The following is a 71,701-nucleotide window of genomic DNA, read 5'->3' as shown; positions in this document are numbered from 1 at the left end:
GACTATAGCTGGGCTAAGTTGACAAAAAAAAACTAACCAGGATGTTGGAAAATTTAAGTACTTGTCCCTTATAGCTCTCTTCTCCCCACCCAGATGTAGAACTTTCGTGCAAACAAGGCTGCTCGAACAAGGTTGTTTTCAAAACTTGCCTGTGCGCAGTGCAGGTGTGCCTTGACCCTAGGTGTGGGTGGTGCATGACTTCCTCCTATGCTTAGCCCATCCCCTGGCTTGGGTATATAAGCCCATTACTGTCTGTAATAAACGGTGGTGGCCACAGCTTCTTCTTCTCACGGTGGTCTGTTAAGTGTTTCAATCCCAACCCCCTCTGCCAATCTTGGTACTCTGGCCGTGGAGGCGCAGCACTAGGACAAGAGAGGAGGCAACCAGAGGATGGAATTTTGGCAAGACCTTGGAGTCAGAGGACACCTGTTGTACCCCAGCAAACTGGGAATGGTCTAGCTGTTTTAAAGATTTATTTATTGGGAGTGGGGGTGCTGGAGAAATGGTTCAGTGGTTAAAAGTACTTGTTCCTCTTGTAGAGGACCTAGGTTCAATTCCCAGTACCCACATGATAGCTCACAAGCATCATAACCCCAGTTCCAGGGGATCCAACAGGCACATGTGTACACATACACACATGTAGGCAAACATTCATGCACATAAAGTAAAATAACTATTATTTTATGTGTGTAAGTATTTGCCTGCTTATTTGTATGTGTACCACGCGTGTACCTGGTTTCTTCAAAGGTCAGAAAGGGTGACAGATCTGGAACTGGAGTCACAGATGACTGTGAGCCACCCTGAGGACACTGAGAAGCAAACCTAGATCCTCTGTAAGAGCAGCACATGCTTTTAACTGCTGAGCCATCCGTCCTGGCTAGCTTTTTAAAAATTATTTATTTATTTTTATTTTATGTGCATTGGTGTTTGTCTGCATGTATGTCTGTGTGTGTGTGTGTGTGTGTGTGAGGGTGTCAGATCTTGGAGTTACTGTGGTTGCTGGGAATTGAACCTAGGTCCTCTGGAAGAGCAGTCAGTGCTTTTATCTCTCCAGCCCCCATGATGACAGCCTCCATTCCTTTTTCTTTTCTTCTTTCTTCCTTCCTTCCTTCCTTTCTTCTTTCCTGTCTTCCCCCCCTCCCTTTTTTTTTTTTTTTTTTTTTTTTTTTTTTTTTTTTTTGATTTTTCAAGACAGGATTTCTTTGTGTAGCCTTAGTTGTCTTGGAACTAACTCTGTAGACAAGGCAGATTAAAGGTGTGCACCACCACCACCTGGCTGTCCTGGCTAGTTTTCTATCCACTTGACACAAGCTAGAGTCCTCAGAGAGAAGGGAGTATCCGTTGAGAAAATGCCCCATGAGATCCAGCTGTAAAGCATTTTTTTAATTAGTGATTGATGGGGAAGGGCCCAGCCCATGTGGGTGGTGTCATCCCTGGGCTGGAGTTCTATAACAAAGGAGGCAAAGCAAGGCATGGGAGCAAGCCAGTAAGCAGAAGCCCTCCAGGACCTCTGCATCAGCTCCTGCCTCCAGGTTCCTGCCCTGTTTGAGTTTCTGTCCTGAGTTCCTTCAATGATGGGCTAAGGTATGGAAGTGTAAGCCAAATAAACCCTTTCCTCCCCAAGTTGCTTTGGTAATGGTGTTTCATCACAGTAATAGAAACCCTAACTAAGTAAGTGGTGGCACAAGACTTTAATCCCAGCACTCAGGTTTTAGAGGCAGTCAAATCTCTGAATTCAAAGCCAGCCTGATCTACAGAGTGAGTTCCAGGACAGCCGGGCAAAGCTACACAGAGAACCCCTGCCTTTAGAAAACAAAACAAAACAAAACAAACACTAAGATACCATCCTACCAACCCCCAAGCCAGAGAAAGGTTTTTAACTACTGTTTGAATTTAAAAGGATTTGGGAAAATCTATAAAGCGGATATGTGCAATATACATATGTAGATTTCCTTTAAGACCATTGAGGAAGTGGTATCTGCAGAGTAACTAACTCGTTCAGGGAAAGAGTTCTGCATGAGTAATTGGAATGTCGATTGGACTTCTGCTTTCTGCAGGTTGAGTAACAGGAAGTAAATTTGCTACAGAGCTTTCTTTCTTTTCTTTTTTCTTTAAAGGAAGAAAAGGTTTCCAAAGAACAGTTTAAATGTTGTCTGTCTGTGGTCTTTGAAAGATGGCAAAAGCTGTGGTCTTGGCCTCCAGAGGGCTGGAATCACAGGTAGGTTGTCAACACCCAGCTGACTTCAGGCTGTGAGAGGACCCACTAAAAACAAGTGGGTAGACTTCAATAGATTTGCTTTAGTTCTGAAGATCTGAACTTTTTTCTGTAATGAGGAGTATTGTTTAATGGCACAGGAATCTTTGCAAATTGAGTTGCAGAAGAACAAAACCCAGTTCAAATGTGCTTCAGTAGAAAAGGTCATCCGAGGCGGGCGGTGGCTGTGCACATCCCTTTAGATCCCCAGGAAGACAGAAAGACTTCATGAAAACTTCCAGGCCTTTTCTTAGCAGCATAATTTAGCTTTTTTGTTTGTTTATTTGTTTGGTTTTGCTTTTTCCTCTATTTTTTCTTTTATTAAAAATAGATTTTTTTTCCAGCTGGGCATTGTATCTCATGCCTTTAATCCTAGCCCTCAGGAAGGCAGAGGCAGGGGGATCTCTGAGTTTAAGGACATCCTGGTCTAGAAAGCAAGTTCCAAGACAGCCAGAACTACAGAGAGACACCCTGTCTCCAAAAAGCAAAAACAAACAAAAAGAGACTTTTTTTCAGACAATATATTCTGAATATATTTCCCCTCCCCCAGTGCCTCCAAGATCCCCTACTTCTCCTCCCTTGGGAATCTACACCCTTTCTGTCTCTCCTTAGAAAACAAACAGACATCTAAAGATAAGAGAAAACAAAACAAACTGGAATAGGACAATACAAGCAGAAGGAAAAGAACCAAAGAAAAAAGCATGAGAAATATATATAGATGCTCTGATGGTTTGAGAGAAAATGGCCCCCCAAAGGGAGTGGCAATATTAGGAGGTGTGGCTTTGTTGGAGTAGGTGTGCTCTTGTTGGAGAAAGTGTGTCTCTGTGTAGGTGGGATTTGAGAGCTCATTTTTGCTCTAGCTATATATCCAGTGAGACTGTTTACTAACTGTGGCTTTCTGATAAAGATGTAGCCAGCACCATGTCTGCCTGAATGCTGCCATGCTTCCTACCATGATAATAATGGACCTCTGAACTGTAAGCAAGCCCCAACTAAATGGTTTTCTTTATAAGAGTTGCTGTGGTCATGGTGTCTCTTCACAGCAATGGAAGCCCTAACCAAGACAGAACACAGAGACACACATTCAAAGGCATAGGAACCCCATAAAAACACAAAACTGGAAGCCAGAATATATACACAAAGAAACTTCTAGGTTTGAACAGCCTGTGAGACTCTTATTTTCGAGTGTTTATCAACTGGAGATAGCTTCTGGGTTAAATAAAGATGTGTGCTTGTGTTCACTTCCCTTCTCAGCCCTGGAACCCCATCTGTGCAGACCCGTGCAGGGTCTGTGCATGCTGCCTCAGTCTCTGTGAGTTCATGTGTGCACCAGCCCTGCCGTGTCTGGAAGGCCGTGTTTCTTGGTGCCCTCCATCCCTTCTGGGTCTTATAATCTCTCTGCTATTTATTCCACTGAGTTCCCTGAGCCCTACTGGGAGGAATTAACAGAGACATCCTATGAGAACTGAGTGTTGCAAACTCTCTCACTCCCTGAACATTGTTCAGCAATGGGTCTCTGTATTTGTTCCCATCTACTGCAGCTTCTCTGATGATGACTGAGAAACACACTGATCTAGGAGTGTAGCAGAATTCCATTAGGTGTCTTTTAACGGCTTTGGCAGAACATTAGTTAGTATTTTGTTTTTCCCAGGGTTCCTGGCCTGTCTGGTCTCAGGTACTTGGTCACCCTGTTTTTGTTTGAGAAAGGGTCTTACTCCATGTAGCCTTAGTTGTTCTAGAAATCACTATGAACATGAGGCTGGCCTTAAACTCATAGAGAGCCACCTGCCTCTGCCTTTGCCTCCAAAGTGCTGGGACTAAAGTCATGGGCCACCACACTTGACAGCAGCACTCAATTTTAAGCCTGTTAGGATTGTGTTCTTATTTTTTTCAGACAGCTCTGACTAGCCTTGAACTCACAGAGATCTACCTACCTTTGCCACTTGAGTACTAGGATTAAAGGCATGCACCACCCTAGATGGATTGTATTGTTTTTTTTTTTTTTTTTGAGACAAGTTCTCTAGCCCAAGCTGTTTTCAAACTCCCTATGCAACTAAGTATGGCTTTGAACTGGTCCTCCGTCCCCTATCTCCCAAGCTCTGGGATTGCAAGCTCTCCACCATGCCTAGGTTCAACTACATGACCTTTTCAATAGTAACAGAACAAAAGAAAATCATAAATATATGTATTTACCAAACACATTAGTGGGGGCATGAGTTATACAGGTTACAGCAAAGAGGACAGAATTCTGTAGGTTTCAAGTGCCCTTGGATGACATTTTTAGCTTTAAGATCGGTGGGAACTACAGGTCAGCTAAGTACAATCCAAAGATTTTACTTGAGAGTCTAAAGCAGCATTTCTCAACCTGTGGGTCCAGACCCCTTTGGGGATGAATATCATGGGTCATGTATCAGATATCCTGCATGTCAAATATTTATATTATGATCATAACAGTTGCAAAATTACAATTATGGAGTGGCAACATAATAAGTTTATGGTTAGGGGTTATCACAACATGAGGAACTATTAAAGGGACACAGAGTTAGGAAATCTGAGAACCTTTCTAAAGGACATTAAGTCAGATACAGGGATGGTAGTGTTGAGCGCAAATTCTGAACCCCAAAATCACCAAGAGACCCATTCCAATGCAAAAGCAAAAGAGTCTTTTATTATTATTTAATGAGTTAACATTCTAACACCAGGACATTCTAACAACTGGAAACTTTTTCTTTCCAAAGTTACCTGATGTTTAGCTTTCCAGTTTCAAGACCAGTCTACCCAGACTGCAGAGGCTCAGGTCATTGTCCTGTGACAAGTCTGGTGGGTCAGATGTTTGTCATGTGGCAGGTCTTGCATTCCATCTCAAGCTCTGTCATTACCTTTGGTCTGCTTATGTCTGGCGCTCTCGGCCTCCACTTCCTTCCATACTGGCAGCTTTAGTCTGTCAATTGAGGGCCAGCTGCTCCATTGGATTAAGACTCCCAGTTTCCACTCTGGTTACAATGTTCCATTTTCCTAGCATTCTCACTGTCCTAACTCCTGTCTTATACTAACCTATGTAGGAAACATATTTGTGTTTTTGGTTTTGTTTTGTTTTTTGGAAACAAGGTTTCTCTGTTTTGCTTTGGAGCCTGTCCTGCCCATCTCATCTTTGTCAATGTTAATTCCACCAGTCGAGAATAGAACCACACCACTACCACAGTTTTAAGCTGAATTTGAAGCAAGCTTTAATTAAATACTGGCCAGGTCCATTTCAGAATTCCCAGGAATAGCCACTAGTCAAAATTTGTTGAGGCTTGTAAAGGTACACCCATAACGCTATGAATTTGTGATCAGCTCCAATCAGGGGCAAGCATGTATCCTGACATATTTCCTGCCCACCTACCTCCCGCCCACATGTGATCAAGCATATCCGGTGCAGATGGATCAAACAAACATAGGACAAACAGGAACTTACTCTTAACTGTCTTAACAGCTAACAGAACCCTCAACCTGCAAGGCATATTTTTCCTGTTTAGGTTTCCCATTACCTTGCAAGTAGTATTGTCCTTGTTCTTGTCCTTGTTTTAGTCTTACATCAGGTCTGAAAGAGACTCAGGACAAGGAGCTAACTGTGGTGCCTATTTAACATGCCAAAGTGCATTCTGGCCGCCTGGCTCTCTCAGTATTACAAGGACCTGTAACAGAGTCCTGGCTCCTCTCAGTGCTTCTCATGCCTGGCCTCTGCCTCCACACTAACCATCTCCATCTCCTGAGTTTGCTTCTCTTCCCCCAGCTTCTGATTCTCATAGAAACCCGCCATTTCAGCCATAAGTGGTCTTTGGGTCTTTGTCCTCTTGGTCCTCCACTCTAACTACCTCCTGGTCCCCTTTCTTTCTCCTTTCCTCTTCCTCTCACTTCCCCTCCCCTCTCTCCTCTCACGCCTCCGTCTCTTCTGCTGGCCATGTTCAGTCTGGACTCTTCCAGATGCCTCTTGCTGTTTTCTCTTTCATATCTACAATAAAAACCCTCTCCCTCGTGGGGGAAGGCAGAGGCAGTCGGATCTCTGTGAGTTTGAGACCAGCCTGATCTACAGAGTGAGTTCCAGGACAGGTTCTAAAGCTACACAGAGAAACCCTGCCTCAAGCAGTGAACTCTTTACAGCAAGAACCATCTCACTGGATTTTTTTTTTTTTTTTTGAAACAGGATCTCACTCACTATGTAGCTAGGCTGTCCTAAATTCACTCTGTGGACCAGGCTGGCCTCGACCTCACAGAAATCCATCTGCCTCTGCCTCCAGAGTGCTTAGATGAAAGGGAATGTGCCACCATCCCTGGCAGGCTCATTAGGTTCTTAATTTTTTCATTTTTTCATTTTTTTTTTTTTTGAGACAGGATTTCTCTGTGTAGTTTTGGAGTCTGTTCTGGAACTCACTCTGTAGACCAAGCTGTCCTTGAATGCACAGAGATCTGCCTGCCTCTGCCTCCGGAGTGCTGGGACTAAAGGCGTGCACCACCAACCCCTGACCCAATTTTTGTTTATTTTAACATTTAATTATTTGGGGAAGGGATCAAACTCAGGTTGTTAGGTGACAAGGGACAAGAGCCTTTAACTGCTGAGCCATCTCACTGGTCTCTCTTTAGGGTTTTGTTTTGTTTTGCTTTTGAGACAAGGTCTCAGTAAGTAGTTCTGGTTGACCTTAAAATTCACAAAGCTCTACCTGCATCTGTGTCTGCAGTGCTGAGATTAAAGACGTGTGCCACCACACTTAGCTAAAATGTTTTTGAGGCCCAAGTTACCTCAAATTCAGCAGTCCCCTGCCTTGGCCTCTTAAGTGCTGGGGTGTAAGCATGGACTGCCATGTCCAATCTGTGTTTTCTTTTAGGTTCACAGAGTTAGGAGTCCTATAGACCTTTGCAAGAAAAGCAGGATTAATGAACAACCCTGGTGTTCACTCATGTGAAACCTGCACCCTCTCCTTTTCCATAATTTGCATAGTATAGCTCAGCCTAGCATTTACAAAGCCCTGGGTTTGCTCTCTACTACCACAGAGAAACAACAAAGGAAGGCAATATGGCCAAAGGAAGCTGGGTATGATGGTGTGTGCCTGTCATCTTATCACCAGGAGATAAGACACTAGCCTAGTCTGTGAGTTAATCAAAAACAGGGATGCTTCCTCCTTAGGGACTTCCATTCAGATAAAGCCAGACCCTTAATCATGTTTCAGAAAACAATTCCTGGGTGAGTCTGAATGAAGCAAAATGAGTGTGAATTTACTAAGATAAGGGAGCCTACATGCTTTAGATTTCATTGGAGGCTTAAGAAAATGGAGAACACACAGCCTAAGTGCTCTGCAAGCAGGACAGTCACTGGGATGCATGGAGGGATGAATATATTACATATATACATATATTGTTTTGAATATAGTTTGAGGGGACCTTGGAAGAGTCCCATGGCAGATGAGGGACAAATATGCCATCATGCAGAACTTACATGGGAAGGAAGTTTTATTGGGGAAGGGGAGGGAGTACAGGAAGGGAGAGAGAAAGGGGAGAGAGAAGAAGGAGAGAGAGAAGAGACAGAGAAACGACAGAAACCAATCTTCCTCAGAGAAATGGCAGAAAGAGAGCAGAGGTGGGTGGAGCTTGTTTCTTAAAGGGACCTTTGAATGTTTGTACAGAGCCAGGGTGCTGCCTGCCCATGAGTGCAGGGGTGGGCACTCTGCCAAGTCCCCAATGGCCAGGTGTGCCTGGATTACAACATACATACATACATATATATAAAACACACACACACACACGTGTGTGTGTGTGTGTGTGTGTGTGTGTGTGTGTGTGTAGCTTGTGACTTTTTTTTGAGACAGGGTCTCATGTAGCCTAAGCTGGCCTCAAAGCCAAGGATGAACCTGGACTTCCTATCCTCTTACCCACTCCCCCATGTGCTGAGACAATAGGCATGCTACTAGAACTAGACTCAGGGCTATTTAGGTTACAATGTTCATAGGATATAATTTACAACAAAGTTTAAAGATTAAGCAAAGCTTCAAAATAAAAGTTTAATCATTAAGTAAAAACCTGGTTTACTTATTTTTTTTTTTTATCTTAAGGAAGTTGCTTTCGTAAATGAAATTGAAGTGTGGTTTTATGAGGTTTAGATTTAAGGATTGCGGAGGAAAGCTAAAATAGGAAAACTCAAGGTTACAAACAAGCTGGCCCTGACTAAGCATAGTTTGTTGTTGTTTTAAACAACCCTGTTTGAGAAGTCTTGGAAAACACACAGTATCTCTGCAGGTAATCTAGGCATTATCAGATGTGTCCAAGTTTCTTAACCTTTGGTCAGCAAGAAAGGTAAACAACTGGACCCCGTGATGAGTGTCTTTCTTGTCCTTTGTCTCCTTAGTTAGCTGTTCTTTTCTGGGGCTACATAGCTATATGTTGTCTGCAAAACCAAGCAAGCAATTAAACAACACCAAAACAGAATAAACAACAAAAAAGGAGGCATGTGGATCAAAAGGGGCAGTCATGGTGGTACACAAGTATAATCCCATACACAAAGGAAGCTGAGGCCCAGCCTTGGAAACATACTGAAATCCTGCCTCAAAAACTAACAGGGCCCAGCAAGATGGTTCAGCAGGTAAAGGTGCTTGCCTCTGAGCCTGAGGACCTGAGTTCCATCCCCAGGACCCAAATAAAGGAAAATAACTCTTGAAAATTGTCCTCTGAGCCCCACATGCTCACTCCCCACTCCTCACATCCCCACCCCGCAATAAATACAGAAACAAATAGATGTAGACATTTTTATTAAAAAAAAAAAAAAGATCAAGCAAGAGATAGAAGGAAGACTGGATACTTGATGCAAGAGGATCATAAAGCCAAAGGATGCAGAAGGCAGAGAAGGCAAGGTCCAGTATCTTTCGAAAGTCTCTAGAAGGATCCAGGTCTGCCAACCCCTGACTTGAACTGTGTGAGAAAGTTTATCAGGGGTAGATTTGAGCACCTCGTTTCCAATCATGGTCTGGTGAAATCTCTTACATAGCTGCTTCTGGCTACAAGTGTGAAGTCATGGCCAAGTTATGGTGGCTTTAATCCCAGTGCTTGGGAGGCAGAAGCAGGTGGGTCTCTGTGAGTTCCAGTATAGCCAGTACTGTTATATAGACAAACCTTGTCTTGGAAAACAAACAAAAAAGAATGAGACCATGAACAAAGAGATCTTGAGAATATCTGACCTGCCTCCTCTATCAACATTTAAATTTTTGTTTTGCTTTGTTTTTAGAGCTGGGTTTCTCTGTGCAGTAGCTCTGGCTGTCTTGGAACTCACTTTGTAGACCATGCTGGCCTTGACTCACAGAGATCCACTTGTCTCTGCCTCCTGGGTGCTGGGACTAAAGGCATGTGCCTCCACCACCTGGCTCTCTATAGACTTTTATGGTAGCTTCTAGACTTTGGGCACCACAAATTAGATGATTAGGCTCCTCAAGAATGACAAACTTTGAAAAAAGAACAAAAGAATGCACACCTTGACCACACCATATGTTCATTCCTGATCTCTATAAGTCTCATTGTCTTGGTAAATTCTGCACAGATTGGTTCATTTCCTTTGTAAGTTTTGAAGGCCTCCCATGCTGAAGGTTAGGGAAGATACCTGCTCTGTTAAATGTGACAGGGGACAGAAATAATCTGAATAACTTAGAATTCATCATATGCTGCCAGTGCACATCTAAAATGAGGACACACATGCTCCTAGTGACTCGCCTTTAGAAACTGCAAGGCTAAAGGAATTATGTAAACATTGAAGTCAAGGAAATGACTGACTAATCTGGTTGTGGAATCTGAGAGTAAATAAGTAATTCAATTCATTTGCAGAAATGAACAGCAGAAAGTCATGGGTGCTGATTCTAATCTTCCCAGAAGGCCATGACTAAATGCACCCTAGATGTGGTGAAGAGTGGGGATAAAGGGTAGAGACAAGAAGACCATTGAGCCAAGCATGGAGGCCATTATATTAGGGCCTAGGCTTTCTTTTCTTTCCCTCTCTCCCTTACTTTCTTCCCTCCCCCTCCTTTTCCTTCCACTTCCTCACTCCCCCCTCCCCCTTTCCTATTTGAAACAGGTCTTGCTGTGTAGCCTTTGGCTGCCTGGGACTTGGTAATAATAAATAGGCCAGGTGGCCCTTAAACTTGTGGCCACCCTCTTGCCTAGGCCTCCCAAAGGTATGTGCTACCACGCCTAGCTGCTAAGGTTTTCAGAGTTTTGCCTGAGTCCTCTGAAGACTTCTACTTACACACTGCCTTCAGCTGGGAGCCACCCTCACCCATGCAGATTCAGATGCCTCCTGATTTTGAGGAGAGAAAGGAAGAGCTTCCATCATACCACAGGGCAAGCCAGACCTCCAGACTTCTCTCTGCCTGAGGGAGCTGCGCTGGTGGGTAAAGGGGCAGCCTGTGGTACTCCACCAGGTTGAGAGCCTCAACCTGGGGCAGTAAACTTCCAGGCTCTTAGCTCAGAAATGAGAAGCTGCAGAGCAAAGTTTAGAGATCAAAATTTAGAAACTTCAGCTTGGTGTTCATTCTTGTGTGTGTGTGTGTGTGTGTGTGTGTGTGTGTGTGTGTGTGTGTTTGTGTGTGTGTGGATGTGGATGCCTGAGTGTGAAGTGATGAGAACAAAAAAATTTCAGGGAATAGTTCTCTCTTACCACCATGGGGGTCACAGGGATTGAACTCAGGTTATAAGATGTTACAGCAAATTTCCTTACCCACCAAACCTTTGCACTATTTTTTTTAAGATTTAATTTTTTTAATGTACATTATTGCTTTGCCATGGAACTGGAGTTACATACAGTTGTGAGCTGCTATGTGGGTGCTGGGAATCGAACCCGGGTCCCGTGGAAGAGCACTCAGTGCCCTTAACTGCTAAGCCATATCTCCAGTCCCCCATTGCACTATTTTTTATTTCATTAATTTAACGTGTGTGTATGTGTGTGTGTGTGCGTGCACACACACACACACACACACACACACACACACACACGAGCGCGTGCATGTACGTTCACCATGGGGCATATATGGAAGGAAGTCAGAGGACAGCTGTAGGAATTGGTACTTGTAGTCATAGAACCCTGCACTCAGGAGCAAAGGACCCCTTTAAAATAAAGACCCCGGCTGACTTACTCTCTTTTCCTGTCTCTTTCCCGCTCTCTTTCCTGCTGTTGCCCTGGGGAGGGCAGGACTTTTCCTTCCTCCCTCTCCTCTTCTGTTCTCTCTCTGTCTCTGTGACTCTTTATGTCCCCCCTTCTAATAAAACTTTTCTCTAAGCTCTGCCTGCCTGTCATGTTTGTCTCCCACCTCAGTCACCTGGATTGCCATGAAATCCGCCAAAGTTCCCTTTGCACTTTATCACAACAGTGGTGGCACATGCACTCCAGAGTTGGAAGCAGGAGGATCAGAATTTAAGACACCCTGGGCTATATAGAGAGTTTGAGGCCATTCTAGGCTGTCGGTGTAAGACAGAAATAGAAATTCCTTAATTGTGTGCCCAAGTTCACATGACTGGGCCCAGGAGTGAGCATTCAGAGGCAGAACAGGATGTCAGGTGTCTTTCTGTCACTCTCCACCATATTGCCTTGAGCCAGGGTCTCTTGATGAATGAACAGTTCAGCTGGGAATGGACGGCCATTAGGCAGACTAGCAGGACCAGTCTGTGTCCTAGTGCTGGTGTTATAGGAAAGTTCAGCCTTACCTGGGTATTTTATGTGGGTGCTAGGTGTTCCAGCTTGGGTCCTCATGCTTGTCAAACAAATGCTGTTATTCATCAAGCCATTCCCCAAATCCCTCCTTAATGTTTTTTTAATTATCTTTCTTTTTTTTTGTGTGTATGTGTACTTGTGTGTGCATGTGCTATGTGTGCCTAGCCTATGGAGGACAGAGGAGAATATTGGACCACAGATACTGGAGTTATAAGATATGGATGCTTTGGAAGAGCAGTGGTTTTAACCACTGATTCATCTTTCCAGATTTCTCCTTAACTTTTTAGATATTGTTGTTTTTTGGTTTTGTTTGTTTGTTTGTTTGTTTGTTTTTTGAGACAGGGTTCCTCTGTGTAGCTTTGGAGCCTGTCCTGGAAGTCATTCTGTAGACCAGCCTGGCCTTGAACTCACAGAGATCTGCCTGCTTCTCCTTCTCAAGTGTTGGGACTAAAGGTGTGCACTACCATGCCCAGCCTAATGTTTATAACTTTTTGAGAGTTGTTTGCTATCAGTTACTAATAATTATCTTTTTTTATTTACTTTTTTTTTTGAGATAGAGTCTCTATATAGCTCCAGCTGTCCTAGAATTCACTATATAGATCAGACTGGCCTTGAAGTTGGAAGAGACCCACCTGCCTCTGGCTCCCAGTACTGAGATTAAAGGTGTGTACCAAGCTCTACTGATAATCACAAAGCCTGGAACTAGCTCTGTAGACCAGGCTGTTTTTGAACTCACAGAGATCCACCTGCCTCTGCCTCCCAAGTGCTGGGACTAAAGATGTGCACCACCAACACCCTGCCAAGAACAAGTTCTTTGTGCATGTGAGTTTTCTATGGATTACACCTGCAGTAACCAACATATCTTTGCTGGTTATTTTAATTGTGCTACTTGTATTTTCAATCCCATCCTGTATGTTTTTCTGAAGTAGGGAATATAACACTTTGGCATTTAAGGATTATAGAGTCTCTGGGCCTCATGTAAAAGCTGACACTTAAAACTCTTGGGTAATGGCTGAGGCAGGGCCAGTGAGATGGCTCAGTTGGTAAAGGTGCTTACATGCAGACTGGCCTGACTACTGGAGTTCAAGACTTTGAATACATGGTAGAAGGAGAGGAACCGTTCTCAGAAGTTGTCCTCTGACCTCCACATGTAAACCGGTAGTAGCATGTGCACACATCACTCATATCACACACACACATGATGGGGGATGTCCTCTGTATGCTGTGAATATATGTTTCTCTTGCTGGTTGATTGTTGTTGCTATTTTTTGTCCCCCTAGGTCCTGCTGCTCTTCTTAGCCCCTAATAAACACACAAAGACTTATGTTAATTATTAAACTGTTGACTAATGGTTAGGGCTTCTTATTGGCTGGCTCTGTCTTAGTTACTAACCCATTTCTATTAATCTATGTATTTCTACATGGCCTTATCTTACCAGAGAATGCCTGGCACACCCTATCCTCCCAGTGACTACATGGCGTCCCTTGGTGGGCTCCTCTCTGTCTACCTTTCCCAGAATTCTCCTCATCTCCTAGTCCTGCCTATCTTCCTGCCTCTATTGGCCAAACAGTGTTTTATTCATCAACCAATAAGAGAAACATACATACAGAAGAACATCCCCCATCGGTTGAAATCCAAACAGGGATAGAGAAAGGTACTAGGTGGAGGGAGATGCCATGTGGCTGCTAAGGAAGCAAGAGATCTGGGCATCACCGGTAAGCCAAGAGCATGTGGAAATATACAGATTAATAGAAATGAGTTAATAATTAAGAGAGAGCTAGCCAATAAGAAGCCTGAGCCATAGGCCAACAGTTTATAATTAATATAAGCCTCTGTGTGTATATTTGGAACTAAATGGCTACGGGACCCAGCAGGACAGAAACTTCTGTCTATATACACATATTAATTAAATAAGAAATTTAAATAATCGAAGCATCTGAAGTGTTTTCATGACCCTTCTCAATCTTCATGCACATGGACAAACATGACTCTGCTATGAGTTGTACACAAATCCTGCTCATTAGTTGTAGCTCCGCTCATTACACCCAATCCGTTGTGTGCCTTGAGGAAGGAGAGAGACAATACTTATGGATTCCAAAGACTTTAATAAATTACCACATACGTGGGGTGTGGGGTCACTGTTGGTCAGGGCTGCAAGACAAGGACTCGGGAGCATTGTTTCTCCTGGAAGCATGGGGTTTATCAGCACAAAAATCACAAACATTTGTTGCCAAGTTATAGTGTTCCCTATGTAGCTTATGATAACCTTGAGATGCTGAGGTTCCCGCCTCTACCTGTTTGGGATTCCAGTGTTGTGTTTAAGACAGGTTTTCAAAAGGTAGCCCAGGCTATCCAAGAACTCACTATGTAGCCTAATGTGGCCTGTGACTCATGGCAATTCTCCTGCCTCAGCCTCCTAAGTACTGGGATTACAGATGTGAACCTCTACACATGCCTGACACTGGGCTTGGCTTGAACACATATGAGACTTCAAAGCCCACCCCCACAGTGACACACTTCCTCCTACAAGACCACACCTACTCCAACAAAGCCACACCTCCTAATAGTGCCACTCCCTTTGGGGTGCCATTTTCTTTCAAACCACCACCCATTAATTACATAAAGACAAATAAACAAGCAAACAACAAGCAGAAGAATGTGCACCTGCAATCCCAGGACTGCCAAGGCAGGGACAGTAGGATCACGGGTTCCATGGCCAACCAGCCTTCCTTGCCAATAGGTGAAGTACAGGTTCAGTGAGAGACCCCGTCTTTAGAGATGAGGAAGACAGTGAGAGAGGAAGATAATACCTGACTTCAACCACACACACACACACACACCACACACACACCTATGCAGACATGAATACACCCACTGCTTGAGCACACATTATTGAGCAGAGTCACCATGAAATATCCACATCTGCATTGTAAGATGACAACTGGTAGCATTGTGTAGGATAAGGGAGAGAGAGATGGAGCATAAGAAAATTAGGAGATATCTAGTACTGATGGTACACATCTATAATTCTAGCATTTAGGAAGCTGAGGCAGGAGGATCACCAATTTGAGTACAAACTGGGCTACACAGCGGGCCTGGAAAATCTTGGGAAAAGAATAATCTCGGCACTTGAAAGAATGATAATTATGAATGGCCAGGGATATGAATGGTGACTAATGTGGAAGTAGAGAAATGAGACCAAATTAAGAAATACTATACGACATGCTTTCCTCTCCTCCCCTCTCTTTCTCCTACTTCTCTCTCCATTCACTGCCCCCCCACTTCCCCTGCGCTCTGGGAGACTTGTCCCTTCCCCCTTCTGTGAGGGACTTTATATGACTCTCTTAGAATACACCTTGTATCCTAGTTCCTGTGGTGGTGTGAATTATAGGAAAGGTGACTAGGAAGATTGAGTCAGGGTAGGAATAGAAGACAGGAGAGAGAGAGAGAGAAAGAGAGAGAGAGAGAGAGAGAGAGAGAGAGAGAGAGAGAGAATATAAAAGAGGGAGCCATTATTGGTTTGAAGAGAACACTGAACCTAAAGAAAGGTCTAGAGACCTACAAGACTGCCGCCAACTAACAATTTGATCAGCAACTAACTTATCCACCATCATGGAGTCCTCATCTAGTATCTGTTGGAAACAGAAGCAAACACCCATACCTAAACACTGAGGAGTCGAACTAGAACCCAGATGCAGAGGGAGAGGACAAGACCAGGTTGCAGAAACACATAGAGACAGCTAACCTGAACAAGGAGGAGCTAAGGGGCCACCAGACTGATAGCTGGGAAGCCAGCATGGGACTGACTCAGGCCCCCCTGAATATGGGTCTCAGCCAGAAGGACTGAGCAGTCTAAGGAACCTCAGACAGTGGAACCAGGATGTATTCCTGATGCACAAAAGGATCTTGTGAACACATCCCCCATGGAGGGATACTGACTTAACCTAGAGACAGAAGAGAAGTCCTAGTCCCTACTTCATGACCCCATCTGGATGGCATTGCCCTACATGTGGAATTGGGGGGGGGAAGGAGAGGAGGGTGGTCAGGGTGCATGTGAGGGCAGAGAGGGTAAGAGGGAGGGAGGGAGAGGGAACTAGGACCCACATGTAAAATAATAAATTAAATTTTAAAAAAAAGAAATATTACAGGAGTAAAGAAAGAAAGGAAAAATGAAAGAAAGAAACAAAAAATAAAACCACCAGCAAACATAACAAAAATGTTCCATTGAAAACTTTGCCTCAGCCCCCCTCCTTTTTCTCCTAACCCTGCCCCTTCTTAGAAAGCCTGCCAAGTGTTGACTTCCACTCAGGAGTTGCTCAAGACCTTATCTACAGGGTATTTAAGCTCCAGTCCATAGACCTGCCATGTGATTTCTCCTCCTCCTCCCCCCAAGATCACCAGAAGTGCTTTGCTCAGATTAAACCTGGTCCTTTACCTTTTAATTTATTTGGCTTGATTTGGATTATTGCATTGAAGGAGAAACCCACTACCAGGGATTCAAAAATACTTATCAAAAAAAAAAAAAAAGTCAGATGTGGTAGCAGAATTTATAATCCTAGCACCTGGGGATGCAGAAACAGGAGGATCTCTGCAAGTTTGAGGCCAGTCTGGTTGTCACAGGTAGGCCAGCCAGAGCCACATGTCTCAGAAACTATAGAGTGAGGGCATGGCCAATCCAAAGAATGGCAGAGGGGGAGGTTTTGATTGTGCATGTGAGGGAGGGTAGAACCTGACCATCTGGAAGAGTCCAGAGCAGGGAGAGAAAATAGTAGATTGAACATGGCCAGCTGACTGGACCAGGCCATGAGCCAGGAAGAGGTGGGGAGAGAGAGACGGGAAGAGAGAGGGGGACCAAGAGAGCACATGGCCAGAATGGCAGGGTTATGTAGGAATGAGAAGCTGGGGGAAAGGAAGCCCATGAGCTGGAGAAACTTAGAGTAGGGGGCAAAGTGAGAAGAACTGAGAGGAGCCAGGATGCCAGCATGGACTGTGTTACAGGTACTTGCATCCTGAGAGGAGCCTGGATTCCAGCATGGACTGTGTTACAGGTACTTGCATCCTGAGAGAGCATGGGCTTTGGTGTGCTATAGGTACCACAGGTACCTATTTGTTTACAGTTTTTTAGGATCTGACATTCTAGACTTTTTGTTGATGACAAGGGGTGATGTGATCTCTCCTGTAACTGCTTCTTAGCTGAAATTAGGGTGTCATTGTCAGGGCCCATGAAGGCTGGGTGCTGTTAAGAGCTAGGAGTGAGGAGAGGATGGATATATATGTGTGGCCAGGGGATTGATACATGTACGTGGGTAGAAAGGGAGGTGGAAAAATGAATCAATTGTAGACTTAATGGTATTTGTTTGGATTTGAGGAATGAGGAAGATAAAGGGTTTGAATAGGACAGATCTCTGGCTTAAACATTTAAAGGTTCTGATGTTATTAAATGAACGGAGACATAAGGATTGTGAGTGTTCCTTTGTAGAAGTGACATGCAGTATGTTAGAATTTTTTCTTTTAAAGCGCTCTCTCTCTCTCTCTCTCTCTCTCTCTCTCTCTCTCTCTCTCTCTCTCTCTCTCTCTCTGTGTGTGTGTGTGTGTGTGCTAAAGAACAAAATGAAGTACCTTTCTACCTTGTGGATCAGTCCTGGGGACCTAACTCAGATCCTTGGGCTTAGCAGTAAGTACCTTTCCTTACTGCTAAGCCATCAAGAAATTATTTTCTTGTTTTGAAGTGCCTGTGGATACTGGTTTGGTGCTATGTAGCTGGACAGTTAGAGCAAGTCTGGGGGTTATTTCTTATCATAAAGGCAAGGAACACCCTTGTTATGAGAACAGCTCATTTTTATAGTGCTCAGTCATTAGCACCCCAAAGCTGAGGTAGTTATTACTTCCCTAGTAGTAAAAGCTTGATTATAGTCCCTGTCTGCTTACTGATCCTCAAACTTCCACAGACAATGTGGTATTAATGGTGATTAATCATCATGTAACTCAATACAAAGACAAACACTGTAGCTTCCTGAGGGTGCTTGCACAGTTTTTCTGGGCCCTCGGGGCCAGGGAACTGAAGGGCTCTCCTGGTGGCCCTGGAGCCTTCCCAAGCCTGAGTTAGCCTGCAGAACGGGGCTGCCATGGCTCAGGACTCTCCCTCCTACCTGGAGCAGAGCGTCCAGTGAGTGTCCTTTCTCCTCCAGGGACACCCCTAGCCCTCTGCCTTCCTGAAGGCAGGGGGCGGGGCTGGCGCCAGGCTCCGCCCTCCAGCCCCACCCGCGCGGCCAGCTCGTTCGTGGCCTCGCTTGTGCGTCTGCGCGAGTCCCGGACCCGAAGCAGCCATGATGGTGGGTGTTCACGGCGGCGCCGAACCCGGGGCGCGCGGTGGGGGCGGCGGGCGCGGGGACGGCGCGGGCCGGGCGCTAATGTCTCTCTTTGTGTCTCCCTTTCCCCTTCCGACCCGTCGGTGCGCCGGGCCCGCGGACTCAGCAGGAAGGCCTGGATGACGGCCCCGACTTCCTCTCGGAGGAAGACCGCGGAGTAAGTTGTGCTTTCTGTCGCGTAGGAGCCCGGTCCCTTCCTTCCCCGCCGTGGCCTGAGGAGAGGGACCCAGGCTGCGCTGTCGCCCTTGCGACCTCCGCGGCGCGCGCCCCGCCCTTCTGCAGCCCTTCTTCCCTGGGGTCGTGCACTGCTTCCCGGTTCCGCGGGAGCCGCGGCCGCTTGCTCGCCTTGGGCGGGCGATCCAACCCTGTGCCGAGCCTGCTCTTCCCAGGCCCCGCTCGCTGCAGGTGGGGTGGCCAAGGTGGAGGCCGGGTTGGAACGCCCCCATCCTCAGACTTTCCTGGTGGTACCGTCAGAATGTTTCTGTGGCTTTCTGGAATCTCCGTTCCCCTTTTCTTTGCTGAATAGTGTGGATTTAGTCTAAATAACCCTTCTGTAAAGATTTTTTTCTTTTCTTTTTTGCAATCAGCAAATCTCAGCTGTGCTCTAACAGATTTTGCAAAGAACCGGTAGCCCGCAGTATCTTTACTTTTTCTAGTATAACCCCCAGCCCTCATCCTTTTCGGAGTTCTCTGGATATTGTTTCCTTTCTCTAGCTGTATTTTATTGAGGCATGACTCACAAGATAATAATTTATATATTTAAAATGTACAGCGTGGTCTTTTGATGCACATAGAGGTTGTGAAGTGATTACCATTGTCAAGTTAATTAGCATAACTTCACCTTCAGTTTCTTTTTGGTGAGAACACTTGGTCTACTCTCAGCAAGTTTCAGATATACATTAGTACTAATCACTGTACTGTAGTTAAGTATCCAGAACCTGCATCTGAAAGTTTGTATCCTTTAAGCGTTCTCTTGCTCTTTCTCCATGCCTGCTGAAGTTTAAAGCTCTGGTTTCTCCCTCACACTCCCTCCCCACCATCGTGCCACTTGACTTTGAAGGGTAGCAGTGCCTTGTACAAGTGCAGTATTGAAGAATACTGATACTGATGTATGATTGCCACTACAGTTTTGTTGTCACCATTTTAATATTTAAGAGCTCGCACTTTATTTTTTAGCACTCCCAACCGAAAGGCTTTCTCTGTAGTCCTCTCTGTCTCTGTAGACCAATCTGGCTTCGAACTCAGAGATCCTCCTGCCTCTGCAGTGTTGTGATTACTTATGACTTTTTTTTTAGTCAAGTTTGGCCTGGAATTTAAGGCATTTTTCCTGCCTCTGCCTCCCAAGTGTGGATTATTACAGGTACATGATACCCAGCCTAGTTTTTACTTTTGTTTTCATTTTGCTTTTACATATCCATCCTGGATAATGTGAGAGATGTAGGTGTTGGTTGATGTTACAGATGATAAGACATTGCAGGATATTGTTAAGATTGCAAGGTATAGGTAAGAGGTTAGGTGTTGATAAGCTGATTGAGGTCGATCACACTTTTAAACCCCCCCCCACACACACACACTCAAGAAGGCAGAGGTGGGTGGCTTTCTGAATTAGAGTATAAGGCTAAGTTTACATAGCAAGTTCCAAATAAGCAAGGACTACCTAGTAAAACCCTGGGTAGAGAGGATTTATTTTAAATTCTGTGGGCAGGTGTATCTGGGTGCAAGTGCCTCTAGAGGCCTCAAGGGGTCAGGTCCCCCATGAAGTTCCTGTGGTTGTGAGCAGTCTGATGTGGATGCTGGGAGCAGAACTCGGCAGTATGCTCTGAACTACTGAAGTCATCTTACCAGCCTCTGAAGTAGAAATCTTTAACATTTATCATGGAGGGGCATATGTTATTCTGATTCCTTTTTTTCCTCCAAATAGTTCCTTTTCTGCTTTTGGGTCATATGTTCATTCTGTTGCAGAGAGTCAGCTCTCCCTTCCACCATTTACATGTATTCTGGGATTGAACTCAGGTTGTTAGGCTTGGACACCTAGCGCCTTACTTAGTGAGGCATCTTGTTGGCCCACGATGGGGTTTTACAAAGTCTCTATTAAATGAGACTTAAGCATGAGGGTTGAGAAAGAGCCACTCTCTCAGAAAGACAAACACACCCAAGAGCATGGAGCGTGGGTTCTAAGGAAGCTCCAAAGGCCTAATAGTGTGGTTGTAGACTCATCATGGGAGACTTGAGAGTAAGTAGCAACCAGATGCCTTTGTAAATGATAAATCAACTCCTTCCATTTACATACGAGCATCATATGATTTCTACTTTCTAAAACTTAACTTCTAGTTAACTATAAAACATTGTTTGTGTGAAATACATGTATGTGCAATTCTTGGGTAAGACAGTATTAGAATTTACTAATTGTATTTTGGGTTGTGTTTGATGTTTTGAGACAGGATCTTACTTTGTAATTCTGGCTGGCCTGGAACCTAACAGAAACCTCTTGCTTCTGTGTTCCCAGTACTAAGATTAAAGGTGTGTGCCACCACCTGGTGTATTTTGAATTTAAGGCAGGAAAGGGCCTGGGGTTGTTAAGTCAGTGGTGAGTGTGCTTGCCTGGCATGGGTACGATCTTGGCCTCAGTCCTTGGTACTGGAAAAGAAAAGAAAATAGGAGGAGCTAGCAGTTATTGATGAAATGCGATCAGTTTTAACTCCATTAACCTGGTTTCCCAAAAGCATGTAGCTTTGTTTAGATTAAAAGCTATCTTTCATGGTCTGCCATAGAAAGAAAATTGGATTTGTTCATTGAAAGTGTTAGCTTTTTAAAAATATTTTTTATATCAATGATATGAAAAGTGGAATGTTTCCTAATGCTTATTTCACGTTGGCTTTGTGCCTATGTAAGATTTGTTTACAGAGCTGAAAGTACTTAAGTGGTATGTCCGAGAACTTTTCATGTGTCACAAAATTAGAGGGAAGGGAAGCAAAGAGCACAGCTGACCGGGGGTATTGTGAGATGTTGTAAGTGGAAAAAAATTCTTTCAGTAGAGCAAATGTCGATTTATTAAGGAAAAGTGGAAAAGACTCCAAGGAGGAGTACCCTAGGTGAAAATTTTAGTATGAAAGTGGGAAAACAGCTGGGGGGGGTGTTAGTGCATGCCTTTAATCTTAGCACTTCGGAGGCAGAGGCAGGTGGAGCTCTGTGAGTTCCAGGACATCCAGGGCTGCTACACAGAGAAACCCTGCCTCAAAAAAAAAAAAAAGAGAAAGAGATTGGGAAACAAATGCACACACAGAACACAGGCTGGAGGTGTTCAGTGGTAAAGCTTGCCCATCATAGTGTGTGGCTGACTGACTGGGTTTGATCTCTCCTCTAAGAGGAAAGAAACCATCATGAATTAGAAATTTTGGACTGCAGGGTGGATCCATGGATTAAGGCACTCCAGGACTAAAGCTCTGAGCTCAATCCCTGGGTCCAGAAGATGGAGGAGAGAAAACCAGTTTTCACATATTGCATGCTTTTGATCTCCACATACATTCTGTGGCATATATGTCCCTGTCCTACTCTGCCATCACCCTGCAGGCAAAAAAGTAAACTGATTTTTTTTTTTTAAAAAAAAAAAAAAAAAAGAAGAAAGCCTAAATCTCTGAAAAGAAAAAAATGTTTTAGGATGTGGTGGTGGCTCTGTACACCCACTCGTCCAGTTCTTCCTTATTTTGTTGCTGTGGAACTGGTGAATCAGCAATTAACAACTGGGTACTTACTGTAAGTGCAGTGCAGACTGTTTGGTCTGAAGCCTTTTTTTCTCTCTTTACATGTTGTTATTTAGCGTCTGTATGGCTGAGTGGTGTTTTTGTCCCAGTACTACTCAGGAGGCAGAGGCAGGCAGATCTCTGTGACTTTGAGGCCAGCCTGGTATATACCGTGAGTCCAGGACAGCCAGGGCTGCACAGAGAAACCTTGTCTTGAAAAAAAAAAAAAAAAAAAGTAGAGCGAGTGAGCTATGGAGCTCAGAGGGTGAGGTGGCTCCTGAGATCTATCTCAGGTCATTAGACTTGGTGGCAAGCACCTTTACCTGCTGAGCCCTCACACCAGCTCCTCTGTGAAGCCTGTAGAGTTGAGAAATTTAAAACTTCTGAAGAACTTCCCTGGTTTGGGGTCACACAGCAGAGAGTAAAGTATTTTGTTGGTTTGGTTTGGTTTGGTTTGGTTTTCTAAGACAGGGTTTCTCTGTGTAACAGTGTGGCTATGCTAGAACTCACTTTGTAGACCAGGCTGGCCTCGAACTCACTGAGATCTGCTTGCCTCTGCCTCCTGAGTGCTGGGATTAAAGTTGTGTTCCACCACTGCCCAGCATGAGTAAGGTATTCTTGAAATACTTCTGGATCAGGTTAATTTTGGTAGTGTGTGCCTGCAATTCCAGCATTTGACAGGAGGATTGCCTTGATTTTTAGGATAGACTGTTAGCTAGAAAATGCTAGGACAGCCTAATCTACAAATCAAGCCATGTGTCAACCCCTGGCCAAGAAAAGGAAATACTTGCTTCAGAGTCACCTGGTATCCTAGGTGTAGTAATACATTCCTATGGCACTCCAGAAACTGATGCAGGAGGAGGACCAGTTCAAAGCCAGTCTGGCCTGCAAAACAAGACCTTATCTCAAAAAACAAAAAAATTGGGGTCCTTGCTCTGATTAATCTGGGGTCTTTTGGTTGTAGAAGACAGCTATTTTCAAAGTTTATTTTACCTGTTTATGTATGTGTGGGGAGTGGTAGGAACCAAATTTGGGTCTCCTGGAAGAGCAACAAGCTCTCTGAACCCTTCAGCCATCCCTCCAGCCCAGTTTTTTTTAACACATTTTTATTTTCGTTATATGTGCAGAAGTCTGAAGAGTTGGTTCTGGACTCTGGGTCATCAAGCAGAAATACAGTTAAGAAGTAGCTAATTTTATGGGTGGGGTCATCACAATATGAGGACCTGTATTAAAGGCTCACAGCGTTAGGAAGATTGAGAACCACTACTTTAGGTTATTTTGCTCAGCCTTTAAAAAAGGGAATCTCCTTTCACACTTTATTTTGTGTGTGGGATGCACGTGTAGGGACAAAGTACAGCCAATGGGAATTGGTTCTCTCCTTCCATCACGTGTGAACTCAGGTTGTCAGTTCCTTTACCCACTGACTCATTACACCAGCCTTTCTTCCTCCCCCTTGTCTCTTTCTATTTCCTCCTCCCACATACCTGTGAGCACCACCACATCCAGCTTTTGAAGAGGAGTCTTAGAGAAAAGTCTGAAGTGAACATGTCATCCATGTTGCAAAAAGAAACATCACAGATCCAGAAATAACACAGGCATAGAGAGCAACGCATAAGGAAAACTAAAGCCAGTATCTTAAATCTTTCAAAGCAGACATAGGTTTTCATCATCATGTTTTTATTTTATTTATTTATTTATCAAGATAGGGTTTTCCCAGCTGTCCAGGAACTCAGTTTAGATCAAACTGGGTTCTAATCACTGTCTCCCAAGTGCTGGGATTAAAGGCATAGGTATCCACTCCCAACTCATCATAGTATTTTTTATCAAAATAGGCTCTTAAGACATGAAGAAAATGTTTTGTGGCAACTAAAAAGAGTAAAATAATATTAGCTAGATATGGTGATACACATCTATAATCCATGCTCTTGGGGGAACTGAGGTAGGGGGATGGCCAATTTGAGGTAAGCCTGGGCCAGAGTGTGAGACCCTATCTCAGTGTTTCCCTATCCCCAGAAGGTTAAAAAAGGAAACAGAACTTGACAGTATTGGAAGCTATTGATTGAGCTTTGTTTACTTCAGCCTCTGCTTTAGAAGCCACATGCAGAGAAATGAACATAGTAATAAACAAATGAGCCCTTGAACTGGACACATTCTGTTTTAATGTGCAGTACATGTCAGATTGATGGCCTAATCTCTTAGCATGTGGTTTCAATTCTAAATGGTATGCTGCTTTTTAAAAAAACTGACTTTAGTTGGGGTGACTGCATCTTCTGGACTCCTAGCCCTGCTGCTCCTCTGCATTCCTTATCTTAGTGGATTCCTTTTCCAGTTGGGCAAGAACCTCTGAATCATACAGATATTTCATCCTCCTATCAGAACAGTCACTGAGGCCAGCTTAGTTTATCCTTGGGAATACTTGCTGTCTTTTAAAAATTTTTAAAACTTTTATTGTTACTGGAAGTGTGGAGGTCAGAGGACAACTTCGTGAAGTTATGTTTTTTTTTTTTTTTTTTTTTGTTTGTTTTGTTTTGTTTTTGTTTTTTCCATCTTTACATGGGCTCCAGGGATAGGTCATCAGGTTCATTGTTGAGTGATGTTCAAGTTTACTGTCTATTGTACCATCTTGGGGAGGAAAGGGTTTATTTGGCCTACAGGTTATATAATCGAGTGAGGGAAGCCAGGGCAGAAGCTCAAGGCAGGAACTGAAGCAGACACATGGAAGAGTGGAGCTTACTGGCTTGCTCAGCTACTTTACAGCCCAGTCTCACCTGGTGCCACCTACAGGGGGCAGCTCTGAGTCAGTACCTCAATTGAAGTTTGCTCTTGGCAGTGACTCTTAATTTGATTTAAGCTGACAGAACCCAGCACAAGTGGCAAGTACCTTCATCCACTGAGGCATCTCATTGCCCCTGCCCTATTTTCCTTTTTATTTCATGGCTTTGGTGTTTTTCTGGATTGCAGTAATACCCGGTATACCGGCTCATAATTAAAATTATTAAATCATTTCCCTTTCCAAGAGTACTTGCATCCCATTTCTTTTGGAGTAAGGCCCTAACATCCTAGTGCTGTACTGACCACTGTTGACAGCCCTTGGGGCTGGCTGGTCCATGCCATTCCCACCCCACACACCACATTTGTCTCTGAAGAAGCGCCTCCGCCCTTGGTCTGCTGTGTGTGTACATTTCAGTGCTTGTGGGCTGCTCCTCACACACGTTTTTATTTTTCGGACTGGGAATTGTACTTTGTTTTGTTTTTGAGACAAGATTTCTCTGTGTATCCCTGGCTGTCTAGAACTTGTTTTGTAGACTAGGCTGACCTCACACTCAGAGATCCATCTGCCTCTGCCTCCCAAGTACTGGGATTAAAGGCTTATGCTACCATGCCTGGCATGGAAATTGTGTTTTTAAAACTGGCACAAATATTTGTATTATCTTTTTGCTTGTACAGTATTTACACATTCACAGAGACTAAGAAAGATTAAGGAACTGGTTATGGTCATATACAGCTAGAAGGAGCTGTAGTCAGACATGAACTATTAAGCTCTAGAGTCTGGACTCTTAACCTCTTTGTTGTCACCAAAATGAGCTAACTCCTGAATATTGATCTGGAGTTTTGTAAACTCTGAGAGAAAGGGGAAGACTGCTGATAGAAAAGATAATCTGAGGGTACTTTGGTTCTCTTTGGAGTGCCTGATCTTACTGAGGCAGAGGTTGCCAGGGTAGGTATGACTAGAAGATTTAATATAAAGTCCATAATGACAAAAGCTGCAGGCCCTGGGGAGTGTGGGGGTCTAAGCTAGGAAATGCACGTGTTTAGACGCTAACAGTACTGTAGCTTAACTCTTAACTTGGAAAGTGGATGGATGCTTCCTTTCAGAAAAGCAAAGAAAGCATTAATAGGCAACTAGAGCATAGCAGCTGAGGTATAAGAAGGCAGAGCGAAGACTGTTGATTGAATCCTGGGATGGAGAAGCCAATGAGTGCCAGGCAAGATTTATTTTGGGTATTTTAGTTACACATTATATGTATGTCTTGGTGTATGTGTGCATGAGTTTAGAGGTTATAAGAGGACAGTAGATCCCCTGGAGCTGGAGACTGAGGCAGTTGCCAGACTCTTGACCTATGTGCTGAGAACTGGACTTGGGTCTTTTGCAGGAACAGTGAATGCTTTTAACAACTAAGATGTCTCTCCATATTTTATTTTTTTTTTAAAAAGCACTTTATTTTTGTAAGAGTTAAACATAACTAACGGAAATTAGCATATATTCTAGACTCTGTTCTATGCGTGTATTTGGCTGAAACTCAACTTAAAATAATTGTGATACTCACTTATACCAACAGATGTTGGCAATTTGATCTGGTTAGTAAAAATTAGAGACTTAGCTATGTGAATGTAATATACAGGGAAATTATGGTCAGATTGATGCACAAAAATACATGAAAATAAGTTTTTCATTAGCATATATAACAATAGGTTTCATTATGACTTTTTGTTTAGTTTTTTTTTCCAGGCAGGGTTTCTCTTTACAGTCCTGGCTGTCCTGGAACTCACTTTGTAGACCAGGCTGCTCTTGAACTCACAGAGATCCACCTGCCTCTGCCTCCCAAGTGCTGGCACCAGGCTTCATTGTGACATTGCACGTAGGCAAAACACCAATGCACATTAAATAAATAGTAAATAAGTAAAACGTTGTAAAAGGAAGTACAATTAAAACAATATATTTTTTTGTGTGTGTGTGTGAGTGTGAAACCCAGCAGTAGTGATGGTCGGAACAACTGGATTGAGTTGACCGTGTCCTTCCACTGGGTGCATGTGGGTTCCAGGGGGGTAGAGCTCGCGCCATCAGGCTTAGTGCCAAGTTTTGTATCCACTGAGCTATCTTGTGAGCCTAAGAAAGAAAATTTTAATTGTGGACCAGTCGACAACCTTGCTCATGAATTTGGCCCCCTTCCCTGCTTTTAACACCACCACCACCAAATCTTTGTTTTGAGACAGGGTCTCACTGTGTAGCTCTGGCTGGCTTGAAACTCAATATGTAGATCAGGCTACCTCTAACTCAGAAATCTGCCTGCCTCTGGGTTTAGAATGTTGAGATTAAAAGTGTGTCTACCAGGGTCATCTTAGTTTTATTTTATGGTACAGGTTCTTGTTGTGTAGTCCAGACTAGCCTCAAACTCACAGCAAATCTGCCTCAACCTCCTGAGAGCTGGGATTCTAGGTATGAGTCACCACACCAAACTTAAAGCAATGATTCCAATCTCTGGAGAGTTCCTGCAACACACACAGACAGCTGTACTTAGAATACAAAGCTTTGGCTTTCGTTATGCTAAGAATCCTGAAGTGACAGTTTGCTTGTGTGTTCTAGAGATGACTCGGAGATGACCCAGAGATGAGGCAGATTGCAGTGAGCCAGAGGCATAGTAGAGTATAGATTAGAGATGATGTCAGGGGAGATTTTAGAGCTCCTGGTGAGCTGCTGTAAGGACTTGGGCTTTTCTGAGTGGGAACCCTTTTGAACACAGGAATAATATCTAGAGTAATGAATGAGATTGTAGTGGTGGGTCTATAAGGAACAAGATTGCAGAAGGAAAAAAAAAGCAAGAAACCAGCAGGAGATTACAGTAGTTGGCTGTTTTTCTCCTTTCTCATGTATGCCTATACATTTGCTCATGCTTTTCTAGCAAAAGAAAGTGACTTAATTTTTTGTATTTAGTTATCTTGTGTGTGCACACAAGTGTATAACAACTTGCTGATGTCCTCTTTCCACTGTGGGTTTCAGGGGTCAGACTCAGGGCATGGGGCTGGACAGCAAGCACCTCTACTCACTGAGCCATCTCAGTAGCCTATGAATGTCTTTTTGTCTAACCCATTATAAGTGGAGAGTTAACCAGCCAGCAACTGGTCAGCATCTTGTTCTTTTCATTTTCTGGTGCCATGAGGCAGGGTCTTACATAGCACAGGCGGGCCTCAGCTTCCTATATAGATAAGAATTATCTTGAACTTGGGATCCTTGGGACTCCACCTCCCAGAGGCTGAGACTTGTGTGCACCATCATACCTGATTTAGAGTCTTTAAATGATTGTCATCATCAGTATTATAAGGTTTATTTGTGTGTGTGTGTGTGTGTGTGTGTGTGTACGCTTGAGGTACCCTTGGAAGCCAACTCAAGCTAGTTATCAGTGGTTGTCCCTATCATTTGGGTGCTGTAAATCAGATTCCTGTCCTCTGTCTTCTGGAAGAACAGCAGTTACTTTAAGTAGTTGAACCAGCCTAAGATCTTCACATTTTTATTTCTATGTACCTTTTGAGACAGGGCTTGCTATATAGACCAGGCTGGAATTCCCAGAGATCTGCGTGGCTCTACCTCCAGTGTTCAGATTAAAGGTGTGTGCCACCTACCTCCCTGGCCTTTAAATTATTTTTAGTGATACTATATTTTTTGCATAATACACATTTTGTCTTTCTTGAGAACAAAACAAATGTTTAACCTATTCAGTGTTTAACTAAAAGAAGTACAAAGTTTATTGGTCCAAATAAAGATTAAGCCAGTTAAAGTCTAATTAGAAAGCTCTTCATACTGAACTCACTAGTTTAAAAATTTAATTAAACGATGATCACTGGTTGTCTGCATTATTTCTTTTCCTTCATAAAACCTTCTACAGTTAATTTTTTTTTCCAGAATGAAAAGAGCCTACCTGGGAAATCTGTATAATTTATGTAATTAACATTAAATTTACAGTATAATGTTTTATTTTTTTCAATGTAATAAAAAAGAGAAAATATAGTTAAAATGTAGTTTTGCCATTGAAGTATCTATTTCTGTAAGTTAAAATGTAAAAATATGCACTGAACAATGGGGATGGGGTGGCTCACACCTTTCATCTCAGCACTCAGGAGGCAGGGGCAGGTAGATCTCTTGTGAGTTAGAGGCCAGCCTGGTCTACAGAGTGAGCTCCAGAATAGCCAGGGCTGTTACCGTATCTCAAAAACCAGAAAAAAATGCATTAAAGCAATTTAGCAAATTAACTGTCAGTTAAACTTTGTGCTGATGTGGAAGTGATTTTATTTCATAATACACTGCCAAGAAAGCAGGAGGAATTTCATTTTAGAAACTGGCTTTCCTGTTTTAGACCTTGGTTATTTCCCAGGACTGGGAAAAAGTGCAACTTCCTGTCTTATAAAACAATCCTTTATGTCTACCTGTCTACCTTTCTGTGTGCTCAAGAACTGGGAACTAATTATTGGGGTAAAGTGAACTTATAACTAACTATAGGAAGAATGAGAAGGAATATTTTGTATTAGTGATGAACTGTAAATGAAAGAAGGGGTCAGAGTGTTGCATTTGTGGCATGAAGAGCTGAGAAGAGTTTCAGCACTGGAGATTGGTTTGTACTCCCCTCTCCTTTGTTTTCTCCATCCAGGCTTTCTCTGTGTACCCCTGGACCAGGCTGGCCTTGAATTCAGAGATCCACCTGCCTCTATCCCCAAAGTACTGGGATTGAAGCTGTGTGCCACCACTACCAACTGGAACGTACTTTCTAAGATCAACTCTAAAACTAGGTTTTGTTTATGGAATGGGTGGTAAACTCCGCTTTTAAACCGAGTGAAAAAGACATGGTAGATTGAATAAATCACTATTAACATTTTAGTAAAATGTATAATATGCTTTAATAAGGTATGCAAAAGAGAAATAACAGAAAAGCTGGAAAGTTAGGAACTAGGGCTGGGGGATGACTCACTGGGTGAGGTGCTTGCTACACAAGCTTACAGATTTCAGTTCAGATCCCCGGAGCCTACTGAAAAAAACAAGTTGGTCATAGCAGTACATGTTTGTGACTCAGCACTGGCAGGGTGGACACAGACAGGCAGATCCCAGAAGGTGGTTGACCATTCAGGTTTGCTGAAACTGCCAGCTTCAGGTTTGGTGAGAGATGCTATCCCCGAAAATACGATGAGCTGGGCATGGTATCATACATACTCCTTTAATCCTAGCTCTGGGAGGGAGTGGCTAGCCTGATCTACACTGCAAGTTCCAGTGTAGCCAGGGCTATACATTGATACCTTATCCTGAGCAAAACAAAATGTAGTGGAGAGTGACAGAGGATGACACTTGACATTGACATTTGCCCTTCACAGCACAAGCATTTCCCTACATAATCATAGGCCACACACAAGAACTAAATGCAGAAAAGATAAGATTGTTAAAGGGATACAAAGTGACTCTGGAAATGATAAGAAATGTTCATTATCTCACTTAGACATTTTGCAGTGTGTGTTAAGACTTCAAATTTTAAGATTTGCATATTATATGTGAATTGTATCTAAAAATTTGAATCATGAACTAAATATTTCTCAACCTGTAGGTTGAGACCCCTTTGGGGGTTGAACAACCCTTTCACAGGGGTCACCTAAGTCTCTTGGAAAACACATTTACATTATGATTTATAATAGCAGCAAAATTACAGTCAAGAAGTACCAATGAGCTGGGCAGTGGTGGTGCACGCCTTTAGTCCCAGCACTTGGGAGACAGAGGCAGGTGGATCTCTGTGAGTTGGAGGCCAGCCTGGTCTACAAAGTGAGTTCAAAACAGCTAGGGCTATTACACAGAGAAAACCTATCTCAAAAAAGAGAGAAAAATAATTTTGTGGTTGCGGTCACATGTCAGCATGGGGCACTGTATTAGGAAGGTTGAGAATCACTGGGGTAAATGAGGGGTCGTTGTGTGACACAGGGATATTTATAGAGATAGAAGAATCAAAATGACAATTGTTAGCTGTCATGGTGGTGGGTGCCTATAATTCCATCATGCCCTTAGAGGCCAGCACTCAGGAGTCCTTGAATTCAAGGTCAGCCTGGGCTATTAGTGAAACCTTGTCTAAGAGAACAAATAAGGAAAAGTTAAGAATTGTGCCGTCGATAAAGGGGGAGGGCATTGTATTTGATATTGAAAGAAGGGGAAGTGAAAGAAAAAATGACTTTAATAAACTGGAGTAGTCTCTGTTTTCTGGGACAAGGTCCTGGCCCATTGCTTAGTATGTAATCTAAGTTGGCCCCCAACTCGCTCTTGTACCTTCCATCTGTTTGATTACAGGTGCGCAGCACCACACGTGTGTCAGGTTAATTCTCAGCAGTTGGGAAAGGTAATCTAGGCAGTGAAAACTGACAGATGAGGAAAAGTGAGCTGGGGATGTAGCGCAGTAGTAGAGCACTTCCTTACCATGTGCAAGGATCAATCCTGACACCCCACCCCACCCACCCCCAGCTTGTGCTTGCTTGTGTATGTGTGTGCATGAAAAAAAAATTGGAGAAATGTAAAGTTATTCCCAAAACTGTATGATTGATGTACTAGTTTGCTCTGGGTATTGCAACCAATTACTACAAGTGGGGTAAATCAACATCAATTTATTCTCATAATTTTGTAAGTTAGAAATCAGTATTAGGGGATGAGAAATGGATGGCTCAACAGTTAAGAGGAGTACTGGCTGCTCTTCCAGAGGTCCAGCGTTCAATTCGCAGCAACCACATGGTGGCCTACAACCATCTTAATAGGCCCTCTTCTGGCCCTGCAGTATACATGCAGAGCACTCATATATAAAACATATTTGTATTTCATATGCTTTGGTGTTTTGCCAGCATGTCTGTGTGAGGGTGTCGGGTCTCCTAGAACTGGAGTTACAGTTGTGAGCTGTGAGCTGCCACGTGGGTGCTGGGAATTGAACTCAGGTCCTCTAGAAGAGCAGCCAGTGCTCTTAACCACTGAGCCATTTCTCCAGCCCCATACATAAACTGTAAACAAATAAATAAATGAGCATTAACCCAGGTATCATCCCTCCAGAGTCCTGTCAGGTCTTTTCGTTTCTCTTTCAGCCTGGAAGCAGCAGTCAGCAGTCCTACTGGTGTCTGCAGTCTCCATCTTTGCAGACTGACTGGTGTCTGCAGTCTCTATCTTATAGACTGACTGGTGTCTGCAGTCTCCCATCTTTGCAGACTTACTGGTGTCTGCAGTCTCCATCTTTGCAGACTTACTGGTGTCTGCAGTCTCCATCTTTGCAGACTGACTGGTGTCTGCAGTCTCCCATCTTTGCAGACTGACTGGTGTCTGCAGTCTCCATCTTTGCAGACTTACTGGTGTCTGCAGTCTCCCATCTTTGCGGTTATGTTGCCTTCTCTCAGTTGAACTAGTTGGTCCTGTTTGGAGACAGTATCTCAAAACTGTATAACCCTGGCTGGTTTGAAACTTATCTGTAGATCAGGCTGCCTCCAACTTACAGAGCACAGAACTCCACCCACTTCTGCCTCCAGAGGGCTGGGCCCATCGTGCCTGGTTATTTGTCCTTAAAGATTAAAGGTATACCTAGATGAACCAGAATAATCTCATCTCAGAACTCTTTAATTGAATTAAATCTGCACAGGCTTCTTGGCCACATAAGGCCCATTCACAGATTGCAGATTTGGATAGAGATACTTTAGCCAGCCTGCCACAGTAATTATTTTAAAAGTGGCTTGGACATGAATTAAAAAACAAACCAAAAAGTAAAAAGGTCCCTTAACATTTTTGATGGTGGAGATCAAGATAAGGTCTAGCTATGTAGTCCAAACTTGTCTTGTGTCTATCATTCTGCCTCAGCCTCCTGAGTGCTGGGACCTCGGGAGAGTTCATGCCCTGATCTCTCTGTTTTGGTTTTGTGTTGTCTTATTGTTGGAAGAAGAATGAAGTTACACAGAAGTACACAGAACCAGGTTTGGTGATACATACCTTTAGTTCCAGTTCTCAGAAGGTGGAGATAGGAGGATCTCAAGTTTGAGGCCAACCTATTCTCTTTTTAAAAAGAGAAAGGGGGACTGGAAAGATGGCTCATCGGTTAGGACCACTTCCTGCTCTAGTACAGGACCTTAGTTCAGTTCCAAGGGGAATCCCACATCCTCTTCTGACCCTGGTGGGCTCCTTCATGCAAATGATGCACATAAATACTCGCAGGAACATGCACATGTACATTTAAAATAGAAATTCTTTATGCTATGCTGTCTCTCTCTTTTTTTTTTTTTTTTAGCTTAAAGCAATAAATGTAGATCTCCAAAGTGATGCTGCTCTGCAAGTGGACATTTCGGATGCTCTTAGTGAAAGGGATAAAGTCAAATTCACTGTTCACACAAAGGTAAAGTGGGACTTTGTAGTTTGTGTTCCTTTAGAAATGCTGTTACTTGTGAAATATATTGATTGGAACTTTTTAGGGAAGTTACTCTTTGTTTGCTTTATTTATTTATTTCTTTATTACAGATGTGTAGTTTTGCCTGTCTGGGAATTGGCTATGTAGATCAGGCTGAAGAGGTTATTTATGATTTTAGGAATTATTATAACCTAAATATAAATTTAATATTTAGGTAGGGGAGTGTGTGTGTGTGTGTCTGTCTGTCTGTCTATGTAGCTCTGGCTGGCCTGGAACTCACTTAGATCTGCCTTGCCTCTGCTTCTTGACATCTGGGTGAATGCCGCCACACCCAGCTAGTAGTGTAACTTTTAAGTGATGATAATGGTACAATAAGTAGGTGCCTATTGACTTTTTTTTTCAAAGATCCAAGGGTAATTTTACTTTTACTCAAAAAAATTTCTGTCTTTACAGAGTTCATTGCCAAATTTTAAACAAAATGAATTTTCAGTCGTTCGACAACATGAGGAATTTATCTGGCTTCATGATTCCTTCGTTGAAAATGAAGACTATGCAGGTTACATTGTAAGTATTAGGTTTCATTTTCTTGTTAAGATTTTTTTTTAAATGTGTGTGCATCTAGGTAGAGGGGTGTGTGTGTGTGTGTGTGTGTGTGTGTGTGTGTGTGTGTGTGTGCGTGCGTGCGTGCACGCTCATATGGGTCAGAAGACTCCATGGAGTTGGAGTAACAGGAACTTTATGAGCTGCCTGACATGTGGAGGCCAGAGGCATCAGATGTTCCTGGAGCTGGGATTATAGGTGGTTGTAAGCCACCCACAGTATTAGGAACTGATCTTGGCTCCTCTGCAAGAACTCGTGTGTCTTTACTGCTAACCATCTCTCTAGCCTGAGTTTTCATTTCCTAAGAAAATTTTAGAAACACATGGTTTTGTTTAGCATTTTAGTAACTGATGTGATTTGTAAAATAATGCCAGTCGTGAGGCATTGGCCTACTACCTTTTATCCTGAGTTGTCTTGTCTTTGAAAACATTATACTTTTTTTGTTTAACTTTGAATTCTTTTTTGTTTATTCAAAGTAGTTTATTCAACACTTCTTGTGTTGTCTAGCCCCTTGCTGTTCTGGAACTCACTGTGTAGTCCAGAGTGATCTTGAACTTGCAACAGCCTTGATTCTGCCTCTTAAGTGATAGGGTTATAGGCATGAGCCCTCTTAAACATGGATCATTAGTATTGGGGTAGGTGATTAATTTAGGAATGTTACATACTGTGCTGGTTTTTAAACGCTTGAATGGACAGAGAAGCCTATCGATTAGAAGGCCCCTAAGATGCTGTAATCAAGAGTAAATGGTCATTCTTCCACAGCTGTTGAGCACATTTGGAGTCCTGAAGTTTATGATTTCTGTGAGGTCATCATGGCCTGACTGTGTTTCCATCCAGAGACCAGCACCCCCTTGAGTCATGTGTTTCCTTTCTGTAGCTTAGATTTTGGTGAATGACTAATAATATAGTCTTCTTTTTGCATTCTAATTCCATCTTTTCCCCCACCTTCTTGTGTGATGATACCTTTTTTCTACTTTGTCTATCAGTAAACTAAGTAGTCCTCATCAATTAAGACTGTCTGATTGATCAATCTGTATATACCCTGTGCTGGACATAGCACCTGCTGTATCAGAGCTGCTCAGTATGTCTGCAACTGTACTTGCTGCTCTCTGACTCTGTCCCTTTTCTCAGAGCAGTTTTTTATTTTAAAATGTTTTTTATTTAGGGGGACTGGTGAAATAGTTCAGCAGTTAGGAGCACTTGCTGCTCTTGCAGAAAGAAGACCTAAGTTCAGTTCCCAGCATCCACATGGCATCTCACAATCATGTGGAACTGGATTTGATAAAAAAAAACATCCCATGTTAGGATTGAGTGTTCCAAGGCCTCTCACTCTTTACACTGTCCAGTTGTGGGTCTCTGTATTTGTTGCCATCAGCTTCTCTGATGGCTGAACAAGAAAGACAATGATCTGTTATGCGTACAAGGCCAGCCTGGTCTACAGAATGAGTTCCAGGACAGTCAGGGTGACAAAGAGAAACCCTGTCTGGGAAAAAACAAACAAAAACCACTATCTGCTTCTCAGGGCAGCATAGCCATCACCTTCTGAGACAAAAATCTCATGGGACCAAAGCTGGCCTTGGGTTTGCTATATAGAGAATACCAGCTTTGAAATCTTGTTCCTCCTCCTTCTACCCTTCGATGTGCTATCCTCATGCCTCAGCCTTCCAAGATGGGTTATATGCTTGAGAACTACCTTTTAATTATATTTTTGGCGAGTGCCACAATGGGCTATTACCTAGTTTTTAATATTTATCTGTGTGTGTGTTTGAGCTAAGATGTTATGTAACCCAGGCTGGATTGGAACTCCATATATAGCTGGAATTGGCCTTAGACTGAGTCTCCTTCCCTTTGTAGCTCTGGCTGTCCTGGAACTCAATATGTAATCCAGACTGGCCTTGAACTCACAGCGATTCACCTGCCTTTGCCTCAGAATGCTGGGATTAAAGGTGTGTAGCACTACCTGCCTGACTGTTTTGAAATAAAATCTTTCTGCTTCTGATATATTTTGCTAGTCTTGGACCCCTTTTAATACCCTGTGCTGTATGATAATAATCATTACTTTAAAAAAAAAAAAAAAATTCAGCCAGGCAGTGGTGACTCATGCCTTTAATCCCAGCACTTGGGAGACAGAGGAAGACGAATGTGAGTTCCAGGCCAGCCTGGTCTACAGAGCAAATCCTGTGTCGGAAAAGGAAAAAAAAAAAAAAAAAAAAAAATCCCAGCCAGGTGTGGTGGCACACTCCTTTACCTAGCATTTGGGAGACAGAGGCAGGTGGATCTCTTGAGCTCCAGGACAGCCTGGACAGCTTGGTCTACACAGTGTGATATCCCTAGCTGTCCTAAAATTCTGTAGACCAGGTTAGCCTCCAACTCAGAGATCCACCCGCCTCTGCCTTCCAGGTGCTGGAATTAAAGGTATACACACAGCTTTATTTTGTTCTTTTTTGAGACAAGGTCTCACTGTGTAGTTCTAGCTGACCTATTACTCCCTATGTAGATCAAGGTGGCCTTGAAAGCCCAGAGTTCTGCCTGCCTTAGCTTTCTTGAGTTCTGGGATTAAAGTTGTTCACCACTATACCTGGCTAGAATTGTCTTAAGAATTTTTAATACTTATTTTTATGTGTGTGTGTACATGTTTGTGAATGGAGCATATACATGGGATTGCAGACACGAACCACTCACTGTGTCTGGTGTGTACGTAGGACAGAAATTGAGGTCATCAGGCTATGTGCTCTTTACCCCTGGGGCATCTCTGTACTCTTTAAGAGCTACCCTAATGCCTAAATAAATAAATAAATAAATAAATAAATAAATAAATAAAAGTATTATGGGAGCTGGGCACTTGGAGGAGTGAAGCAAGAAGTTTTGCTGCAAGTTATAGGCCAGCCTGTGCTACAAGCTAATAAAATGTTATAGTATATTTCTTCTTTGGTATAAAGGAGCCCATAGATCTTGGTTTCTAAAACTAGTGGAGTTTTCTGATCTCAATTTTGGTATTTCTGGTGCTCAATTTATTTTTTTAGATTTATTTATTTATTCAGATCTCATTACATATGTTTTGAGCCACCATGTGTTGGCTGGGAATTGAACCCAGGTCCTCTGGAAGAGCAGCCAGTGCTCTTACCTGCTGAGCCATCTCTCCAGCCCTGCTCAATTCATTTGTTATACCTTGGTATTATCAACTCAAAGTTTTATTTTGTTTGAGGCAGGGTTTCACTTTGTAATTAAGGCTGTCCTAAAAAGAATTAGGTGGGCCAGGTTGGTCTCCAATTTGCAGCTGTTGTACTTCTGCCTCCTGAGTACAGGGGCTGCCATTTTCAGATAGTGTGGCACAGTGCTGAGAGACGAGAAATAGGGCTGACAAGATGGCTTACCAGGTAAGAACATGTCTACCACTAAGCCCTGAAACCTGAGTGTGATCCCTGGCTCCCACACAGTGGAACGGGGGAACCAGGTCCCACAGTTGGTTCTCTGACCGCTGTGCATGCTTGGGCAAGTGTGTGTGTGTGTGTGTGTGTGCATACCTAAAATAAATGTTAAAAAAAGGAAGAAATAGTTCTTAAAGTTGGTGTTTTGATTTTACCATAGATCCCACCAGCACCACCAAGACCTGATTTTGATGCTTCACGGGAAAAACTGCAGAAGCTTGGAGAAGGGGAAGGGTCAATGACAAAGGAAGAATTCACAAAGATGAAACAGGAGCTAGAAGCGTATGTGATGGACTTTGTTAGTCATGTTAACTGTGCTTGTTTAAATGCCTTTATTTTTATTTTATTTATTTTTTTTTTTTTGAGCTCTCTGATACCCATTCTTTTAATCATTTCACTGTAGTGACTCTGAAAAATCCAGGTTAAGCACTAATAGCCTGTGTTAATAATGATCATGATCAAAGCCTCTTCATGAAAATGATACGGTTGTCTCCACTGGAGGATCTCAAACCTTATTAAAACGTTAGGAAGGAAATATGTCTTTATTTTTAGATAACTGATTGATTGATGGATGTTTTTCGTGACAGGGTTTCTCTAACTCTCCTAGAAGTCACTCTGTAGACCAGGCTGACCTTGAACTGGAAGAAATCCACCTGCCTCTGCCCCCTCAGTGCTGGGTATAAAGCTGAGAACCACCACTGCCTGACTGGGAGCATGACTTTTTAAAACAGTATAAAATGTCTAAAAATTGTTTTTATACGACCTCAGTTGTTGCTAGCCTAGTCTCTGTTTTTTCAGCATGTACCTACTCTACAACTTCCATTTCTTGTAGGGGAAGTGTGCTGAGCAACTCTTTACATGTTTTCTCTAAAAATTAAAATGGGGCAGGCAGTGGTAGTGCACACCTCTAATCCCAGCACTCGGGAGGCAAAGAGTTTGAGGCCAGCCTGGTCTACTGAGCGAGTTCCAAGACAGGCTCCAAAACCACAGAGATACCCTGTCTCAAGAAACTAAAATAAATAAATAAATAATAAAAATTAGAATGAGTAACAGGCATGGTGGTGCATGCCTTTGATCCCAGCACTTGGGACGCAAAAGCTGATGGATCTCTCTGAGTTTGAGAACAGCTTGGTCCACACAATGATTTCCAGGACAGCCAGGGATATATAGAGAAACTCTTGCCTCCAAAAAAACAAAAACAAAAAACAGTGCGACACACACACACACACAAAATGAGGAATATCATTTTTTCCCCAAAAATTTACTTATTTATTATGTATACAGTATTCTATCTGCATGTCTGTCTGCAGGTCAGAAGAGAGTACCAGATCTCATTACAGATGGTTGTGAACCAACATGTGGTTGCTGGGAATTGAACTCAGGACCTCTGGAAGAGCAGCCAGTGCTCTTAACCACTGAGCCATTTCTCCAGCCCCGAAGGATATCTTTGTGTATATATGTTTCTCTTACTGGTTGAGGAATAAAACACTGTTTGGTCAATAGAGGCAGGAAGATAAGCGGGACTAGGAGATGAGAATTCCTGGGAAAGAGGTAAAGAGAGGCTAGTAAAGAGAAGCCATGTAGCAGAGGAAGGAATAACAGGTCCAGACCCTTCTGCATAAGATAAGACCATGTGGAAATACTTAGATTAATATAGATGGCTAATAATTAAGCCAATGAGAAGCCCTAGCAATTGGCCAACAGTTTAATAATTAATATAGCATTTGTGTTTTTCTTTGGGACTGAAGTGGCAGTGGAACCTGGCAGGATAAAAAAACTCCAGCAAAACACACACACACACACACACCACGTGCGCGCGCGCACAAATCCCATCATTTGGCAGGAGTTCAAGGCTAGCCTCATTGCCTCATCTATAGAGTGAGTTCAAAGCCACATAAAACACTGTCTCAGCCAGGGATTGGTGGCTCACGCCTTTAATCCCAGCACTCGGAGGCAGAGGCAGGTGGATCTCTGAGCTCTATCTAGGCCAGCCTGGTCTATAGAGGATAACCTCCAAAGCCACAGAGAAAACCTGTCTTGAAAACAAAACAAAACAAAAAAATACTGTCTCAAAACAACAAAAAGTATAAAGTGCATTTATATTTAATTTCCTTTTCTCTGCCTGCTCTGGCCTAAAGAAAAAGAATAGGGACAATCTATTGTGAATAGTTAAAATAATTTTTTATCTCATGAAATTACTTTTAGGGGGTCCAGAGGTTGAGTGTTTGCTGCTCTTGCAGACGACTGAAGCACATCAGGTGGCCTACAGCAGTAACTTCAGCTTTGTGGGATCTGATGTCCTCCTCTAACCCCCTTGGTAGTCAGACATGTGCACAAACACATGTAGACAAGATTATTATTTTTACATACATTCAGAACATGTTAAGTCCTTGGAAATTTGATAATTTTTCACTTTAGCATATTTGAGAAAATAGTTTCACCATCCCCCCACCCCTTTAATTAAACTTTTGAACTTTCTACTTTTCAGAGGTATGAAAACTTAATTTTTTTTTTTATGTTTTAAGGCTTATTTATGTGTACATTTTCAATATATTAGTTATAATTTTATTTATTTCACAGTAGCAAGCAAAGGGAAAGTAGCCAGGTAATGTTGGCACACACCTTTATTCCCAGTACTTGGGAGGGAGAGGCAGGTAGACCTCCGAGTTTGAGGCCAGCCTGGTCTACAAGAGTGAGTTTCAGGACTGACAAGAATTTACAGAGAAACCCTATCTTGGAACAAACAAACAAACAAAAACCAAAAAAAGGGAAAGTATAGATACAGTGTCAACACTGCTGGGGATGGGATGGCTCAACAGGCAGAACACTTGAGTCAGCAGAGCCAGCATAAGAGGCAGTGAGAGAACTGACCCCACACAGTCGCCCTCTGACCCCACATAGGCAAGTATGTGCGTGCGTGTGCGCGCACACACACACTCGTACACACACACACACACGCACACACGCACATACACGTGTACACAGTTTAAAAAGTAAAAGAAGTGACAGCCGGCCGTATGAGTAAAAGTACCCAAGGGCATTGTCAGTATTCTGAGCACTGCCCAAGGGAGTACATTTTCTTGTATTGTCACCTCTGTTTCTCTGGCCATTTCTTCCTTTGTGCATTTTCTTGACTCTTCTTTTGAGTTTGTTTTCAGGCACCTATTCACAGTGCTACTAAACTCCTTTTCAGAATTCTAAGTTACTGTGAAAAGATAAATGAACAAACTAGGTCTCAATGTGTGAAGTGACATGTTAAAATTCTGTCCAGTCTGGGTGCAGCAGTAATCTGAGACTGAGAGCTGGGAATCAGCAAAGCACACCACTACTGAAGCTCCTGGTTTTCAGGGGTCCTGATCGTGGTTCTTTTGTGGTCTGGTTAGGGGTTGGATAGCAGAGCCTTGGGTTTGTCCCACGGCCACCTTGCTTTTTTGTCTTCACTGAATGGCTTCCCTCACAGAGATCAAACTGCTCCCAACACTGAGCCTGCTGGTGTGCTGGTATGTAAAACATATGCTTCTTGCACAAAGTTGAAGCAAGAAATCAGGCCTTTTCCTTGAGTGTCCCTTCCCCCCAACTGTTGTGTGCTGCTACATGGTTGCTTGGAGGCATTGATAATATATCCTAAGCACATTTCTTCAAAAAAATGTCATAAATAGTTGCTCTGTGGCTGGTCTTTCTCACATATTTTAGGTTACTATATGAAAATAATTTAGGCATTTTTTTGTGTTTAGGTGTGTAAGGCTGTAATTATATAAAAATTAAGTTATTGTGGTTGTATCAGATAGTTTCTCTAGAGCTAAAAAGCATGTACTCCAGTAGTGACCTACATCAACTTGCATAATAGAAAAGTTTGTAAGACTTGCAGGGCATTGGTGACACACACCTTTAGTCCCAGCACTCAGGAGGCAGAGGCAGGTGGGTCTCTGTGAGTTCAAGACGATCCTGGTCTACAAGGGCCTACAAGAGCTAGTTTGAGGACATGTTCAAGAGCCACAGAGAAACTCTGTCTCAAAAAAAAAAAAAAAAAAAAAAAAAAAAAGACTAAAATAGCATGAGGCTTTTCAGAAATAAATTTTATATTTTTACTAAACAGTTCAACTAAAAGCTTTGTTATGAATTATGTCTTTGCCTTCCTGGTTTTACATTTATAATTCTCCAGAGAATAATTGCTGGAATGACTTCTAGTTGATGTCATTGTTCATTCATAATTCTTTGTTGTTTCTAGTGAGTATCTGGCAATTTTTAAGAAGACAGTGGCAATGCATGAGGTGTTCCTGTGTCGTGTGGCAGCACATCCAATTTTGAGAAAAGATTTAAATTTCCATGTCTTCTTGGAGTATAATCAAGATGTAAGTGTCACATAAATGAGAGCAGTGCTGGGAGTTGTCATTGCTGCGTATTATTTTTTGTGGAGTTTGGAAGGGTGGAGGAGGTATCACTGTCTAGCATGAGCAAGGCCCTGGGTTTGATAGCCTGATCATAGAAAGGGCAGAGCCATCTCACTGACCTAAATACTTTGATTTTTCAAGGTAGTTTATAGTGCCACATTTTTAGTAATAGTGAAGCCGAGAACTTGAGTAGATCAGTTAAATCTGGTTATAAATTGAACTTCCATAATCCAAAAACCTGAAAACATCAAGTTTGTTTTATATTCTGAGACAGTGGCCCTGGTACCTGCGCAGCCCTGGATGATTGAGGACTTTTGATCCTCTTGCTTCCGCCTCAAGAGTGCTGTGATAATAGCATGTGTGTCTGCCTAGTTTTTATGTGGCACTGGGAGTAGAAATTAGAGATTTATTTAGCCTCTATGAACTGTGCTACATCCCAGGCCCAAACTTTTTTTTCCTTCCAGTTTTTAGTCTGTATTTCAGGCAAGCCTCAAACTCTCAATACTCCCTCTTACTTACTTAGGACTTAACATTACAGGCTTGTACCATCAGGGCCAGACTGAGCGCTAAACTGTTTATTCGTTTTAAACTTTCTCATGCTCGTTAAATTCCAGAGATGGTGAGATGGCTCTGAGAGGAAAGACACCTGACATGAGTTCTGTCCCTAAGTTCATATAACCTTTTCTCTTAACACCCAACCGTCTGATTGTCTGATAGTCTGGTATTTCAAATTTGAGTTTTATCAATAAGTGTAAATTCATATGCTTATTTTTGTAGTGTAAGAAGTTTCTTTTATAAATTCAGGGGATGGATAAGCTAATTATGATTTTCAATTTTGGTGACTTAAAGTATATTATTTGTTTTTAAGTAAGTATGTAAATATAAAAAATAAGGCCTTGCATGACTTTAATCCCAGCACTCGGGAGACAGAGGTAGGTGGATGGATCTCTTGATGTCAAGGCCAGCCTGATCTACTACTGTCCTGAGCTAGTTCCAGGACAGCCAAGACTACATTAAGAAACCCTATCTCCAAAAACAAAAACACTATATGTATATATAAATATATGAATAAATAATTTTAAGCTGGAAAGATGGCTCATCAGTTAAAGAGCACTGGCTGCTTTTCCAGAGGACCTGGATTCAATTCCCAGCACCCACATGGCAACTCACTACAGTTTGTAGCTCCATTCCAGGGGACCCAACACCCTCACAGACATACAAGTGAAGCACCAATGGACATGAAATAAAATTAAATATTTTGTAAAGAAGTAAATAATTATAAAAGGGCTAGAGAATGCAATTCAGTTGTAGGTGCTAACCTGCCATGTGATGTCCTGAGTTCATGAGCTCCCAGGCTTTTGGGGGGGGGGTGGAGGAGGGACAGGGTCTCCCTATATATGGCTGGTCTTGAACTCTATACATAGGAAATTGACCAGGTTGTCTACTGAGTGCTGGGATTAAAGGGGTGCACCATCATATGTGAATTCAGCATGGGTTTTTGTTTTGTTTTTGAAGATATGATTTCTCTCTGTAGTCCTGGCCTTTTTGGAACCAGGCTGGCCTTGAACTCACAGAGATCTGCTTGCCTCTGCCTCTGCTGAGATTAAAGGTGTATACCACCACACCCAGCTAGCACTTTTTAAAGAATTTCTAGTTATATTTACTGTATGTGGGTAGCTTGTGGAGATCCTTTCCTCCCACCATGTGGATTTCAGGAATTGAAGGCAGGTTGCTAGGCTCAGTGTTCCTTTACCTGCTCAGCCATCTTCCTAGTTTGATAAAGTGGATTATGCCCTTTATTTAATAGAGTCTTCATGTCTTTTTATTTTCACTAATTTGAAACAACTGTTTGAGTTGTTAGAGAAAGGAAGGTGTATACTTTTAAGAGTTTTTAATAGAGCCGGTATGTGATGCACAGGGCTGAGAGTTCAGGGCTAGCCTGGGCTATTTAGAGAGCCCCTGTCTAAAAAAAAAAAGTCTTTAATAGAGATAAGACTTATATTTTATTTTGGCTTTTTGAAAGGGTCTGTAACCCTCAAATTTGCAGAATCCTCCTGCCTTATGTTCCCAGCGTTAGGATCACAGGCATGTATCACCACTCCTAGATGGAGATCAGGTCATAAATGGCACCTGCTACTGACCATTCAGTGTGCCTCCCATGGTGGTTATTTGGAGATTGAGTAAAGGCAGTGGTTTGTGCAGCACACGGTTACCCTCAGTAGGCCTGGCTGTACTGAAGCTTGCTCTATAGACCAGACAGGCTTTCACTCAAAGATCCTCCTACTTCTGTTTTTATGTTTTTGATTGTGAGCCTGCTAAGCCATCTCTCTAGGCCATTTTTTAAAAAAATATATTTATTTTGAGGGGTTTTGTTTGTTTTTGAGACAGGTTTTCTCTGTGTAGCCCTGACTGTCTTGGAACTCATTCTGTAGGCCAGGCTGGCCTTGAACTCAGAGAACCACTTGCCTGTCACCCAAGTGCTGGAATTAAAGGCTGTGACACTACTTAGCGGCTGTTTGGGGTTTTTTGATTGTTTTTGACATTATGATTTAATTACATTTCTCCCTTTCCTTTCCCCCCTCCAAAGCTCCCACATACCCCACCCCAGTCCTCTTCAAACTCATGGACTCTTTTATCACTTATTATTGCATGTATATATTTGTACATACATATATATTCATAAATATAACCTGTTAAGTCCATATATATCCCTTCCCCAACTCAACTGTCCGTTCCCTCGTGTTCTCATTCCATCCCATCTCCTTTACCACTTCCTTCTACCCCCAGTTTACTCAGGAAATCTTAACTAATTCCCCTTTCCAAGGTGATCCATGTGTCCCTCTTAGACTCGTCCTTGTTACCTAGCTTCTCTGGAGCTGTGGATTGTGGTGTGGTTATCCTTTGCTTTACATCTAATACCCACTTTTGAGTGAGTACATACTGTGTTTGTCTTTCTGAGTCTAGGTTACCTCACTTGTGATGTTTTCTAGTTCCATCCATTTGCCTATAATTTCATGGTGTCATGTTTTTTACAGCTGAGTAGTACTCCATTATGTAAATGTACCACATTTTCTTTATCCATTATTTGGTTGAGGGGCACCTGGGTTGTTTACAGGTTCTGGTTATTACGAATAAGGATACTATGAACATTGTTGAGCAAGTATCCTTGTGGTATGATTGAACATCACTTGGGTATATGTCCAAGAGTGGTGTGTCACTGGGTCTTGAGGTAGATTGATTTGTAATTTTCTGAGAAACTACCATACAGATTTCCAAGTGGCTGTATAAGTTTGCACTCCCACCAGCAGTGGAGGAGTGTTCCCCTTTCTCTACATCCTCTCCAACATAAGACAACCTCAGTATGGTCTTAGCTATTCTGACAGGTGTAAGATCTCAGAGTTGTTTTGATTTGCATTTCCCTGATGATTAAGGGTGTTGATCAGTTCCTTAAATGTCTTTCAACCATTTGAGATTCTTTTGATGAGAATTCTCTGTTTAGCTTTGTACTCCATCTTTTAAATGGATTATTTTGTATTTTGATGTCTAGTTTCTTGAGTTCTTTATATATTTGGAGATCAGCCCTCTGTCAGATGTGGGGTTGTTGATCTTTTCCCATTCTATAGGGAGCCATTTTGTCTTGTCGACCGTGTGTGCTTTACTGAAGCTTCTCAGTTTCAGGAGGTTCCATTTATTAATTATTGCTCTCAGTGTCTGTGCTACTGGTGTTATATTTAGGGAGTGGTCTCCTGTGTGTTCAAGGCTACTTTCCACTTGTCTATCCGATTCAGTGTAACTAGATTTATGTTGATGACTTTGCTCTACTTGGAGCTGAGTTTTATGCATGGTAATAGATATGGATCTATTTGTAATCTTCTACATGTTGACATAGTTATGCCATGGTTCACACACTGTATCTCTGTCTGTCTGTCTGTCTGTCTGTCTGTCTATCTATCTATCTATCTATCTATCTATAATCTATCTATCTCTATCGTTTTTGGAGGCAGGGTTTCACTGTTAGCTCTGGCTGTCCTGGAACTCACTTTGTAGACCAAGCTGGCCTCGAACTCACAGAGATCCACCTGCCTGCCTCTGCCTCTCAGTGTTGGGGTTAACGGTGAGCACCACCACCACCTGGCATGGCTGGCACTCTTATAGATATACACAAAAGATTGCTACTTTTGCCAGGCATGGTAATGCATGCCTTTAATGACAACACTTGAGCCAGAGGCAAGTAGATCTCTGGATCTCTTAAATTTAAGGCCAGCCTGGTATACAGAGTGAGTTCCTGAAAGTGTCTAAAAGAGGTATTACTGTCTGTAGCTTCCAAAAAGGCTAACTTAAATTGCCCTTTTCTTTCTGTTCTTTTTTTTTTTTTTTTTTTTTTTTTTTTTTTTTTCTTTCAGTTGAGTGTTCGAGGGAAAAATAAAAAGGAAAAGCTGGAGGATTTCTTTAAGAACATGGTTAAGTCAGCGGACGGAGTCATTGTTTCAGGAGTGAAGGTAAAGATATACTTGAAGAGCACTGTCAGTTAAGGATGTAGACTTTTCATTCTGTAGGTTGGCACCTGCCTCTTCCTCTCAAATTGTAGGATTAAAGATGTATTCAGGTTCAGAATAGACAGCAGCCCCAGGGTTGGATTTAGTCAGATCTCAGCTGAGATTTTGGTAGCGTTTTTTGGATAAATGTATGATCTTGATTTGGTTCACAGGATTATGGGAAGAATGGAATGAAATATGTGTGAAAATATTTTAGTAGTTAGTTATAAACAGTAACCTTTTCCTTAATGATGTCTTTCAAATGGCATGGGGATTTACTTATCTGGTACCTTTTTTCAGTAAACATTATGACATCAGCAGATACTCAGAAAGGTGAGCAGTGCTGCTTGCTCTCATATCTGCACGAAAGCTTAAGCAATCTGCCCTCCAGTGACATCTCAGTCTTCTCTGATGTGGGATGTGGCTGCACACTGATAGTAAATGTAGACCACTGTTAGTTGTGATTTTCATAATCAATAGACATTTTTAACGTTCATAATATATTAATTTGTAGCTTTTGTTTACAGTCTTCATTATAACCCTGCAAGTTATATATTTATCCCCATGTTTATGGTTATAAAAATGGACAGATTTGAAGTGATGGTTAAACGACACTTTTTAGTGCAGACTCCTGCTGTTCAGATTCTAATGCTATAAATCCTAAATTATATCAGTAACACTTTCTAAGGACAGTGACTTTTTTTTTTAATTTAAAACGTATATCTAGGGGCTGGAAAGATGGCTCTGGTTAAGAGCACTGGCTGCTCTTCCAGAGGACCCAGGTTTGATCCCCAGTATCCCTGTGGTCTGCCACTCAGTTTTAGGGGACCTAACACCCCTCTTCTGTCTTATGGGCCCTAGGTACACAGGTAGTATGCAGACATATATAAGCATATATATATATATATATATATATATATATATATATATATATGCAGAACACCAATACAAATGAAAGGGAAATGTTTAAAATTTTAAAAAACAAAATTGAAAATGGTAGTTAATTGTATCATTGCTCCCAAATGGCTCATTCAGCTGAGTTCATCTAAGTAGTTAGCTAGGATAGGTAGCCGCTGAAATACATAATAGAGCAGGAAAAATAGGTTTTTCATTTCTAGCTACTAGAATGTTTCCTGCTTTTCCTCAAGAGCATTTGCTAACCATGTGTTTGTGGCAGCAGAACACAGGTCAGTGCCTGTTTCAAGATATACACACAGGACACTCTAGCCTTTGGCTATAAACCATTGCTTTTCTGGTAAAGCCTGACTGTGTGATAAGGGCAGTGTAAAGTCTGAGTGCTAGAAGACAGTTGTCCTCCTTTGCTGATGATGTTTCTATAATGATGGCAAGGTTTCACATCACATTAGAGCACATGTGTAAACAGCTTTTTTTCTTATCCCACAGGATGTAGATGACTTCTTTGAACATGAACGAACATTCCTTTTAGAATATCATAACAGAGTTAAGGATGCGTCTGCTAAATCTGACAGGATGACAAGATCTCACAAAAGTAAGACTTCCGTGTGAAAACTTTTTTTTTAAAGACTTGTTTGTTTTGCTGGACACAGTTATAACACAGCTTTAATTCCAGCACTCTGAAGGCAAGGGCAGACAGATCCTCTGAGTTTGAGGCCAGCCTGATCTACATAGTGAGTTTCAGGACAGCTCTGTAAAGAGACCCTGTCTCCATAAAACAAGTGAACAAAAGTGTCTTTGTGTGTCTGCCTCAGCGTATGTGTATGTACTGTGGAGGTCAGAAAGAGGGCAGCAGCTCCTTTGGAACTGGAGTCACAGGTGGTTGTGAGACACCTGATAAAGGTGTTGAACCCAAAGCCAGGTCCTCTACAAGTACTTCTGCACTGGGTTAAGTTACTCAGTTAACCTCTGCCCCCCAAAAAACTTACATTTTAGTTAAAAATAATTGTAAAGTTGGCATGTTACTTACAGTTTGGCTTTTTTGTTTTTTGTTTTATATGAAAGTCTGAATTTAGAATAGTGGTTCTTAAATTGTGGTCTGTGACACTCAGGCCACCTCAGGACACTGCTTTGGAACAGTGTGTATTCCAAGATGTTTTTGAAATCATTGTGTAGCCAAAAATGTCCTTGGAACCTCTGACCCTCCTACCTTTTTTTTTTTTTTGCCTAAACTTGGATTACAGGGATGTGCTGGTCATCAAACCTAGTCCTGTGTGAATGTTAAACTAACACACACCCAGTTGAGCTACAATCCTAGCTCCCACACCTGTTTTGATTCAGTCTAGCCTTGAACATGTGAGCCCTTGCCTCAGCTGTCCCTAAAACCCTTCTAAGATGTGTCTTCTGGTTTTGTTGGTGGGTACTTGTAATCCCATTGCTTGGGGGCCAGCCTGAACTATGTAGCAAGTGAGATGAGATGGCTCAGTAGGTAAAGAGAGATGCTTGTTGTACAAGCATGATGACTTCAGTTCAATCTCTGGAACTTACAAAAAGATGTAAGAAGAGAATCACCTCCACAAAGTTGTACTCAAACACACATCACAAGCACTCAAGTAATAATATAAAGTTTAAATAAATACGTTTTTAAGTAAGAAAAAGAAAAGTGAGGGAATGAACAGAAGAAAATATTGATGATTCTATTCATTTGGCCAAGTAGATGGTGCTTAAGGAAAAAAGATGAACATGTATTTGTAGTGATAATCCCAAAGTAAAATGAGGCCAACATGGTAGCATGCCTATAATCCCAGCACTGTGGAGGCAGAGGCAGGAGGATTATGAGTGAGCCTTAACTACTTCATAATAAATTCTGGAATTGGAGGTATGCCTCACCACACCTAATTTATTCAGATTTTAATAGATATGTTGGGACTAGAAAGATGGCTCTGTGGCTAAGAGTGCTTGCTGTTCTTCCAAAGAGCCTAATTTTGACTCCAGCACTCATGTTGGACAGCTCACAGCCACCTTTAACATCAGCTCCAGGGGATCTAATGTTCATCCTCTACTTTTGGCCTCCAAGGAGATCTGTATTCATGAAAACATGCCCATGCACAGATATACATAATTTTAAATGTTTTTAAACTATAAAAAGAACAAATCTAATTTAAATAACAACAATAGTTTAGTGCTTATTGGCTGAAAGTAATTTGTATAACATAAGTATAATAGAAGAATTACTGTTTTGTTAAGAGACAGAGACTGTGGCACAGATGCGGTATGGGAGGCTGGGAGATGGGTCACACCTGTGTTCCTATGGAAACTCAATGTTTGTTTTACATGGATTTTTTTATCACTTTTCAGTCATGACATTAACAAATGCTTCTTAGCAAGCATTTGTAACTTGTACATTTGGCAGAGTGGGCCAAAAGCTAATATTGTGACCCATTTTGAAAATAAACTAGGAGCTGGAGAGATGGCTCGGTGGTTAAGAACAGTAGCTGGTCTTCCAGAGGTCCTTGAGTTCAATTCTTGGTAACCACATGATGGCTCACAACCATCTGTAATGGGATATGGTGCCGTCTTCGGGCCTTCAGGGTTACATGCAGATAAAACACTGTATATATAATAAATCTTAAAAAAAAAAAATAAAAACTATCTTGAAATTAAAAGAGAGAGGGAGAGAAAGAAAGAGAGAGAGAGAGTAGGCTTGGCATTGATGGTACACAACTTTAATCCCAGTGCTTGGGAGACAGAGGCAGGAGGATCTTTGTGAGTTTGAGGCCAGCCTGGTCTACAGAGCTTGTTCCAGGACAACCAGGGCTACACAGAGAAATTGTCTTGAAAAACCAAAAAGAGAGGGACACTACAAATGGGAGGAGAGAAAGAGTGGAGGGGATGGGAGGAGAGGAGGGAAGGGGGACTGGGATTGCAATGTAAAAAATAAGAAAAAAAAAGAGCAATACTAGTAAAAAAAAAATACTGCTATTGTATTGCAGATAAGTATCTTAAAGTTTATTACTAGCTAATACATGCTAATTAACTTGAGTAGTATGCATGTAATTTATATCCCAAATACTTTGTAATATTTAGTAACACATTTAATCCTCCACAATGGTATGTGGGTACCATTGTTATTCTCATTCATTTCCACAACAAGCTGTTAAGACAAGAGACATACCAAGGTCCCACAGGTGGTTGGTTGCATGTTGCAATACCTTCCTTACTATGAACTGAAAGAAGCACTTACTGTAGTCTTCCCTCAGCAAGTGCTGAAGTTGAGTCCTTTGCCTGTGGCATCTGAGTAAAGGGGTTATCATTTGTGTGTGTCCCCTGTGTATATCAAGTGTGTTGTTCATGATTTCTACCTGGACTTCCTCAGTGACTTGCAGCTTTGCTAGGATCTCTTACCAGATTGTAGCGGTTTTTGTTTGGGCGCTCTGCCTTTTCTCTTTCCACTTTAGACTGTAGATAGCAGATTTGGGGGCACAGAGAGTCTCTAAAATCCTTTGTTGGTTGATTTTGCCACCTTATAACAAATATTTGGTGATAATCTCTCCCACAAACCCAAACTCTTGGTTTGCAAGACCTTGACTTCCAAATCGTTTCTAGTTTGTCTTCACTCCATCCATTCCCCTTGGTTTCCAACTGTACTGACCCCCACCTTCTCCATGCTGTTGCCCTTAGTGTGCGCTCTCTTCACCTGGTAAAGATTTGCTCACCCTACACACTTCAGTTCATTCTTTATTTCCACGGTCTTCTCCAACTTAGGTAGCATTATGTACTTCTAAAGCAAGTTTTACATGTCTGATGTATCTATCATGTTGCATTACAGTTGCTTGTTTCGTTTTCGTTACTGGATATTTTGTATTACATTTTGCAGATAGGTGATCAGTAAGTATTTTTAAATTAATATATTGTTAAAACTTGATTTTTAATTCTCAAAACTTTCTCCATAGGTGCTGCTGATGACTACAATAGAATTGGGTCTTCATTATATGCTTTAGGAACTCAGGACTCTACAGATATATGCAAGTAAGGATTATAGTTAAGAACTCAAATACAAGTAAATAAGAGGAAGGGTTGCTGGCAGCAGAGGAAGTAGTGCTTGAATTTACATAGGTATTGTAGGATATTTTTTATCAACCCATTCATGATAAACTGGGCTTTTATTATAATGAAATGATTGTTTCCTTTTTGTTTTCTCATTTTCTGATTATTGTTTTAAAATATTCAACACTTCAGGCTGGGTGTGTTAGTGTGTACCTTGAATCCCAGCACCTAGGAAGCAAAGAAGGCTGGCAGAAGGCAGATATCTGTGATTTTGAGGCTAAAGTTTGAGGCTAACCTGTTCTACATTAATTCTAATCCAGCCATGGCTGCGTAGTGAGATCCTGTTTATAAATAAACATTGAACATTTCACAAATTTGCTATATATTTCATTGGAAGTCAAACTAAACTTTTTTTCAATTCAGGTAGTCTACCACTGAGCTAAATACCCAATACTCCATACCCAAATACTTCTTCACACTTTGTCACAGGGTCAGACAAAACCCACAGTGTTCAAACATGCTTTGTAGCCAAGAATGACCTTGGTCTCTAGATTCTGCTTCTGCTTCCTGAATGTTGGCTTTTGGGATTTATAGGCACACACTTTCATTCCTAGTACTCAGGTGAACATTAAACAAAACACATTTTTTTAAACATGTATTTATTTTGTGTGTGTGTGTATGTGCTGGGGATGTGTTATCATAGCAGATCATGTCCATGATGATCTGCTGAAGCAAGTCTGGTATAAATGACACTTTATCTCCAAAAAAAAAAAAAAATAGGACCTCTTGTCCCAGGACCTGGGAGGTAAGGCAGAACAGTTTTAAGTTTAGGCCAGACCAGCCTGGACCCTGTCTCATAAAACCAGAAGAGAAGGAAGAAAATGAATTTTGGAGCTGTAGAAATATCTTAGTTAGATTCCTAGCATGTACGTGTGTGGCTCATGGCCACCTGAAATTCCAATTCCAGGACCTCTAACACCCTCTTCTGCACATATGGAGTGCTCCCACAGCATGCCTATGTATAAATTTAAAAACCTGTGTATGCAAGCAAAACACATATATAAAAACAAGTAATTTAAAGAATATATATATATACACACATATGCATGTATACCCTGTATGTTCTATATGCCCACATACATTTTCTTTTCATTTGTATGTATGTGTGAGTATCTGTGTGAGTGTATCACACCTGTATGCTAGTGCCCTTGGAGGCCAAATAGTGTGTCAGGTCACCTGTAACAGGAATTACAGGTTACTGTAACCGCCTGACATGGGTGCTGTGGACAGAGCTCTGGTACTCTGGGATAGTAGCAAGGCCCTTAACTACTGAGCCATTGCTCTACCCTCTTTGTTGAGATAGAATCTTACTATGTAACTCTTGCTGGCCTCTTAACTCATAGAGATCTATCTGCCTGCCTCTGCCTCCCAAGTGCTGTGGTTAAGGGTGTGTGCCACCTTGCTCGGCCTGGAATACTTTAAAACTGATAATAGACTTGCCATGCTGTCTTACCTAATATGCATGAGGCCCTGGGCTCAGTTTTCTTAAAAGCCAAAAATAAACAACAAGCAATATTATCAGAGGATTCTAAGAACTGTTCCGTCTTCAGTGTTTTCCTTTAATTCTTTTTTTAAAAAATAACATTTTTTTGGTGGGTGGGTGGGAACAGTGTCTCTGTACCTCTGGCTGCCCTGTAATTGTCTTTATAGACCAGGCTGGCCTGGAACTCAGATATCCACCTGCCTCTGCCTCCTGGGTGTTGGGAATAAAGACCAGGCCTAGCTGTCTATTTGTTTGGGGTGGGGCACACATGTAATAGCCAGAGTGTAGAGATCAGAGAACAACTTGTGGGAATCTGTTCTCTCCTACATCATATAGATGCTGAGGAATCAAATTAGTATTATTCAGTTTATAGTTGTAAGTGCAGGGAGGATTTTATTAAACTGTTGAACTCTTCAGTTAACAAAACCATTGGGTGCTTTATGTGATGAAACAAAAATGTCCTTTGTTAATATGGTTTGGGGTTATTGGCTCTAAACACTTGAAGTGAAAAATTAATGAAATGCTACTTCTGATGAAAGTATTTGTCCCTTGCAGGTTTTTCCTCAAAGTTTCAGAACTGTTTGATAAAACAAGAGTAAGTATTAATTAACCCTGAAAGAACTACTGCAGAGTCATACTTGTGTTAACAGTATTGTGTTGTGCCCCTAAAACACTCGGGTGTCTCCCCGAGTTCTCAGATATCCACACGTGCCTCTGACACAGAAAAAAGTAAAATTAACGTTAAAAATAAAATTAACGTTAAAAAAAAAAAAACTGTCCCAAGTGTCAGCTGTGGTGAGTCACACCAGTAATCCTAGCACTCAGAAAGCTGAAGCAGGAGGACTTTGATTTCAAGACAAGACTGGACCTACATAGCCTGACCTACCCCCACCCCAAAAAAAAAATTTTTTTTTTTATTAGCATTAGTGAGGTGGCTCAGGGATTAAAAGCCTTCGCTGTCATGACCTGAGTTCATCCTTAGAACTCACATGATGGAAGAAGAAAACAGCTTGAAAGCTGACCTCTGACCTTCAGCACTTGCATATGTGTACACTGTTTTGCTCCCACTAGAATGAATGTGAACATTCAGGTTGCTCTGTGAGCATGCTCACACTTGGTGGTTTGTCTGTGTTTTAGCTATTTGGTGAGCGCCTCTTAAGAAAAAGGAACAAACTATTCCAACAGTGATTTCAGGTATTTACTTTTGAGTTGGGGTTAGCTCTAGTTTAAGCTAGCCTTGAACTCTGTAAAGCCGGATCTCCACCTCTCAAGAGCTGGGATTACAGGAGCATCACCCTACCTGACCTAGTTTCAGATTTATAGAAAACAATATAGAGTAGTAGAAAAAGTTATGTACATATCACCAAGGTTCCCTGAAAATGAACATTACTATGTAGTTCATAAAACTTTATTCTGGGTGTTCATCTGTATTGTGTATGCATCTCAGTAATATTGCTTTCTCAATGTCACTAAATACAGATTTTTCCCATTGCTTCCTAAGTAACTAAGTAAGTAAGTGACTGGTATAACAAGTCAGGAGACAGATTAGTTTCTTATTGTATTTAGCTGATGCAAAACATCTCTTTTAATCCCAGCACTCAGGAGGCAGAGTCAGGCAGATTTCTGTGAGTTGGAGACCAGCCTGGTCTACAAGAGCTAGTTCCAGGGCAGGCTCCAAAACCACAGAGAAACCCTGTCTCAAAAAACCAAAAATAAATAAATAAAACATCTCTTAGACCAGATGTGATGGCACACATATTTAATCCTAGTGCTTGGGATTCAGAGGCAGTTGGCTCTCAAGTTCAAGTCCAGCTAGGACTAAAACCAAAGGCCAAACCATACCAAACCAAAACTACCTCAATAAACAAACTAACAAACAAACCAAAACAGGGTAATGTTGTTTTTGAGAAAATGTCTCACTATACAGCCCAGGGTAGCCTAGAACTGAGGCCACCCTACCCCAGCCTTCATGTGCTGGGGTTAAAGGCATGTTCCATCACATCTGGCTCAGATAATTTGGAGGGGGTGTATTTATTTTTAAATTATTATTATTGTATGTATATATTAGTGTGTGTATATGTAGTAAGTGTATGTGGGTACACATGACATATAGAAGTCAAAGGACAACTTTTGCAAGCCGATTCCCTGCTTTCAACTTTACATGGGTTCCAGGGATCTTTTGGCTGACCAGACTGACCTTGAATACAGAGATCTGTCTGCCTTTGCCTCCTGAATGCTAGGATTAAAGGAGTGTGCCACTACCACCTGGCAAAGACTTCTTTTTAGCTTCCCTTTCCATCTCGTACCAAATTCCTTCATCTGTTGATAAGCACCTGTCAATTGCCACTGCTGTAATAGTGAGGCTAAAAAATGGTAGGAAATCCAAGTTTCCAAATGTAGAATAATTTCGTAAGTTCATTCATCATGTTACTTGAATTTCTGTTTTGAAAGGCACCCAGATAAAGCAGAGTGGAAACACATTATGTGCAGCAACACATGAGAAATGTTTTTGTGTAGAGCCAAGTGTAACAGGTGACTTAATGCTGTTTCCCTTTTCAGAAAATAGAAGCCCGGGTGTCTGCTGACGAGGACCTCAAGCTTTCCGACCTGCTCAAGTACTACTTAAGGGAGTCACAAGCAGCTAAGGTAACTGTTCATTTAGGTTGTGAAGAGTTGATGATGCGTATATTGGTCTGTATTCTCAAGCTGAGTGCCATGCTATGTGATGGCTGGGATCCCAGTGTTTGGTGGAGTGTGCAGGAGAAATGAGGTGAGGCTAGCTTGGGCTCTGTAGTGAGACCAGGTCTTAAAAACAAATGTTATATGAAATTACCTTTCTCAGACCAGGCATGGTGTCACACATCTTTCTTTAATCTCAGCACTAAGGAGGCAGGTGGGTATCTGTGAGTTCAAGGCCAGCCTGGTCTACAAAGTGAGTTCCAGGACAGCCAGGACTACGCAGAGTAAACCCTGTCAAAAAAAAAAAAAAAAAAAAAAAAACCCAAAAAAGTAAAATGCCCAAATAAGATTTGTATACTTACTGGTTTCTAATTTGGTATGAATAAGTCCTTGGCTGAGGTAAGAATACTATTAAACCCGAGTATCTGTATGTATTTTAAGTCGACTCACATTTCCTGCTGTGTGTAAAAGACTCAGTAATCAAACAACAAAGACTCAAAAACAAAATAAGACATATTTTAAAAAGCACCAAATCAGTGGTGGTTTGTAAGCTTACATAACATGTGCAGGACAGTGGTTTGTAGGACTTTTGCTGGGATTAAAGATGTGCACCACAGCTGGGGGTACGGAGGGCACACACCTTTACTCCCAGCTGCATTTAGAAGTTCCCCGTTAAGTGTCACTGCTGCTGATGGTGGTGGTTGCATCTAATTGCAGGAAGGGCACATCATACACTGCAAATGTTGTATTTTGCAGGACCTCCTCTATAGAAGGTCAAGGTCACTAGTGGACTATGAAAATGCCAATAAAGCACTGGACAAGGCAAGAGCAAAAAACAAAGATGTTCTACAGGCTGAAACCTCCCAACAGTTGTGCTGTCAGAAGTTTGAGAAAATATCTGAATCTGCAAAACAAGGTACTATTAACACACCTTTCATGCAAGGTGTGCTTTGCAGTGATGTCATTCTAACCTTTTTGTTTTTGTTTACAGAACTGATAGATTTTAAGACGAGAAGAGTGGCTGCATTCAGAAAAAATTTAGTGGAACTTGCAGAACTAGAACTAAAGCATGCAAAGGTAGTGTCATTATTACATTGAATCATTTAAATTCAAATCGAGTCAGTTATAGAATAGATGCTGATCCTTTGATCATCCTCCTACAGGAGGATTGACACAACTGTCCTTGGTTTATTTGGATGTTTTCTTTTATACCGTGTGTGTGTGTGTGTGTACACCTGTGGAGGTCAGAGGACACCTTTGGAGTTTCTAGATTGAACTCAGGGTTCAGGTTTAAGCAATGAGTGCTTTTCCTTGATGGGCCATTCTACTGGCCCTTACTTGGGGTTTTGTTCTTTTCAGTATTGGAATTATGTGTGGGGCTCTGTGCATGCTGGCCAGCACTCACTGAGCTGCATTCCCATCCTGACAAAATGGGAATTACGTTAGTTTTTTGCTGTTTTTGAAGCACCTCTCACTCTTCAGTTCATTATGTAGACCAGGCTGGCCTTGAACTCCGTGATCTTCCTGCCTCAGCCTCTACTTGGGAGATTGTTAACCTCCATACATGTCAAGACATACACACATGTATGCATACACACACAAAATAATGCATATACATATATACATATACATACATACATATTTTGTCTGGTGTTTGCCACTTGTGGTAGTGCATACCTGTAGGACACACTGAAGAGGCAGAGGTCCCAAGTTTAAGGCCAGCCTAGGCTGTACCTTTGAAACTAAAGAAATGACACAACAGATAAAATCACTTGCTGTCTTCAGAGGACTCCAATTTGGTTCCCAGTACCCACAACAAGGAGCTCATAGCCATCCTAGCTTTGCAACCAGGACATACAACATCCTTTTTTAGCCTAAATAAGCACTTGGATGTATGTGGTGTATACACACACACACACACACACACACACACACACCCATACCCAAATAAAAACATCCTTGTTTATTTGTTTGTTTTGGGTTTTTGTTGTTGGTTTTGTTTTTTGAAACAGGGTTTCTCTGTGTAGCCCTTGATATCCTGGAACTTACTCTGTAGTCCAGGCTTTAACATCTCTTTTTAAAAAACAAGAATATCAGATGTGGTAGCACATGCCTTTAACCCAAGCAGAGGCATGTCGCATGAATTTTAATTGGTATTAATAATAAAAAAAAAAAGAGTTGGATATTGGGATTAATGCTGAAGATCAGAAGAGCAAAGTGGCCAGCCACTATAGAGTTCTCACCTCTACCAATGCTCAGACCAAGGGGGCTACCCTGCCCTCAGACTGCATTCTCATACTGCCTAGACTGCCCTAAGCTCCTGTCTCCTCCTGCCTTAAATACCTCTTTCCACCCAGCCATATACCTTCCTGTATCCACCTTCTTAGTGCTGGGATTAAAGATGTGTCAGAAGTGGTGGGATCATCTTTGTGTGATTTCTGTTTCTCTTTTAGACAGATTCAGTTTTGTGTAGCTCAGGGTAACCTTGAATTCACAGAGATATGTCTGTCTCACAAGTGCTGGGATTAATGGTGCATACCACCACTGCCTGGCCTTTATGACAAACTACTGTGGTTGCTGGGATTAAAGATGTGTGCCATCACTGCCTAGCCTCTATGGCTAACTAGTGTGGCTAACTTTGCTCTTCAGACAAGCTTTGTTATATCTTAACACTCTTATATATCTTATATATCTTAACACTTGGTCTCACTCTGTAGACATGCTGGCCCGAATTTACCAAATAACTCAGGCTCCAAACTGCTAATGGTGCTCTTGTTTATTTGCTGGAATGAAACCAGCATACCACCACACTCCCTATATTATTTCCTTTGTTAAGGTCTGGCTTCCATTTAATTATGTAGTCAAAAATGGCCTTAAATTCCCAATTTGCCAGCCTCAACTTCCCAAGTGATGGGATTATAGGTGTGATTGGCCGCAACTAACTGACAGAGTGTTCTCTCTCTGTGTGTCTGTCTCTGTCTCTCCCTCTCCCTCTTTTAGAGACACCATCTCTATCATGTAGCATTGGCAGTCCAGCAACCCCAGCACTCCTAGCGCACATCTGCAATCCAGCACTCCTAGTGCACATCTGTAACCCAGCACTCCTAGCGCACATCTGTAACCCAGCACTCCTAGTGCACATCTGTAACCCAGCACTTCTGCTGCACATCTGTAACCCAGCACTCCTGCTGCACATCTGTAACCCAGCACTCCTGCTGCATGTACATCTGTAACCCAGCACTCCTAGTGCACATCTGTAACCCAGCACTTCTGCTGCACATCTGTAACCCAGCACTCCTGCGCATGCACATCTGTAACCCAGCACTCCTGCGCATGCACATCTGTAACCCAGCACTCCTGCTGCATGCACATCTGTAACCCAGCACTCCTAGTGCACATCTGTAACCCAGCACTCCTAGTGCACATCTGTAACCCAGCACTCCTAGTGCACATCTGTAACCCAGCACTCCTAGCGCACATCTGTAACCCAGCACTCCTAGCGCACATCTGTAACCCAGCACTCCTAGCGCACATCTGTAACCCAGCACTCCTAGCGCACATCTGTAACCCAGCACTCCTAGTGCACATCTGTAACCCAGCACTCCTAGCGCACATCTGTAACCCAGCACTCCTGCTGCACATCTGTAACCCAGCACTCCTGCTGCATGTACATCTGTAACCCAGCACTCCTAGTGCACATCTGTAACCCAGCACTCCTAGTGCACATCTGTAACCCAGCACTCCTAGTGCGCATCTGTAACCCAGCACTCCTAGTGCACATCTGTAACCCAGCACTCCTAGCGCACATCTGTAACCCAGCACTCCTAGTGCGCATCTGTAACCCAGCACTCCTAGTGCGCATCTGTAACCCAGCACTCCTAGCGCACATCTGTAACCCAGCACTCCTAGTGCACATCTGTAACCCAGCACTCCTGCTGCACATCTGTAACCCAGCACTCCTAGTGCACATCTGTAACCCAGCACTCCTAGTGCACATCTGTAACCCAGCACTCCTAGTGCACATCTGTAACCCAGCACTCCTAGGACACGATGAGAGGCAGACACAGAACTGCGCAGAAGGTTGTGGGTCATCTAGACTGGTGTGCAGCACAACAGCAGGGAGAAGGGACAAAGTGAGGACTGGCCCCTACAAGTTGTCCTTTGGCTTCCACATGAGGAGAGCGCCTTGGCAAGAATGTGCTTACACTCCCTTTTCTCCTCCTGCCTTCCCCTTCTCCCTCTTTCTCATATACAGAGTAAATCATTTTTAAGTAAAAAATATCGGAGAGACAAGTCTCCTGCACATGTGTGTATTCCTACACATATACACACAATATGTAACAAAAATACTTTCAAAATTTAAACATGGAACAGATGTCCATGGAGCTGGGTGTGGTGGCCCAAGCCTTTATTTACTTCCAGCACTCCAGAAGCAAAAGCAGGTGCATCTTTGTAAGTCAGAGATTAACCTGGTCTACAAAGCTAGTTCCAGGACATCCAGGGAAATACAAAGAAACCCTGTCTTGGAAAAGAAAAGGGAAAAAAAAAAAAAAAAAAAAAAAGCACAAGACACTTGGGTTGAGTTCCCAGTGCCCATAGGAGGATCACAATTCTCTAACTCCAGTTCTGGGAGATCCCATGCCCTTTCTGTCATCCTCAAGCACCAGGTACACACGTGATGTACAGATGATATAGCGGCAGGAAAAGAACTCATACACATAACATTTTAAAAAGTCTTTGTGTGTCTGTGTAAAACCTAATCGTATTTATATACATTTCTAAAATGGATTTGATTTCTTGGGGGGGTGTCTTTCTTTTTTCTTATTTACTTATTTACTGGTTTCTCTGTGTAACAGTACTAGCTGTCCAAGAACTCACTTTATTAAGCTGGCCTGGAACTCACAGATCTGCCTGCCTCTGCCGCCAAGTGCTGGGATTAAAGGATTGCAATAACACTGCCAGGATAGGGGGGGAGATCTCTCACTTGGTAATATATTGCTATGAAGAGACACCATTATTACTGCACACTTGTAAAGGAAAACATTTAATTGGGGCTATATGTAGAGGTTTATTTGGTCCATTATCATCATGGTGGGAAGCATGGTGGCATGCAGGCAGACATGATGCCGGAGAGGTAGCTCAGAGTTCTACATCAAGATCTGCAGGCAGTAGAGAGAGACATTCAGCCTGGCTTGGGCTTTGGAGTTTCAAAGCCCACCCACAATGACACACTTTCTCCAACAAGACCACATCTCTTAATGCCACTCGCTGCTCATCCAAATAGGAGTCTATGGAAGCCATTCATCAAACCACCACAGCTGGGTGTGGGGGGAGTTAAGACAGGGTCTCCATGTAGTCCTGGCTGTCCTGGAACTCACATAGATCCACCTGTGTCTGCCTCCAAAATGCCATGCCTGTAGTCAAATCTCAAGTTTTGAAGCAAGTTCAAATGTTCTACAAATAGCCAACTGCATGTGAATGCTGGAGAATAGTGTGTGATGTTTGCACTTTTATTTTAAAAACACTAGCTTAATGCCCGGTCACACAATCAGAAACCAAATTCGCCAGTTAACACCGGACACAGAAGTTATTTTACCCCTGTTGAACCTTGTCAAGGCTGTGGAGAGATGATGGTTGGATGTTGAGAGCACTGGCTTGCGAGGACCCATGTTCTTCATTCCTAGCACCCACTCCGTCTATTTCCTGTCCTGGGGAAACCGATGCCCTCTTCAAACACACAGACAAATCACCCATCCGCATAAAGAAAAAAAAAATTTTTTTTAAGTCAGAATATCTAAACCATTAATACTAGTCTGTGTAGAAATTTATTTGGTGAATGAGCTGCTTCTAGAATTCTGACACCAGAATATGATGTCTTTCTTTCATCCTTTCTTGGTTACTTGGTGAAGCCTCTGATGGAGGCAGGCATACACATGCTCTCCAGACACACTGCAGCAGAACACCCAGCACATCACGTAACAATGAAATTATTTGCAAACAAAGACTCTTTGGAGCTCTTGGGACTAAAGAGGTTGATGGTTGATTTTGTTTCCTCCCTCTAGGGCAACCTCCAGCTGTTGCAGAACTGCCTGGCAGTTTTAAATGGAGACACATAGGCCTTGCTCCGCCTTCTGTTGAAAAGGGCTGCCTTCAAATCGTTTGTTTTCTTGATGACATCCAGCATCTAAGCTCACTGGGAACAACAGAAACAGCTGGCACGATGCACCGGCTCTTCTTCTGAGAGACAATGGAGCGGCCAGGCTCACTGCCCACAGGGCAGCGGTCTGCCACCCCACACTTGACCTTCCAAGAAGCCCAAAGTTTAATTGTCTTTTCTTTTAGTAGCCTGTCTGAGTTTATTTTGTATGTAGCAATCTTATGGCTTATTTAACCTATGAGTCACTCGTCCAGTTTTAATATTCTCAGAGTCCGTTATTCACACATGATAATGGTTGCCTTTCTGGATTTTTTTTTTTTTAAGCATCCTGTGCCCTGCATTCTTTCATGTATCAGTGTAAAACATCTTAATGAGACTTACTTTGACTTAATGAGCGTAGAGTTTTGGGTCAGTTTCTGTGAGCTTTATATGTGATCTCTGAAGAAAAGCAGATGCGTTACATGTTTGCCTTAAACTCGTGGACTAAACCAATGTTGTAAAACGCCCAGCGATACCAGCGGCGTTTTCACTCCATGTTCCTTGTATCGCTCTGGAATTTGGGGTAGCGATAATAAATCTACTCCAGTATTATGCTTTACAGTGCAGGGGTTTTTTTTGTTTTGTTTTGTTTTGGTGTTTTTTTATTGTCCCCTCCCCTAATTTCTTTTGAAATGGCCAAGTTCACCAAATGCTTTACCATAGAGCAACCTGATCTGGGTGCACCACACAGAAGGTGTAGCTGGGCAGAGGCAGACAATTGCCATTTCCTAAATGCAGGAACATCATACTTCCTGGACCTCGTCCCTAGCTAGCCAGTTGGGCACGAGCCATCTGTCAACCGAGCCCCGGCAGCTGCAGGGCAGCTTACTGACTAGCATAGAGCAAAGCCTTCTGCTGGAAGGAGGAGCTCTTGAGTGTGGGGAGGGAAGAAGTGGACTCACCAGACAAAGGTTGGTGTGTAGATGGGATGCCGAGTTCAGGTGGTCTCGTGTCAGACACTCCCCGGCTCTCTAATGGGAGCTGACATGATCCTTATTCCCAGAGTAAAGTTAACTGAATGGACTTCCTCTGTCTTTTATCCAAGTCCTCTTCTATTTGGAAACCACACAGATTTGGGCTGGTCACCCCTGGAACGAGAGTTTACAGTTTTCCAAACCGTCTGAAGGTCCTGGAGTCCGCCTCGCAGGCGGTCGTCGTGACCCCAACCCAGCCTTTCTCGGTGCATGTGTTCTGCTGGTCAGTGTCCTCTTTGACTGACACGTTTCCCCCGAGCTGTTCACAGTCTGTTTCCTGTTGTGGGCCGAGAGGTCCTTTCCGTCCTGTCCTTTGTATATGTGATCTTCGTTGATAGAAGTGCACCCACAGGGTGTCCACCAGTAGGTGAGTGCAGGACCCAGAGCCCTTGCTTCTGGACTCAGTCCGGCCCTCACCGGCTGCCCTTGTGACCTCAGTCGGGTTCAGGCAAGATTCCCTTGACTTCTGCCTCAGTTCTCTGCTATAAAGGACACGCTGACCTACCTCACAGGGGTGTTGTGAGGATTAATAAATGTGGGTACTATGCTTTGGAAACGAAGGTTCTGTGTAAATGCCGAGGTAGACAGCCAAATTGTACGATGGTTGTCTTCCTAGTGAGTTACTGTGTTGTTACCAAAATTATCTCTTTGGAGGGGAAGGAAGTGAAGTGATTTTATTTACTGTCTAAGGGTGCTTTTTACTGACCACTGTCTGTGTTCCACGTGCCTTTGGTGCCGGAGGAGAGGTGGGGGAGAAGAGGGCATCAAATCCTTCAGAACTGGAGCCTCGATATGGGTGCTGGGAAACATCTCTCCAACACAAACTTTATAGATATATCTTGTTTTTTTTTGAGACAGGGATCCTCTGTGTGGCCTTGCCTATCCTGGCCCTTGCTTGGTATATCAGGCTGGCCTTGAATTCAAAAATATACCACCCAAGTGCTGGTTATTAAAGGTGTGAGCCACCACGGACAGGTCCTGAGGTTTGGTTGGTTGGTTGGTTGGTTTGCACTGAGACAGGGTTTCTATGTGTAGCTTTGGCTGTCCCAGAACTAGCTCTGTAGGCCTGGCTGGCCTCTGTCTCCCAAATGCTAGAATTAAAGGTATAAGCCACTACTCCCCCCTACCCCACTCCCCGGCCAAATTTATATTTTTAAGTGTGTGTATGTAGTGGGTGAGGGCAGGGACTGTGCTGATGGTCAGAGGAGTTCTGTGAGTCTTCCATCAAGTGCACTGTGGAGATCAAACTCAGGCTGCCAGCTATAAGAGCAAGTGTGTTTACCCCCTCAGCCGACTTGGCGGCCCAGGATTCATTGTTAAAGTGCCTCTTGTGGGGTAGGGGGCCTTGGGTGGGGGTGGACAGTGCGCCTGCCAGGCTTTCTCACCAACACCTTAAGAAACAACAGATGCAGGTGTCTGGAGAGATGGCTCAGCTGTTGTTCAGAATACTGGCTGCTCTTCCAGAGGTCCTGGGTTCAATTCCCAGCAACCACATTCTTGGTGGCTCAGAGCCATCCCATCCGTAGTGGGATCTGATGTTTCTGGCCTGCAAGGCACACATGCAGATAGAGCACTCAACATAAAATGAATAAATCTTGGGGGTGGAGGTGGAAGCAGGTAGCTGGGCATTGTGTGTGGCATGTGCCTGTAATCTCAGGGTGTGGGGCTTAGGAGTGGGAGGCAGGGGAGGACCGCTGCTGTGAGGTTAAGGTCAGCCAAGACCACCAGGGGTGGTGGTGTACACCTTCAACGCCAGCTGCAACAGGACCCGTCTCGGAATTTGAGGCCAGCCTACTCCACACAGCAACTTCCTCCCGGCCAACCAAGGGCTACACAGATGCTGCCACCCTGGCCCCCGCCCCCGAACTCCTCCCCCCGAACGGTATGGGGTCAGCAAAGTGGCTCACCACCGCCAAGTCAGACAACCCGAGTTTGATCCCATGGGGGGTGGAAGGAGACCACTTGACCTGGACACGCTCGCTCGCTGTAGCACCCACACATACCCCCGGATTCGCTTTAACGAATGAAACCCAAAGGAAAAACACGCGGGGCACACTTAGGAGAACCGCTTTGTGCCTGTGAAACACAGCCGCTCTGGGGGGAGTACACTGACCGTGTACCTATCACCCTGGAAGTCTAGGGAGGTGACACTAGGGGTTGCCACAGGCACGAGGAGTTCCCAGCCCAGAAGCCGACTTGGCCTACCTGGAAAAGACCAGCAGTCAATGCGGTGTTTGGCAGCAGTTGTGAAGAAGGGCCGAGCTGGAACCCAAAGAAGCCGATTGACTCCAGGACGTCTGTGGCCTGTGAGGCTGGAAGGCTGAGTGAAGTGAATGGATGGAGCACAGTGTAGGGAAGGGGTGGAGAGATGGAGAGAACCTCGGGTACTTGGGCTTTAAAACCCTGCTCCGGTCGGCCAGGTGGCAGACTCATCTACCGAGAGCGGGAGTGAGAGGCTGGAGAGACGGTACATCTACCAAGAGCCTGTCCTGCTGTTGCACAAGACCAGAGTGGAGTTCTCAGCACTCCACTTGGGCAGTTCACGACCGCCTGTGACTCCAGTCGCAGGCACCCGTCTGTCGGACTCTGTGAGTGCCTGCACACAACACACACGCGCGTGCACCGACGTTGTTATGTAACATTTTCCCAGGAGATTGAAACTTCTTAAAGCGGGGAGGTACACAACTCGACACAGCTTCAGGAAGTTCCTGAAACGGATCAGACCCCACTAGGAGCTGGCCGCCCGTGGGAGCAGAGCCCAGCCTGAAGAAGCAGACACCAGCAGAGCTCCCTGGACAAGGTGTGTACCAACCCAGACACTGGAGGGGGCGGACACTCTGCAACCTGCTCCAGCTGCCCGCAGACGGTGCTCTAGGCTCGCAGCTTTTGTGCATTTCCCGGAGCTGGGGAGGGCTCCGGAGATGCAGCTGTGTTTGAGTCGTCTGTGCTCCTGTAGGTGACCCCTCACCCACCTCCAAGAAGACTCGTTGGTTCACCAGGTCGGACACGGACGGGGCCCCCACTTTCGTCTGCTGTGTGCTCCCCCGCTGCAGTCAGTGGACGTGTGTGTTGCATGTCCTTGGAGAAAGTCTTATCACAACACAACACATAACTTAAAAAAAAGGGGGGGGGGCTTTTGAACGGAAGTGAGACGAGACCCTCCTTGAACCAACCATTCCGTTGTGTGATGGAGCATGCCCTCCCGCGTTCATTGTTTTTCCCCCTCTGAAAGAGCAAGCAAAACTTAAAGAGGCGGTGAAGAGGTCTCTGTTGGGATTCATCCTTGACTGAGGGTAACTAGAACTGAGCGCCTCAGCCAGGAAGGCCTTTTCTCCTCTCACCCAGAAAGTGAGAGGAGTCTTTAGAGAGAGGGAGCTGTGTTCTCTGCACTGTGTCCTCGGGGTGTCCGAGCCGGCTGCCCTAGCTGCAGGCCTCAGCCTGAGTTCCAAGTAGAAGAGTGGAGTGGGGAGGAGGAGGAGGAGGAGGACTTGGAGCAGGGAGGGGCTTTGATTTTTATTTCCTGGCAGAGGCAGTTTTAGCTGGGGAAAATAGGTGCGACTCCGCAGACCCCACAAGATGACTCAGAAGCTGAGAGAGAGCCAGTCTAGCCTGGGACGGAATACTGAAGGGAACGAAGGGAGTAAGAATGGAAAAGGAAGGGAAACCGGGAGGGAAGGAAGGAAACCACTGTCTGGCGCGAGTTAGAGGGGGTGAGAGGGCGAGCAGGACGACGTGAGAGGGGGGAAAGGAGAAATCGACTCCCGCCAGTCGCCCTGTCCTCCATCCCCCTTCGCAGCCCCCATAAATGTTAGAATCAGGTCCGGCCAGTTCTCTCGCATCTGCTTTGCAAGTGTTAGGATTACAGGCGCGAGCCACCCTAGTCAGTACAGTAATGGTTTCCGCTTGAGAGCGTGTAGCGAGTTTATATGCGAAAGGAGAGTGGTTGGCTGGGCAGAGGGTGCAGCTCGACCGGTGAGATAGGCTTGCTAGCCTGGCACGCACAAAGCCCCGAGTGTGTGATCCCCAGGTGGACGACGGCACGGAGCCAGGAGCGGAGGTTGAGGGTCACCCTAGGCTCCGCAGCGCGGCTGGGGACCGGTCGCCAGCGGGAGGCGCCGGGGCGGGGCGGGGCGTATGCAGATGAGGCGGCGCGCGATGGCTGCCGGTCCCGCGGGTCTCGGAGGACCGCGTCGCGCGTGGTGAATACGCCGTGCTTGGAGCGTGCTGCGGGTGAGGGGCGGGGAGCGCGCCCGCGGTGCCGAGGTGTGTCGCGGCGAGGCGGTGTCGCGGGTGCGGCGACCGTGCGTTGTAAGGGCGGTGCGTGTGAGGGAGAGCGTGCGCGGGTGGGCCGCAACTCATACTTACCTGGCAGGGGAGATACCATGATCACGGAGGTGGTTTTCCCAGGGCGAGGCTTATCCATTGCACTCCGGATGTGCTGACCCCTGCGATTTCCCCCAAATGCGGGAAACTCGACTGCATAATTTGTGGTAGTGGGGGACTGCGTTCGCGCTCTCCCCTGGTATTTCTGTGCACAAATGGAAGAATGGTAGGCGGTAATGAGTCTGAGTGGCGTCGACCCATGTTACTAATACTCTAACACCCTGCGGGTTTGGGCTGTTGTTGAACCAAGTTTTACGTTTTTGTCTGCCGCAATTCTTTCCCTGACTACGCTACAAAGTTTTTGTCTAACACCCGGTAAGTTGGACAGAGTCCACTGCAGGACGAGGGGGCGGACCACGAGGAAGAGAGGCTTTTTCGTTTCCGTAGTGGAAATCTAGTGGAGTCATTGCTGTTTCTTGAACATCATTGTTTAAAACAGTGGTTGTTTTCCCGTGATCTACAGAGGTTTGTCTGTTTTCACAAGGAGTTTTAAAGGCTTTGCATGACTTTATTCACAACATGGTCCTGGCAAACCCAGAAAACGTCTTGCTGTTAACAGTGCGGCACAGGCACTAAATTTGCAGGCGTATTTCTTCAAGAAACATTCAGATTAGGCCAGGGGCACTGCACTGGTAAGAACAACTCGTTTTTTACTCTAAAACACACACACACCCTTTCTTTGATCTTCCCAAATTCCTCAGAACGCCAACACGCTTCATTCTCAGCTGTTGTAATTTGCAAGTGCGTCTGTCTGTCCAAGCAAGGCCTTTCTAATAACTTAAAATCTAGCACCTCAAGTTGGATGACTGCCACCCAGCCTTGCAATTCCGGCGCCGAAAACTGGCCTCTCCACACACGTGAGTATGCAAACACATAAATGTTAAACCAGTGTGAGGGGATGGTTCGATCGGTAGAACACTTAAGTGGTTCGCATAATGCTTCAGAACCTCCCAGCCAGGAGTGGTCGCCGAGAGTGAGTTCTAGGCCAGCTTGGGTTCCGGAGTGACAAGACACCCCGTCTCAAATTCCCTCTCCAAACCTGGTAGAAACGATGCTAGGAAAAGGGAGCAAGTACTCTCCCGCCGTGGCAGTCACTCCTTCAAAGATGCAGTGGAGCATGGCGACCCAGGGGGGACACTGGCCGAACACCATCGAACCCGTCCACACTCGCTCTTGTTCTTTGCGGCCGCTGCACTTTTGTTCTTGGGGCTCTCCGGCCTCTGGGTCAGAGATCTCTTTGGTTCAAGTTTTCTAGTGTCTGTTCTCCCCAGAATAAAAACGGTTCTAGGGTCTGAACGTCTATGTGCCAGCATGGTCTTCTCTGTGAGGACCCTCACTACTTGGTATCCTCACCTGGCAAAAGGTACACAGCTTTATCCCTCCGTCAACTCACAGTTGGAGCGGAGCCTTGCATTTTCGGCTCCAGTGAGAATGTATTGAGAATAGTATGGAGGTCCTTATCGCCAGCACAGACCAGGTTTTCCTCTCTGTCTCTCTCTGTCTCTGTTTCTCTGTCTCTTCCAGTGTGGCAACTCACAATTGTGTGTAACTCCAGCTCTGTGGGATCTGTGGGATCTGATGCCCTCTTCTGTCCTCCTCTGGGCACTGTACACACGTGACACACCGACATACACACAGGCAAAACGCTTCTACACATAAAATTAAAACCACTCTCTCCCCATCCTTCTCCCTTTTGTTTGTTTTTCCAGACAAGGTTTCTCATGTGTTGCCCTGACTGTCCTGGAATTTGCTCTGTAGACCTGGCTGGCCTCAAACTCCCAGAGCTCCACCTGCCTCTGAAACCAAAGGCTTGCACCACCGCCTGCTGGGTGGGAGTGGTTGCTGGGAATCGAACCCGGTTTCTCTGGAGAAGTGTCTATAGCATGCTTTGTTGTCAGCCACCAGCTCAGAAATAATGGTGTGGAGACTTCTTATTTATGAAAGCTCGGCCTTACCTTATGCTTGTCCCACTAGCTCTTGTAACTTGAACTAATCCATTTAGCTTTGTACCCTTCTTTCATTCTGTATGACTCACTCCAGGTCTTCTTGTCATCTGACGCATGCCTAGATTTATCCCCTGCTTCCTTTCTCTCTCTCTCTCTGCCTGGAAGTCCCACCTACACCTCCTGCCATTCGGCTCTTTATTAAACCTATCATGGTGATGTATCTTTACCCAGTGTACAAATATCCCACAAAATTCCCCCCTTTTGTCTAAATAAAAATGGACGGTCTTTAATTCTAACACGGTAGAACTATATACAATAAGAACAGTTATCAGTAAGAATTGCATTTACAGTGTCCAGCCTATCTGTATTTGGCAATTTCAGAAGAAAACACTCCATTATCTATTCTATCTCGGTGAGTCAAAAGCGATGTTCACTCTCTATCTGGCGTAGCTCGAATTACCGACTTAAAGTTGTCTTTTTAGAACTTAAAACATTTTCTTAGATTAAAACCTAAGCTTTTGTGTCTCTCAACCTTAGACACTTCATACCTCTTATGTGAGGCTTTATTTTTTCTGAACTCCGTACCAAGGAAAACCATAATCATAACTATCTCTCCTACAGACCCCAGAAGATTATAATATCCCTGATTTAGCATGAAGTGCCCAGCAAACAACTTCCAAAACTATAGAAATAACAGAAGCCCCTGGCTGCCTTGACAGTCACCCAGGGTTCCTCTGAAATGTTGGGACCTCCATCTTTAGCCTACAGGCCTAGACTATCTCGTGGCGTCGGTCCACCGATCTGTTCCACCAATCCGGCAAAGGCCTAGAGATTGAAGTAAAGAGACAAGACAGCTGGTCATCCGTTCAACGGCAATGTCGGAACGCCTAATGCTGAATGCCCTGAATGCCATTTATCGAGGGGATGGAACGGGCTTGACTACTGACTTACAGCACAGTGGGAAATAACAGGATTTTTAGGCTTAGCTCCCCCCCTCCCCACACACACACACACGAGGTGTGTGTTATCAAAACGGGAAGAGTACCAAGAACAGTTCTGGGGCAAGGAGATTCCGGCCAACAGCTTCAGACTTGCTCAAGTTGCCACGGGGGTGGGAGGAGTGGGGTGGGAGGGGAGGGTCCATGCAGGGCCCTACATACCTGACAGACTTTTCTGTGAAGCAGGAATTTTGAAAGACTATCTTGCCTTATCTTGGCAAAGTTCAAGAGTCTTCTTCCTTTATGTCCTGCTTGCCCAGTCAGTGTAGGGAAAAAAAAAAAAAAAAAAAAAAAAAGTGCCAGCAAAAGAAACCAACCAACTCCTGAGCATGAAATCTAGCACACTGGCCCTGAACCCAGAGCCAGTGAAAGAACCACTTTATCCCTGAACCTAGAACCTAACAAACATACCCTGACTCTGAAACCAGAGCCAAGGAAACACACTTTGGCCCTGGAACCAGAGCCCGTGAAAGAAACACCAGTGCCCGACTAGGAAAACTAACCAAAGTCTGAGCAGAACAACTTCTCCCTGGGAACTCTCCATCTGTGAGAAGCCCTATATACGTCCCCTCCCCTCCAACTGCTGTTGTGGGGCTGTCCTTTCTCACCCTGGCAGAGTCAGACACTCTCTGGGACTCCTCCTTCCCAAATAAATCTCTTCCTCAAAAGAGTCTTGGGTGAAGAACTTCATTAGACGGTGCAGAATAGAAGGACCTTTCTGAACCATCCCTTAGGGGTACTGAGCGCGGGGGGGGGGGGGACCTTGCTGAGACGTTTCCTTGGGAAGTGGGTGGGGGACTAAGTTGAACAAGGCTAAGCAGAAAAAAGTAACTTGTAGTGAGGTAGTCCTTCTGTAGCACTGACCACGCCCATTGGGGGGTGGAGCGATGGGCGGAGATGACCTGAGGAAGGAGGTCGGAGGGGGCCAGGAAGGCTCTCTTTCTGGCGTGACTCGGACAGGAGAGGATCGGGTTGAATTTCCTGGTGTTCATCTGTCTAGGTTGTAAGTTATTTCTCCCTGAATAAACATCTATTCAGCCTATTTGTTTATCCTGATCCTTATTTACCGCAATAGTAACTTTTCTGCCAGAGCCGGAGGAGGTTGCTACATTTCTGCGGGGTGGGGGGGGGGTGGGGGGGGTGTTCGGTGTTCCTGCCCCGGGCCAGAGAGAAGCAGCAGCAGAATTCTGTTGGGAAAGCCCGCTTAAAGGGGAAGGGGTCTTAAACAAAGCTCAGCTGTAACAGCTCTCTCTAGGAGAGGAGCAGGATTGCTATATCCTGCAGGGAGGCCCTCCCCCCCCCAACACACTGCACCCCAGCTTCAGCTGTTGCTCGACTTCCGAACAAGTCAGGATACCTCTCCCTCCATGGCTGAGCTGTTCAGTTGTGGCTCCAGCCTACCCTCCAGAGCTACCCTATTGCGACTCTAGGTATAGCCTAGCTTCCGGATGGGTTAAGTCAGGATACCTGTCCAGCTCCAGAGCTGTAAGACTCACACTCTTGCAGTCAACAGTCAAGACGAGAGCGGTTTCTTGCCCGATGGCTAGTTTTGCCAAATTCAAAGCAAACTCCAAATGGGGTGACCTTGATGCCCATCCTCTTCCCCAAAGTAAAGGGTGCTGCCGGGAGCAGACGTGTCTCATTGTCACGAAAAGTCCTATGTTAACAAAACATTTTAAATGCCTATTCTATAGGTCTTTGAAGTGTTTGAAGACCATCTCTATCTATCTAAAACATATCTCGACGGGCGGCGGCGGTGGTGGTGGTGGTGGTGGTGGTGGTGGTGGTGCACACCTTTAATCCCAGCACTTGGAA

General features: G+C 43.6%; 1 protein-coding gene and 1 non-coding gene across 3 annotated transcripts; both read left to right on the top strand.

Annotated features, from left to right (window-relative positions):
• The first annotated feature begins 18,183 nt into the window (after positions 1-18,183).
• Snx6 (sorting nexin 6) lies at positions 18,184-62,144 on the top strand. 2 transcript variants are annotated; one of them, XM_051195857.1, is made up of 14 exons: positions 18,184-18,307; positions 18,453-18,500; positions 33,135-33,239; positions 33,705-33,815; positions 37,440-37,561; positions 41,508-41,631; positions 46,074-46,169; positions 47,610-47,715; positions 51,074-51,149; positions 53,266-53,305; positions 55,270-55,356; positions 56,146-56,305; positions 56,381-56,466; positions 61,452-62,144. In XM_051195857.1, exons 1-14 carry the CDS (start codon positions 18,302-18,304, stop codon positions 61,503-61,505), a joined length of 1,221 nt encoding a protein of 406 aa, XP_051051814.1. In that variant the 5' UTR covers positions 18,184-18,301; the 3' UTR covers positions 61,506-62,144. The 2 variants fall into 2 exon arrangements, with proteins under 2 accessions (XP_051051814.1, XP_051051811.1); XM_051195854.1 differs by having other exon boundaries at positions 18,450-18,500.
• A 4,772-nt stretch (positions 62,145-66,916) lies between these two features.
• On the top strand, positions 66,917-67,081 carry LOC127230801 (U1 spliceosomal RNA). Its single transcript, XR_007835203.1, has one exon. It is a non-coding gene; the product is annotated as a U1 spliceosomal RNA (small nuclear RNA).
• The last annotated feature ends 4,620 nt before the right edge of the window (positions 67,082-71,701 follow it).

This window comes from Phodopus roborovskii, unplaced genomic scaffold (genome assembly GCF_943737965.1).
Source record: "Phodopus roborovskii unplaced genomic scaffold, PHOROB, whole genome shotgun sequence".
NCBI lineage: Eukaryota > Metazoa > Chordata > Mammalia > Rodentia > Cricetidae > Phodopus > Phodopus roborovskii.
The sequence above is the reverse complement of the archived record's forward strand: the minus strand, read 5'-3'. Positions and strand labels throughout refer to the sequence as shown.

Coding starts and splice junctions, on each gene's coding strand:
- Snx6 (XM_051195854.1), top strand. Junction 51,150..53,265: donor GACTCTACAGATATATGCAA/GTAAGGATTATA, acceptor TGTCCCTTGCAG/GTTTTTCCTCAAAGTTTCAG. Junction 56,306..56,380: donor ATCTGAATCTGCAAAACAAG/GTACTATTAACA, acceptor TTTTGTTTACAG/AACTGATAGATTTTAAGACG.